The following is a 53,500-nucleotide window of genomic DNA, read 5'->3' as shown; positions in this document are numbered from 1 at the left end:
GCAGGTGATTGGTGATGGCATCAGTCAACAAACCATCAGATGCGTGGCTGCAATAAACCTAGCCTCAGGCTAGGTTTATTGTAGCCACGCATCTGATGGTTTGTTGTATTTAGATTTCATTAAATCGATAATTAACAGTTGTTTCATCACTAGTCCAACATGCATGGTTCCTCCCAGATGCCCTACCCACCTATGACTGGGCAACCTAGTCAGGGGTTCTCCACTGACAACAACCATGGGTCTCAAGAACCTCCATCATTGAAATCACAGAGGGCCGCAAAGAAGAAAAATGTGTCCAGGAGAGGAACTGCATTCACCAAAGAGGAGGATTTGGTGGTGTGTTCAGCATTTCTTAATATTAGCAAAGACCCTATTACTGGTAATAGTTTGCAATGTCTTTTATGAATTTTTTTACCCTTTGATGGCCAAATAACATGGTGGCATAACATGTAGGTGTGAATCAGACTTCAGGTGGCTATTACAAGAGGATGCATGATTATTTCAATGAGCATAAGCCTGAAGGGTCGAACCGTAGCCAGATTGCCGTTCAACATAGATGGGCTTTGATTCAGAAAGCGATGAACAAGTTCTGTGGGCACAAAGCAGCTATTGATAGGTTGAATGAGAGCGGAAAAAGTGAGCAGGATCGGGTATACTTTCATTCATGTTGTCCTCCATCTCTCTAATTTTCATATATTTAATTTGTAATCAGTTGATTATAATTTATATTTGCAGATAGATGATGCAGTAAAAATGTACGAGAAGACAGAACCTTTTACCATCATGCATTGCTGGAGAAAACTTTGCAATGAGGCCAAATGGAGCAATAAGTTTCTTGAGCTAAACAACTCTGCATCACTTGATGGAATGTCATCTCCTCCAACTCAAGGCCATGCAGAATCTGGGAATCAGAATACAGACACATCACGACCTGAGGGTAGGGATAGTGCGAAGAGGCGTAGATCAAAGAGCTTCACAGAGACATCATCATCTAGTACAGCTGTTGAAGTCCTCCAGCGGTTGCAGGAGAAATTAGAGAAGACCGAACAGAAGCAAGACCAGCAAATGGTTGAAATCCTCAGCAGGAAGGATGAAAAAATTAAAATTCAAAGGGATCTTTTCAACCTTCAGAAGAAGCATATGAAGATGAGTGTGCAACAGAAAAAGAAGGAAAATGCGATTAGAGAGAAGGAGTCAGAGGCCCATCTGATATCAGCTGAGTCTAGTATTATGTCGATAGACATCGAGAAGGTCCCCCCTTATCTGAAAAACTATTATCTTGGCATGCAGCGGCAAATCATGGAGCGCAGAGGGTTCAGCGGCCCCTCGAACAATGAAGACTAACGAGTGTGTGTGTTGAACTTCAGTTGAACTAGAGTTGAATAAATGTATTATCTGTTGAACTGATGTATTATCTGTACTCTTGTGAAATGAAGACTAAGGAGTGTGTGTGTTGAAATGATGTCCGTTAACTTGCCATCACCGTGTCAATATGATGTTTTTTGTTTTGTGAAACAGCTCTGAACGAAATGATTATCACTTAACCGGTACATAGCACTCTGAAATATCAAAACCCCTATAGATTGAAGGTGCACGCCACTGAAATAATTACAGAACTCACAGAATTGCACTACAGATATCATATGTGTCTTATGAACAAGCAACAAAATATCTACATGTAGACTCCCTGCAGCTAAACCTACATGTCAGCTGCCAACAAAATACAAAGGCCTTATCAGTAGGCTCCCTGCAGCTAAACCTACTGCTACATACAAAGACGACAATAAAAAAAGCTACAGGTAAATGCTTTAGTTCCTGTTATTAGGACCAAAAGGACCAGAACATTGGCCGTAAAGCATCCACATGTGTTCCATCAGGTCGTTTTGAAGCTGAGTTGCCGTCTCTCTGTTCTGAATGATATTTTGAGCATCAACAAGTTTGTCAATTCCTGGGATTTCTCTATCCTGGTTAATTGGTGGGTCAGCCACTCCAGGCCATTCTGATGGGTGGACATTAGGTAGCTGAACCCACGCTCATCTTCAAATACCATGTTGTGAAGTATGACACAAGCACGCATGATGGAATTAAGCAATTTTTGATTCCACAAACGAGCTGGCCTATGCAAGATTTTCCACTTAGCCTGTAGGACACCAAAAGCTCTCTCCACATCCTTTCGACATGACTCCTGTTGCTCTGAAAATACTTTTTGCTTATTGCTAACTGGCAAACGAATGCTTTTCACTAGTGTAGCCCAATCAGGATAGATGCATCTGCTAGGTAGTATCCAAGGTAATATATGTTGTCGTTGACATGGAACTCAACAGAGGGTGCCCTCCCATTAGCCAGATCATCAAAAACATTGGAACGATGCAAAACATTAATGTCATTGTGAGACCCTGGTAAACCAAAGTAAGCATGCCAAATCTGAAGATCCTCGGTTGCCACCGCCTCAAGTATTAGAGTTGGCTTGCCTTTGTGCCCTCTGTACATGCCTTGCCAACCAGTCGGGCAGTTAGACCACTCCCAGTGCATGCAATCGATGCTGCCTATCATTCCTGGGAAACCTCTAGCCAAATTGATGCTTAATATGTGCTCTATCTCCTCACTTCTCGGAGGACGAAGAAATTCTTTGCCGAACACCTCGATCACAGTCATAACAAATTCCTTCAAGGTTTCCAGGACAGTACTCTCTCCCATTTTCAAATGATCATCCAACTCATCAGCTGGGCCTCCATATGCTAGCATCTTTATAGCCACCGTTCACTTGTGAAGAGCAGAGAATCCTAACTGCCCAGCAGCATTTCTCCTCTGTTTGAAGAAGGTATTCTTGGCAGTGACCTCATCCACTATCCGAAGGAACAATTCCCGTCTCATGCGAAACCTACAGCACGAAATTAGAATTGTTTATCAAATTAATTCAATGTGTCATGGAAATTGAATCTAGGCCAAATATTGTACCTCCTTCTGAAATGTTCCTCATTGTAAAGTGGACGTTCAACAAAGTAGTCTTGATTCAGTTGCCAGTCTGCTGTAATTCGATCACGCTTGTAAGTCTTGTGGCCTGGCACCGAACCTCCCCAAGGACGTTTTTGTGGTGTCTGGGTGAGGACGGCCACTGCAGCCATGATCTCATCATCCCTGGAGTATGCTGCGGCTGTCCCAAACATTGAAATTTTGACATAATTCCAAGCCATGGCAACACAACTGCAATCCAGGTAGACAAATTGGCCACAAATTAGTGCTCCTTTCATTTTATTCTCCATCCAAATGGAAGGAGATTGAGAGGGATTTGATACCCTAGAATAGCTATAGAAGTGCAATATCAATCCTAGATAGCTGTAGCATACAAATACAACAAGCAGAGTAGCTGTAAAATTACGTCAATCCGAGACAGCTGTATAAGTACATAGAACGTGTGGTATGTGGAATCGCAATTGAGTCACAGACAATACTCGCTCCATCTCTACTCTAGAAAAAGTCAAAATCCCTCCCAATCCCCTTTCATCCTCTCCAACTCACTTGGATTGGGGGTGAAATCCACGAGCCCTAAAAGTGGAGGTGACATTAAACAAGCAAATCACTAGAAAGAACTTTACCTAATTGATTCAGTTGCACCAACGCTGCTGGCGGTTGATCGCCGGCGGCTACTTGGCTGCCAGTTCAAGTCCCTTCTCAGTTCTCACACGCAGCCAGGGCGGCAAGATAATCCCAGCGTGGAGCCAAGCCCGCAGTACGCACGATACCCTCCTCTCTGTTTCCCGCGAAAATTTCATTGCCCGCCCGCGAACGAAACCGTCTGTCTTCCGTGTTTTCCTTTTGCGTTTATTGTTGGAGAACCCGACTTTTAGGTACGCGACCTTTTGGTTTCCTCGTGACGCATATCATAAATAGGTCTTCACTTTTGAGTTCTATTGTTGGAGACAGTCTAAAGCAACATGAACGACCCAAAATGGGTTTGGATGCCGTGATGGCTATCCCGTTGGAGATAGTCTTACACGATGGTGTGTGCGTCACGACTCACGAGGCAAGAGAACGGCAAAGCCTTCGTCACAAAAGCAAATCCTTCATCTGTATGCGGCCCATCCTCAGTTTGGGAGCAACGTCGGCTTATTTGTGCTCAACAAATTATTCAAGCCCAATCAAATGGGCCTGACGGCCTCGTCCATTTCAATTTTGGCGCGGTCCAATCTTCGTGAAAATGAAAGAATGTAATATTTAGGAAAAAGTCTATTTTCCTCTCCCATTTTTCACGAAAGTATGTTTTTTCTTCCTTAACTCTAAAACCGGATAAAACACTACCCTCAACTTTTTAAACTGTGTATTTTACCTCCCTGGAGCGGTTTCGAAGGCAGCTTTGCTACAGTGAATAATGGTTTTGCTATAGTGATGGTGGTTTGTCTTTTTCTTTTTTAATTATTTCGGCTAAATCTTTGAAAAAACATAGTACATCACAGAAAAATCATAAAATAGAAAATCTATTTTTTTAGACTCCACATAAGTAGATCTACATGCCAAAGATATAATATGGTATGCTTTAGTACAAAGTTTTTGCTATAAAGGTTTTGTCCTTTTCTTTTTTTATTTATTTGGCTGAATCTTTGAAAAATTATAGTAAATTATAGAGAAATAATAAAATAGAAAATCTAATTTTCTTAGACTCCACATGAGTATATATACACAATGAATGTATAATATATGTATGTTTTAGTCCGATAAAATAATTATAGAAGTTGTAGCTAAGAACTATTTCAATTATTTACAGAAAAGCATAGATCTAAAGCTATAGCAAAAAAATTATATAAAGCATACCATATTATATTTTTACCGTGTAGATATGCTCATGTGGAGTCTAACAAAAATATATTTTATATTTTATGATTTTCTGTAATTTACTATGATTTTTCAAATATTTAGCCAAAAAAAACTACAAAACCTTTATAGAAAAACTTTGTACTAAAGCATATCATATTATATGTTCAATGTGTAGATCTACTTATGTGGAGTCCAACAAAATTAGATTTTCTATTTTTTATTTTTTCTATGATTTACTATGATTTTTCAAAGATTCAGCCGAAATCATCTAAAAAGAAAAGGACAAAACCACTATCACTGTAGCAAAACCACTCACTGTAGCAAAATCGTCTTCGAAACCGCCCCAGGGAGGTAAAATGCATGGTTTGAAAAGTTGAGGGAGGTGGTTTGCTCGGTTTTAAAGTTGAGGGAGGAAAAACGGGCTTTTGTGAAAATGGGGGGATAAAAAGTAGACTTTTTCCTAATATTTAGTAAAGGAGAACTATGGGCCTGGGTCGAAGACAAGGATTTTCCGGATAAACTTTGGGATCGAATCAAGTTGACGTGAAAGAATGGAAATTTGATTAAGCGCATTGATATCAAATTACACAAGAACCCATTTAGGCAAGTCCAAATAGATGAGAGATCCATGAGCTTAAATAATTAAGCTGATGTGGCATAGTATCAATGGAAAAATATATGATAAAAGTTTCTTGTCTCCTTTAGAAAAAGTTTTATGAAAATGAAACTTATCAATATTATTGTTTTCAACACAAAGAATGTCACATGTTCCGTCAACTCTATATCCTTATTTTCAAATGTTTTTTTTGAAAGATCCCTTATTTTCAAATGTAGAGACCATCCTACACATTTATACCATATAAGCAGTTTTGATGACATATCAGCATTTTTAAGAAGATAGAGAAGAAATAAGTATCATAGAAAAGAAACTATCAAACTCAAGACGAGTTATAGAAGTAAATATCGATAAAACAAAATAATGAAACTGTATATTGAGAGGATTGATTCATCTATGTTTCATTGAATTTTTTTAACAATGTTATAAAACTTTTTACTAAAAATAGTCTTCGATCGTGTGCTCGTTTGAGCTTGATGTGGTTGCATCAGCGGCTGCTAGTAATTGTTTGTTGCAGTCGCGGTCGCAGCATGCCGGCCGGCTGTATATCCCATCTCTCTCTCTCTCCAAATGTGCACAGCCGCGATCGTGACCGTTTTTAGCCTCTCGTAGCCGTTACGTGTACAATATGTTGGCACTTTGGCCGTCCTTAATAAAATACCAAATAAAAGCTATCTTGGCGAAATAAGATTTGGATTCTTCAGCGCGCAACGACACATGAGTGCCCACGTGGTTACGTACGCCGGCACGGCCTCCTTGTTTCTTGGACTAGATCGGGACGCAGTAGCTACAACAAAACCACAGCAACCACTAAGGCCTTGTTTAGTTTACTCTGAAAATCAAAAAGTTTTCAAGATTCTCCGTCACATCGAATCTTGTGGCACATACATGAAACATTAAATATAAACGAAAACAAAAACTAATTACACAGTTTAGCTGTAAATCACGAGACGAATCTTTTAATCCTAGTTAGTCCATGATTGAATAATATTTGTCACAAACAAACGAAAGTGCTACAATTCCGAAAACTTTTCACTTTTCGGAACTAAACAAAGCCTAATGTTGGAGCCCAAAGACTGAGTTCCTTCATAGCAAGCTGAAGCTGTACCGGGAAACGGGAGGCCCTGTCGAAGCGGCTACCAGCTCCCTCCTTGCCGGCGTGGCCGTCTGATTCGCTTTGAGTTTTGACTTCACACTGTTACAGTAGTTCAGTCGGTCAAAATGACACCCAATATATAATCACGCGTCGTGGAGCTGGCCAGATCTCTCTCAGTTTTTGAGCTGGGTTTGACCATTGGACAGTTACGTTGGACCGCCCCTGTAAATCCAGCACTCAGCAGCCGCCCGATCGAAATCGCAATATCTCATTCTCTCGTCATGATGTGCTTTGACGTCAGGAACCGCGTCATGCTCCCGATTTCCGAACCGAACTGATGGTCCCTAGTGGTATGGTATCACTTACGGCGACAACCTGGTTTATAGATTTCGCTACTATAGCACTTTTGTTTATTTGTAGCAAATATTGTCTAATTAGTTGCTTATTTGTAGCAAATATTGTTTAATTATAGACTAATTAGAATCAAAAGATTCATTTTGCGATTTACAGTTAAACTGTATAATTAGTTTTTATTTTCATTTATATTTAATGTTTCATGCATGTGTCGAAATATTCGATATGACAGAGAATCTTGAAAACTTTTTAGTTTTTGGGTGCACGAAACAAGCCAAACAACAATGTGTGGCACTGTCAGCACGTACGGCGACACAGAGGGTCGATACAGAAACTGGGCGATCACTTGCGTCGCTGGAGGATGCGATGCGATCCATAGAATTTGCCCGTGCGTGTCACCTCTCTAGATATGAGAGTGAGACATGTGGAGGGGCTAAGCTTTGCACTCACCCGAAGGCCTAAAACCAATCCATGTTGCCATTTGCCATGTTGCTGCTCAAGACGAGGTCTCTGTCCATCTCAAAATCCGACTGATGGAACAGTTCCGGACAGGACAAGAACAGTGGGAGACGTCCATGGTAGGTTAGGTGGCTAGGTTCCGTCACGGTAGCTCCAACGCGGCGGCTAAGGACAAGTTGAGCCTTTATTGTCGTAGCAAAAGGGGCAAAGGAGCCGTGTCATTAAATTTTATACTAACAAAATTTTGCTCTGATCTAATGTGTAATTTATTGCCATGCTGCTATTTGACCAACAACTTTCTCCATCCATTTCATTCTCGGTCTTCCAATATTTAACCGAAAAGTATTTTTGTTTACTTTTTTGCACCGGGTGCCTAAATAAGCTATAAATGCTTACATATTCTAAGCTAGCACCTTTAGGCCGTGTTTTGTTTTATTAGGAAAAATTTCGTGACACTGTAGTATTTTTGTTTTTTGTGGTAATTATTATCCAACCATGGACTAACTAGACTCAGAAGATTTGTCTCGTAAATTTCGACCAAATTGTGCAATTAGTTTTTATTTTCGTCTATATTTAATACTTCATGCATGTGTCTAAATATTCGATGTGACAGGGAATCTTGAAAAATTTTGGGTTTTAGGGTGGAAGTAAACAAGGCCTTGCTCCAATGCATTGTACTCCCTCCGTCTACAAAATAATCAATTTCTACAATTGTTCTAAGTCAAAATTTTTAAACTTTGACAAATTTCTAAAAACAAATGCTAAGATTGATGGTATCAAATTGGTATCATTATATTCATCATAGAATATATTTTTATATGATGCACATTTTATATCATAGATGTTGTTACTTTTTTCTATAAAGTTAGTCAAACTTAAAAAAGTTTGACTCACACACATTCTATATAATTTTTTCGTGGACACCTTTTGTACTCATCATTGCATAGAGTTCTGTGCATATTAAATTTTTATAAATTTGAATAAATTTGTAAAAAGGTTAGCAACATTCATATCAAGTTTGTTATTAAAAATATATTCAACAACTAATTTAATAATATTTATTATATATCATATATTTTATAACGACGTAGAAAATGCTAAGTTGCCTCGGAATCTCTCCATCCGCTTGCTGGATGAGATCGTTGTGTGCTTATTCACCCTCATTTTATTGTATACTTCCATAAAGTTAAATCTCACTATCTATTTTTTTAATATGTAAGTTGTCCAACTAAACAACTTACTATTATATACAATTAAAAATTTACTAGCCTATGTAAAATATCTACATCAGCAAGTCACTATATTTCTTTCAACATACAAACTATTCAACTAAGCAATATACACACAATTAAAATCCACTAGACATATAAATATAATATCTACATTACCAAGACACATATAAGTATTTTATTTGTCTATATTATCTTGTCATATAATCCATTAATCTGTATTTCCCAGACTCCATCAACTAGCTTTGACTGAACAACGGTGGTTGTTGGAACATGGAAGAGGACGATGCCTGAAGCATATCAGTGTGGAGTGTGCAGTCGGTAGGGATCCACACGGGCTTCATTACAGTTGGGGAGGAAGAAAGGGTAATGCACAGTAGAAAGAGGCTACTGGTAAATCTTTGTACGTACCCCGGGACACGTATGATGTGACCAGCGAGTCAACCATAAGATCTAACGAATAGAGACATGGAGTACTCCTTCTGTCCTAAATTAAGTATTGTGAGAAAAATATGTATAATATTTATATTTCTAAATAAATTTGTTAAAAAATTAGATTTAAAAATCTTTTCAATAATACTAATTATATAACATAAATATTAATATTTTTAATATATATTTAATTAAAATTATTTCTCGGAAGTGAGAACTACAGTTATTTTGGGACGGAGGTAGTATATACGATTGTGATGTAACCTGTCCCACTGGGTTCAAATCCCTAACTTAACACATGTTTTCGCATTTTTTCTAAAATTTAATCACGCTTATGATTTCAGCGGTAGGCGATGTGCCCGTCGACAGCGAGACGCCTGCAGTGATTTCGTTAATATCAAAATTTACCGATTCAACTCGGTTTTTTTGAATGTGCTGGTAGGAATAAGGTATGCGTGCATACGTTCATAGCTTTGTAAAAGTCTCTAAAAAAGCCGATGGAAATGGAACATGACATCGCGTCTGTGTCTGTAAAAAGGATTTTGGTGCGGACGCGCAAGTCTGCAAGATCTGTCCGATCGTATCAAAAATCAGAACGGCAATGAGGGTTGAAAGTGGGTGTCAAATACGCCGCTAGCTTTCACAGAGTACCCGTGCTCCAATATGTTAAGTCATGTACTTTTAACGTGGTAATCTTGCATAAATAATTGCGAAGAGATATGCATAGGATTTGCCTTTCAGAGGCATCAGCCAGAGTAACAGACTAAATTAATTAATTAATTAATTAACGTCCGAAAGCTGATCTTGAACAACGCCGCTTTCACAAACTAGTCCCTAGTAGACATTGTTTACACGGATTTAATTGTAAAGTATTGCATGTGTGTAGTTGCGCGATAGATTTACTCCTATATACGGTATATATAAGTTTAGGCCTTGTTTAGTTCCGAAAAGATTTCGAATTTTGATACTGTAGTATTTTTGTTTTTATTTGACAAATATTATCCAATTATGGACTAATCAGGCTTAAAAGATTCATCTCGTAATTTACAGGTAAACTGTACAATTAGTTTTTGTTTTCGTCTATATCTAATGCTTCATGCATGTGTTCAAAGATTCGATATGACGGAAAATTTTGAAAATTTTTTTATTTTTGAGTGAACTAAACAAGGCCTTATAGATTCAAACAGGAAGGACGTGCCAGTCAACAGATTCCGATTACGTATGTAGCGAGGATACCACCGCCTCACCGGAGATGACAAATCCAAGTATGATCTTATACTCTAGTTCCAGGGCAAAGACTTCATGGAGAAGACGATAACCACAGTGTTACTGCCGTGGTTGCCAATTCGCGGATAGTTTTAGCCTGATACTCCTTCTATCCCCAGGTACAGCTATTTTAATCAAAATTATAGAAAAAAAAATAATATATACGACAACAAGTTACTATTTAAATTATTTTAGTATCTTATAAGTTTGACCTATTACACATAAAAAGATATCAAAATTTATAATATTAAATAAATATTATTAGACTAATTACGAAATGTATTTTTATAAAAAAATAATTTGAAGTCATAAATGAATATTATTCGCTAGAAACTTGATCAAACTTTAACTACTTTAACGCACACGTAACCTATAATTGGATATTTTTGAGACAGAGGTAGTATTTTTTTCCTTTTTCCACATGTCTAATCCACATATTTAGGACATTAATAGTCTAGGTCCTTCCTCCAGCACGCAAGTTGTCAGACAAGATGGCTGTTATTTGTCGTACTCTCCATACTAAAGACTTTACCCATGTGGCCTCTGATATACACAACAGGATGTGCATCAAAATACGTGCATATGACTCTCTCTTCTAATGTTCATTGTTGTGTCCTAATAATGTACGGCAAGTGTGCGGAAGGCACCGCCTGTCCCTGTGGGCAGATCAGAAACCACAACGAACACACCGTCATACTTTGAAAAGCATGGTAGGTACACGTCGCGTACCTACGCCATAGCATTGTTCCAGAATTGTGCTATAAAAAAAAGTAACAATTGTCGAGGCCGACTAAATTTCAGCAGGAACTATATGCAAGCACCGTACAATATATCGAATTCACATATCGACTCCAATCATAGAGCAATGAATGAATCCTTATCCAAAGAAAAAACCCCGCAAACGTTCCCACATCTCAACGTCGCGCGCATGTGATTAGGTGACGGCTTGGCATGCAGAATGCCGGAGAACATGGACACCCGCCATATAGTTTGGAAAGTATAGTAGGAACACGCCGCGTACCAGCAGTCGGCTAAACGTGGCAGCGTGGGCCGACCCCGCAACACGGCGCGGCGCGTACGCACAGGCTCAGCGCAGCATGGCGTACCAACCTGCCGTTCCGCGCGCGCTGACGCGGCTGGGCACGCAGCGCGCATGCCGCAACACTCGAGATGGCATCGCTGACGCCTGACGCCGAGCCGAGCCGAGCCGAGCCGAGCCGGCTGCTTATCGCCCGTGCGCCGTTGCGCGCGTACTGATCGACATCACCCCGGCTCGGCTGTCGCTTTCCGCTGACCAGAAGAGGCTGCTATCTCGAAGCCTCCAACCACGATGGAGCCCCCGGCCGTAACCCAGTTGCAAGACGCTATCGCGTTCCCGTGCTCCCTTGATTTTCCAGGGCCCGTCGGCCACCGTCACTACTACATTGTTTATTGCTGAAATCCCAACGACGCCTATAAATAGCCCCCGTCCATGCTGACCCAACCATCAACAAAATCACACAGAAAAGCAGACCAATAGCGAACACAGACACAGCAGCCTCTCGCCGTGTAACGCAACAGGCAGCGGCAAGCACCAGTGCTAAGCCAAAACACCCCACAACACACGCAGATCTCGATCACTAACGACCCCATACTACCATGGGTTCTCTCGGCAGCGCCGCGCAGCAGCCGCACGCCGTGTGCCTGCCGTACCCGGCGCAGGGCCACATCACCCCGATGCTCAACGTGGCGAAGCTGCTCCACGCCCGGGGCTTCCACGTCACCTTCGTCAACACCGAGTACAACCAGGCGCGCCTCGTCCGGACCCGCGGCGCGGCGGCCGTGGCCGGCCTCCCGGGCTTCCGCTTCGCCACCATCCCCGACGGCCTGCCCCCGTCGGATGACGACGACGTCACGCAGGACATCCCCTCGCTGTGCAAGTCCACCACGGAGACCTGCCTCGAGCCCTTCCGCCGCCTGCTCGCCGACCTCAACGACTCCGCGGCCACGGGCTGCCACCCGCCCGTCACCTGCGTCGTCTCCGACGTCGTCATGGGCTTCTCCATTGACGCCGCCAAGGAGCTCGGCCTCCCTTACGTCCAGCTCTGGACCGCCAGCGCCATCAGCTTCCTCGGCTACCAGCACTACCGCCGCCTCATGAGCCGTGGCCTCGCTCCGCTCAAAAGTTCGTGTGCTTTCTCTCCCCCACTTCTTTTTTGACTCCAAAACGAGTCAAACTTTTCTGCCTGCCACTGCCAGTTTTGCCAAGTCCACTGTCAATCTGATCGACTCATCTCGTCGTTTACATGCGCAGGCGTCGAGCAGCTGACGAACGGATTCCTCGACACGCCGGTGGAGGACGTGCCGGGGCTACGGAACATGAGGTTCCGGGACTTCCCGAGCTTCATCCGCACCACGGACCCGGACGAGTACATGGTGGGCTACGTCCTCCAGGAGACCGGGCGCTCGGCGGGGGCGTCGGCCGTGATCGTCAACACACTGGACGAGCTCGAGGGCGAGGCGGTGGCGGCCATGGAGTCGCTGGGCCTGGCGCGCAAGGTGTACACGCTGGGCCCGCTCCCGCTGCTGGCGCGCGAGGACCCGCCCACCCCGCGCTCCTCCATCAGCCTCAGCCTGTGGAAGGAGCAGGAGGAGTGCCTGCGGTGGCTGGACGGCCGTGACCCGGGCTCCGTCGTCTACGTCAACTTCGGCAGCATCACCGTGATGACCAACGAGCAGCTGGTGGAGTTCGCGTGGGGGCTGGCCAACAGCGGCAGGCCGTTCCTGTGGATCATCCGGCGCGACCTCGTCAAGGGCGACACCGCCGTGCTGCCGCCGGAGTTCCTGGCCGCGACGGCCGACCGCGGGCTCATGGCCAGCTGGTGCCCGCAGCAGGCGGTGCTGGACCACCCGGCCGTGGCCGCGTTCCTCACGCACAGCGGATGGAACTCCACGCTGGAGGCCATGTGCGGCGGCGTGCCGGTCATCAGCTGGCCCTTCTTCGCCGACCAGCAGACCAACTGCCGGTACCAGTGCAACGAGTGGGGCGTCGGGATGGAGATCGACAGCAACGTCCGGCGCGACGCCGTGGCGAGCCTCATCACTGAGCTCATGGACGGGGAGCGGGGGAAGGAGATGAGGAGAAAGGCACTGGAATGGAGGGACATCGCGGTCGAAGTGGCCAAGCCCGGCGGCACGTCTCACCGGAATTTTGATGACCTGGTTCGCAACGTGCTCCTGCCCAAGAACTAGGCGATTAGCTCCGTCTTTGCACGGTGTTTCTGTCAGTGTCGTGTGATTTTGTCCCTTTGGTTTGGTGGGTGATGGTGGAGAGATCCGTGTGGTTGTGTAAACAATAATAGTATATACAAGCGTTCAATTTTTGTGCACCTTGTGTTTACATGGATTATTGGCACTGGGTGTGGAGCATCGAGCGGAAGGCACTACAATAATAGGATTGGTCATTGGTCGAGCGGAAGGCACTACTAAACTAACGGATGACGACAAGAAACATCGAGATGCAAGGCGTGAAGCATCACAATCTGAAGATAAAAAAAAAACACGATCGGAGGAGAGGCTCCCACCGTATTTATTTCAAGAAGAAAACAATTCCATCCGATCGCAAGAAAACCTCCGAACTCTGGTTACATTAACGAGAGGATTTTTATTTAACCCACCCTGAAATTTGGATTTTTATTTACTCCAATCTATAATTCGTTCTCATAGAGATTGAAACTCAGAACCTAAGAGGTATCGCTGGAAAATTCTAACCAATTGAACTAGAGTCTTTGACACAATTGAAGATGACGATATGTAATCTAGTTATACAGAACCCAATTGCATTTTTCTTTTTGGAGGATTGGTTGGTCTTATCGAGAAAGTACTTGAAACATTTGCTAGTTCTGGTGTGAAAACGTGAGTGTGTATACATCTTTATTAGTCCCATTTCAGAAGACTAGCAAACGGTAAAGCATCAGGATTTCTAGTTTACTTTTTGCTGCAATATGGTAATTTAGCTGCAAAATTTTAGTTATTATTATAAATTATCTCTCTTAGAAGAAAAATGGGTTTTAGATGCATATTTAGAGGGCTATATATTTATGTTTTATATATGGGAGCGTATGCTATGGAAACCAGCTTCGTATGTAAACTATGCAAACTCTTATCAGGAACGTAGGATGATCATCCGATGGTTAGAGGCAATGGTGGAATAATTTTCACTTAAACCCCCCCACTCATCCTACCCTAATTAATTATTTTGCAAATCAACCCCCTGAAACCCAGCAGAACGCACGCCGCCGTCACACGCGCGAGGAACGCGGCTCCCGTTCGGCCCGTCGGTGGCCCACCTTGGTGACCACTCCGCAGGCGCCCTCGCCGAGGTGGCTGACCTGCTCTAGGTCCGACAGCCGCAGGTCCAGGTCGTCCGCGGGCAGCGCCAGCGCCTGCTTCATCAGCTCGTGGGGAGCGGCAGCGGCAAGAATCCGGTTGAAGAACTGGTGCGGCGCGATGGGCAACGCCGGGCAAGTCATCGGGCGCCGGGAAAAATTTTGACCAAACTGTGCAATTTGGGCAGACGCTACATGCAAGAAAAATTATAGTCTTTTGGGTGATGTGATTTCGGTAGATGCAACATATACCACCAACCAGTATAACATGAAATTTGTGCCATTTATTGGAGTGAATCATCACTTGCAAAGTGTTTTTCTTGGTGCAACATTCATAGTAGATGAGAAGATTGAGTCATATGTATGGAATATTGGAGATCTTTCTTAAGGCCATGGGTGGAGTAGCACCTCATCTAATCACAACGGATGAAGATGCAAGCATGATGGCTGCTATTGCTAAGATTCTACCAGGTACGGCACATAGATTTTGCATGTGGCATATCATGGAAAAGGTACGTGAAAAGGTCGGGCCCTCTTTAAGAAACGATGAAAAATTTTGGCAGAGACTAAACAAGTGCGTTTGGTGGACTGAGGATTCAGATGATTTCGTGTCACAATGGAATTCTATCGTGACAGATTATGACCTCCTAGAAAATGATTGGTTTTCCACAAGGTTTGCCATTCGGTAATCATAGATTCCGGTACACTTTCTGGACATACCTCTAGCAGGAATGCTTAGGACTACATCACGCTCGGAGAGTGCAAATTCTTTCTTTAACCGTTTCATTCATAGAAAGTTGATCTTTGTTGAGTTTTGGCTAAGGTTTGACACAGCTTTGGAGTGTCAGCGCCAAGAGGAGTTGAAAGCTGACAATGCAAGTCTGCACAGCACTCCTAAATTGATGACACCATGGGCCATGGAGAAGCAGTGTAGTGGGATATATACACATGAAGTTTTTAGTAAATTTTAGAGTCAACTTATAGTTGCAAGAGACCATTACATTATTCAAAGATTCTCTGAGTCGGAAGATAAGAACATTGTGACCATTAGTAGCCAATCCTGAAAAGAGCGAGTGGTTGAGATCAACAAGTCAATCATGTTCGGTACGTGCTCCTGTAAATATTTTGAGTCCTATGGCATCCCGTGTCGTCATATCATACAAGTGCTTAGAACCGAGAAGCAAAATGAGATACCAATGGGTTATATTATGAAGAGATGGGTGAAAATATGTAAAAGGTACATATTTTTATAGTTTCTATATGCCTATTTTGTTACGATATTATTAAATTTCCTATGTTTGTTTTGATACAGGAAAGTGTTATTTGATGACAAAGGTAACCTACTAGATGAGAAGCCTAAAGATGCTAAGGAGGTGGAAATGCGGAAAAAGATTTCAGACTCACGCAACATGTTTGAAGACCTTATTCAAAGGGCAAAGAATTCTGAACAAGGAATGAACTTTTTATATTCTAGTTTGTCCAACCTAGTAGAACCTCTCCAAGAGATCACGCCTGCTGCTATGGATAATAAACAGGATGAGTATGGATCTTTCCTTGGTAGTACTATTCCAAATGAAGTCAATATGCATCCACCAACTGATGTCAGGTCCAAAGGGAGAAGCAAAAGAATTAAGAAGAGCAAAGAGATGAGGGCTCCAAGCAAACGGAGGTGAAGAAAATGTAAGCAAGTAGTGACTCATGACGCACGCAATTGTCCAAACAACATTGTTGGCTGACTGTAATTTTCATGGTTTCATTGAGTCATATGCATAGATTATATTGATGCTGCCATTTTTTTAGAAATATTGCTGCTGCCATTATGCTGTGTACCTCTGAACTTTCTGAATGAGATGAATTGTGACAAATTTTAAACCTTATAAAGTTATTTATTTGGGATACAGGAGTACGTGTGAACAGATGCCGCGTATATACTGAATGAGTAGGGTGTACGCAACATATATCTACAGTTTGTTGATCGATTAATAATCCCAACAAACAATCAACTGCTGATTATTAGTTGCTGCTCGACATGTGCGTGTGCGCCACCGACGGGCCGAACGGGAGCCGTGTTCCTCGTGCGTAGGTGATGAGGCGACGACATTCCTCGCGCGTGTGACGGTGGCGTGCGTTCTGCTGGGTTTCAAGGGGTTGATTTGCAAAAAAAAATTAATTAGGATAGGATGAGTGGGAAGTTTAAGTGGAAAATATCACATCATTGCCTCTAACCATTGGATGATCATCCTACGCTCCTGATAAGAGTTTGCATAGTTTGCATACGAAGCTGGTTTTCATAGCATACGCTCCCTTTATATATAGTCATATAATGGTAGAAGTAGATAAGTGCGCAGCGGAATTCGGTCAAGCTCGTTATACCCACGAGTCGTCTGCCTCTCGGGGCTAGGTCCATCGGAGCCCACAACATATAAAGCCTTGGGAGTCTAACTCAACCCAAAGACTAGTCTCATAGGTGAGGATTGCCCTCATCTTATATGTTGTGCTCCCCATCATCTCAATTACTAATGTGAGACTAAACCTAACAATCTCTCCCGTCACACATCGAGCCTAACTCTTCACATCACACATACACCGTGTAATCTTCGGAAGACATTCTCCACGTACCACTTGTTAGAGTGCGTAGCGAAATTCGGCCCAACTCATTATACCCACGAGTCGTTAGCCCTCGGGGCTAGGTTCACCGGAGCCCACAACAAATAAAACCTTGGATCTAGCTCAACCCAAAAAACTAGTCTGATAGGTGAGGATTGTCCTTGCCTTATATGTTGTGCTCCCTTATCATCAATTACCGATGTGAAACTAAACCTAATAAAAACAAATAAGATTCAATGGCTATTGGTAATAATGATAATATTCTACCTAGGCGTTGTTTAGTTTGTAAAAAAATTTATCTTTGACTAGTATAACACTTTCGTTTGTATTTGACAATTATTGTCCAATTATGGACTAATTAGGCTCAAAAAATTTGACTCATAAATTACAGGGAAGCTGCGCAATTAGTTTTTGCTTTCGTCTATATTTACTGCTCCATACATGCGTTCAAATATTCGATGTGACGGAAAATCATGCACATAACATATTTGGACAACACGCCAGAAACTTTCATTGAATTGGAAATTGCACTACTTTGATGCTACCTTTTTTTAGCAAAAGTTTCTTTGATGCAAGCTGATGCCTAGTAACATCGATGGGCCAACGTGTGACACTAGCGGCCCGTGTGCTCGATCATTGATCCACATCCCACAGGTCGTTTTTTTATAACTACATTCCACAGGCTGTTGTGATCGCTTCCCCGCTGCCTAACTCTAGACAAAAATAACTGAAAACTGAAGACAAAACCATAAAAACTGAAACCAAAATCAAACTAGGCGAAACCGAATATTTTGGTTTCTAATTTGGTTTCCAGTTCTAACTGAAATAACCGAGTTCAAGTATAGCCAGACTTTCAGCTCATATATACAAGCCCATTAATATTTTTCCTTTGGCAAAACGTTTAGAGACTTGTCAAATTCCAACAAATATCAAACTCCAATTGCATAACTGTTGAAGATGCTCGGGGTATTTGGTTGGAGGTAATAAAATTTAACAGAAAAAAGATATACCGTTATACACTGTTTAGAAGTTATAATAATTTAAAAAATAAATCTTTTTACTTTTTTAAACTCAAGCAGTGGCAAACTCCAATTGCATAACTGTTACAGATGCTCGGGGTATTTGGTTGGAGGTAATAAAATTTAACAGAAAAGATATACCGTTATACACCGTTTAGAAGTTATAATAATTAAAAAAATAAATCTTTTTGCTTTTTTAAACTCAAGCAGCATTCGCGTGTACGTGTGTGTCAGACTCGGAGGGACCGTCGGATCATTCGGTGAACAGAAAATCGGTGAACGCCCCCTGGAATGGATTTGTGGGGTGAACAGGAAGTTAGAGGAGAGACACAATATATGTACATGTATTATACAATGAAATAATGAAGAGCTCCTTGCCTCTCTCATTCTCTGTTCTTGTGCATATGTCGTGATCAGTACTTCAGTAGGGATACGATCTGCGCCATAACGAGGACGGGAGAGCGGCGACTACGAAATTAGGGGAGTTTTGCCACAGATTCCCACTTTAAATGGAAGCCCATTTAAATCGGGCCGATAAAGTTGACCTTGGACAGGCCTTACACCCTTACCGATCGAAAATCAAGGTTTAAAGGACTAAGGTGCTGCTTAAATTTAGTCAACCATATGATTTTTTTTCTCTATTGGGCCATTCATCTATTTTTCATTAATAGAAAAATAGTTAACAGTACAAACGGTACACGATCATACAAGGGAGCAACCTTTGTGACATAACGCATACCTTGCTACCTAGCTACTGGCGTGGATTCACCAAGAGAAATTACATAGGGAAGGTGCTTTGAGACCAAATCGACAAAACAAAAGTGAGCGACTATGTCTACTAGTTCGTACCTGAGAAGAGAACCTGTATGGCTTCCCACGTCGGTACAGAATTCCATAAAAGAGGCTTCGTCAGGTCATATAGAAATTTTAGACTACACAAGTAAGATAAAATAGGCTAAAGTTTTTAGTCCTTATCTTTTTAGCCAACTAAACTTTGGACTAGTAGTATCTAAACAAGGTCTTAGCCACTAAACATGAGGCTCTAAACAGATGGTATAATATTATCGTCTAAAGTTTAGCCCAACTAAAAAAAATCAGTAATTTACAAGACCATACAAATAAAATTTATTAGACTATACAAATAAACTATAGTGATCTGAAGTTTAGCTTTTAACTCGAGTAAACTTTACGCTATTTGATCCAAAAACGGTCTTATACAATTCCACTTTTCAAGGACCGATTTCCACGGTCGACAAACATGTCCCCACAGAACAATCAAGCATTCATTCTCTCACGAGAAAATCGGACAGATCTCATCTCCAATCATAGCTACCCGCTTCCATCAAATCATTTCGATCGGGCGATTATAAAGTTTTTGAATATGTATAAGCATAGGAGGCGGACCAGTACTATTTTCCCATCATCCTGAGAGCAATTATAGTAGGCTGTAAGCCAGCTAAATGCTGAGGTAGAGGAGAGAGAAGAGGAGATAGAGTAAAAACGGACTGTAAGCTTACAGCCGGCTCAGACACAAAAACCAAGAAAGTCTGTGAGACAGACAAGTGGGCCATGTATTAATATTAATGAGCTAACCATTATATGAGTAGGCTAAAAAAGGCTGTAAAGAAGTCTTACAGCCAGCAGCTGGCTGAAACCTGCATCGGTCCTCGTCCCTACCGCGACCGATCCAAAGAGCCAAGCCGACCCCGCGACCGCGAGCCCGACAAGAGCAACGCCCATGCAGCTGCCGCCAAAGCGCCACGCGACGAGCCCCGGAGCCCCCACACTGCGATGCCTCCCTCCCAGTCCCATACGGACGGCTGGGCACGAGGGAGACACCTCAGTAAACAAAACACATGGCGAGCCATCAGAACCGTACAAAGGCGGCCGTGGCCACAATTACTACGCAACAGTCTCAGATTAAAAATCGCATCATCATCCATCTCAAAAAAAAAAAAACCGCAACATCATCATCAGGCTCCCCCCCGGTGTGTGCCCCCCCGCTCGGCCACACGTCACGCAAGGTTACAACGCAGCCGGCGGATCGGCGGCACTGCGATCCAGCGGTAGATTCATCAGGCTACCAGAGCCGTCAGGCGAGATCACATGCCTGCCTGCCTGCCTTCAATCTGTCATGACCAGAGCACTGGGCAATACTACTAGCAGTGGTACTACTTCTAGGATTTACTGCTCACAATCACTCTTTACACGCGAGTAAATTGCTTCAGCGGAGAGCAAAAAAATGGCTACGGCTACGGTGCGAAGGCTGCAAGCTCGATCTAGCTAGTAGAGAGAGTAATAATAAGCTTGTGAAGCATTAAGCCGCCATGGGTTCCCAAGAACAGATGACGCACACACGCGAGACGAAGAACCTGCTGGCTGATGTCCAGCCTCGATCTCCCGCCGGACCGGAGCAGAGTGCGCACTGGAGTGGAGTTGCCATGGCGCCATGGAGAAGGGAAGCAGCAGCAGCACGCTAGGGGTCGTACAGGCGGCCGTCGCAGCGGCATTTCCACCCCAGCGGCTTGTAGTTGGAGTAGCGCGAGAAGCCGGCAACCGTCACCGTGTCGTCGGCGACGCGCGCCGCGCGGCCGAGCCCCGGCGCGGTCGTCACCTGGACGGGCATGCAGGGGTTGCAGGCGCTGCACCGGTTGTGGCAGCTCGGCGGCGTCGACCCCAGCCGCGACTTGTCCTCCGCCAGGTTCTGCACCTCACAAGAACGCAACGCACGACTGTCAGTTTCGCAAACGTGCTGTACGCAAGACAGGAGTCAGGACGGATGGAAAACGTCGTGTTGGGTGGTGTGGTGACGGACGGTCTCGTACGTACCTGAGAAGGGGAAAACGTGGCGGTGCGGATGCTGGTCGCGGCGCCGAGAAGGAAGCAGAGGGACACGGCGGCGATGAGGGCTCGGCGAGGTGAGCAGCTCACGGCCATGAGACCATGTCTTCTTACAGCCAGCAGGATGGGTGGATGGATGGATGGATGTGTGGGCAGATCGATGGAGGGCAAAGGGAAGCAGGGAAGCTTCTTGCTGGTGGACCGAGGTTATTGAAGAAAGCTAGCTAGCTTCTGCCTCGTGTGTAGGTTGTTCCATAAACTAAAACCTAGTACTATAAAGTAAAGCTATGTACTCCTATGTGGTTCCTCGAGCTACTGAGAGGTACCTGGCTATGGAGATGAGCAGTGACGGTGGCACAGGAGCACAAGAGAAGAAGAAGCAGGTCACAGTAGCCTATGACGGGGGAGGTTGCAAATGGGAGAAGGACGAGACGATGTCACTCATGGCCATGGGCATATATATGGACAAACGTGGGGGACGCCAGGACGCCACGGCCGGACAGGACCGGTGACCACCTGGCCTTCTACTGCGCCCTCCATCTCTCCATCGCCTCTCAAGGAGCGAAATGAAAGGAGGAGAGGATTGGAGTGGGTGGCGCCACTGTCGCTATCGTTCTGGGGACATGACCGGGCTTACACTTTGACCGACTGTCGTGTCACAATGAATGAATATAATGGACTAACGAATCAATGGATCAGCTGCGCTACGCAAATGAACCAATGACGCCTCACGGGCGAGACGCTTGAAAACGGAGGATAGATGGTAGTAGTAGGTGATGGCGAAGGAGCAAACGAAGGACCCCGCACCGTACGACAGCTGATGAGTGCTAATGCTGGCTGCTACGTACCCTACTACGGAGTACTGTACCAGCTAAGCTATCTACACTAGCTGAGGCAAAGCTCGCATAGGCCTTGTTTAGTTCACCTGAAAACCAAAAAGTTTTCAAGATTCCCCGTCACATCGAATCTTTCGACACATGCATGAAACATTAAATATAGACGAAAATAAAAAATAATTGCACAGTTTACCTGTAAATCACGAGACGGATCTTTTGATCCTAGTTAGTCCATAATTGGACAATATTTACCACAAACAAACGAAAATGCTATAGTATCGAAATCCGAAAACTTTTCGGAACTAAACAAGGCCTATATGGATGGTCCAATCTCTGAATCCTCCCAGCGGAGACGAAGTAGACTGGCGACCTTGCATGCATGATGCAAGATCTGAGTCTGAGCAACCCATCCTTCAAGAATCAGCAAGCACCAAGCAGCAGCTTCCAGCCGAACAATGCAGGGTTCCGTACGGCTGATAATTCAAGCAACGAACGAGCATCTCAGCGGTGGCCACCGGGACACTCTCTTTTTTTTTTCAGATGACGTCCGAGGACGCAAAGCAGGAAGAGTTAAGCACCATAAATTACAGGGTAACACCATGGTTACCAAAGCCCTATACTACTGGTACTGGATTGCTAAAAGCGATTACATGGTGAAAAATTGGGCGACCACACAGGCACACTAGCCCGTCAAAGAGATAATCAGATGGCCCAATCTCCTGTAACCGGCCATACAGCAAGTTCCCCTGCGCTGCACTCAATGGAAGGTTCTTGCGTTTTGCTCTTTTCAAAGGAACCACCTACAAGGAAGAAGAACGAGTCGAACCCTCGCCTAAGCAACTTCAGCACCCGTTCTTGGCGCACCACCACCAGACCATCTAGGGCCTTGTTTAGTTCCCACCAAAATTTAAAAAGTTTTCAAGATTCCTCGTTACATCGAATCTTGCGGCACATGCATGAAGCACTAAATATAAACGAAAAGAAAACTAATTACATAGTTTGGCTATAAATCACGAGATGAATCTTTTAATCCTAGTTAGTCTATAATTAGATAATATTTATTATAAACAAACGAAAGTGCTATAGTAGCAAAATCTAAAAAAATTTCACATCTAAACAGGCCTAGATGGAGCCAACGTAGACCACACCTCCCGCGAGAAGACACACCTCATCAAGATATGGTCCATGGACTCGGCCTCCTGCTGGCACATGATGCAGGTACTGGAATCCTGCAGTCCACGATGAAAACGGTGCTCAGATCACCTGTCCAGCAGCGCCTGTGCGCCACAACTGCCGCGCACCCAAGACCGGCGAAGAGCGGAAGAACATGGCGCCCCGCCGGGACACTCTCAGAAAAGGAGCCGAGGTTCACAATCTCCGTTACTGATGAGATAAAAGGAGACATCGAACCACAGGTGTGTCAATCGATCAGTCAAATATTCGGGGAGAGCGAGCCAGCCAGTAGCATACTAGCATGGCAGGCTGGCAGCCCGTGGGCGACTGGCGAGCAGTAGATCCCGGTGGCAGTAGGCCGAGCGCAGCGCAGGGTGAAAAGCCGGAAATACGGTAAACACGTGCCTTTGTTCCAGCCATCGATACGTCAAACGTACTCCCTCAGTCCCAAAATAAAATAAATATCGTTTTTGTTTTTCGAGAAATAACTTTAACTAAATATATAGTAAAAAATATTAGTATTTATAGTACATAATTAGTATCATTAGAAAGATCTTTAAGTTTAGTTTTTTAACAAATTTATTTAGAGATATAAATAGTGTATATATTTTCTACAAATCGAGTCAAACTTGTGGCAAAAAACCCAAAACAACACTCTTTTTGGAACGGAAGGTGTATCTACTTTCGATCACTTTTCGCAGTGTTCAGGCATCACGCTTCGGCAGCGGCAGGTCAAAGAGACCGACCAGCACAGCGTCGCCGTCGCAGCAAACCCAAACCATGCATGCCCATTGAAGGCACTCGTCTCAAGCTGCAGCTGGAAAAAGTGCCCAGCAATGGTACTATCCCCGGTGCGCCGCACCGTAACGACGATTGACGGGAGGGTACGAACTTGGAACGTCGTTACTGCGGCTCCTGACATGGCGATGCTCACTGTTTATTGTTCATTGAATTCGACCGGTTCCGGCGGGTGCAGCGGATTCAATTCGCCGTGGCGGAGGAATCTGTCCGTGGTCCGTGCCTATGCGTATACCTACGCTGCGTCCGGCGACCGCGATCTCCAAAGACGACCGAGACCTTTTTCCTGCTTCCATGCCCATGGGAAGAGAGCCTGGCTGCGGCTGGGGGACGGGGATACTGTAGGCAAGCAAAGCGTTGCTGATTGCGAGATGGCAGTAGAATGGATGGGACGCTTCGACTGGAGCTGTAGACGCGGGCACGCGGCGCCTCCCGGTCCGGATTCCCACAGACGCGGCTGTGGAAAGCTGCGCTGCGCTAGGATACTGCTTCAGCATTCTTTCGACAGGTCTGTCGTCCTATCGAGAGACTGGTCTTGTTGAGCAGCTCCTTATTTTTTTCGGTTTTATTTACTTCTACTAAAAACCTAAAATTTTTCAAAATTTTTTGTCATATCGAATCGTTAGACACATATATGAAGTATTAAATATAGACAAAAATAAAAACTAATTGCATAGTTTGATCGGAATTTAGAAGACGAATCTTTTAAACCTAGTTAGTCTATAGTTGGACAACAATTATCACGAATCAACAAAAATGCTACATTGTCACGATATTTTTTCGTTCCGAAACTAAACACGGCCTTGGCAAACTGGGTTTCCTATCATGCGGTGGAGGTCTCCAACTTGATAGTACTATTTGCCTTGTTTAGGTCTTATTTAGTTCACCCTCAAAATCAAAAAGTTTTCAAAATTCTCTATCACATCAAATCTTGCGACACATGCAGGAAGCATTAAATATAGACGAAAACAAAAACTAATCACACTGTTATTGCGAGACGAATCTTTTGATCCTAGTTAGTCTATGATTAGATAATATTTACCACAAACAAACGAAATTGCTACAGTAGCAAAATCCAAAAAAATTTCACATCTAAACAAGACCTTAGTTAGCAAAAATTTTAGTTTTTAGCTACCGTAGCAAAAATTTTGGTTACTCGCCTAGCCTTCCCCTTGAATTCTTGTTAGATCAGTCATGCAAACGATTCTGTGACATACTTATCAGGGCATGTACAACAGAGAGACAACTACTGTCTATAATTTCTTGAAATTTACAATATAGTCAGCTAAATAGACAGCTCGTACAATCCACATGCAGTTGCTATCTATTTAGCTTTCTACAAAACATTTAATGCTCGCATGATAGCCATGATCAATCATGAATATTATTTCTATATACCATTATGTTGCTAATTGATGCAAAATAAATCTTTTAAAGTAAATCATATATTATATAAAGTAATATAATATACTCATTTTTAGTAACAATCACTTTATGATTACGTTTTAGTAACAAAAATAAATATATGTATAAATTTTTTGAGGGAAAAATATACATTTTAGTTGAATAGAAAATATAAATAGGAGTATGTATATTTATACAGCATATGCAGTTTGTTACATTATCCGTAAGCCCAATAGAAACGCAGTAGCAGCCTAGGAAGCCAGGAGCACAAACCCCATCCGGCCATGCCTTGGTTCTCTCCGTCTCTCGTCTCTCGTTCGCATCTGCTCGGATCCGCGGAATGACAAGCGGCAGCGGCCGGCGACGCGGGTGCGCAGCAGCATGGCAGCCTCCCCTCCGCCCTCCTCTGGCTCGGTGGCTCCCCCTCGGTCCTACGCCCTTGCGCGGCAGCTCAACCAGCGTCCAGCGGTAGTCGGTAGCGGCGAGCAGCAGACCTTCCACTTCGGTCAGTCAGCACGAAGCCACAGAGATGACTTCAATTTTTGGCGCGATTGTTTCACCTCGAGCACGCACAGCTTGATCCCCGCAGCGTCAGGCGAAGAGGACGGCTCCATACAACACGAACGCAGCCGTCGAGTCCGTCTCGGAGCACGAGCGCTCGCTGTCGTCTCGCGACGCGACGGCTCCACTCTCTCTCTTCATTTACTGTAGCAGATCGAGGAGAATTTTGTAAAATCACCACCAGGAGACGACGGCCAGCACAACCGTTGTAGGTGCCCTTAGACTATCTCCAACAATCGTCACCCAAAATACAAGACCTATTTGTCCTTTGGGTAGCGCTACAGGTAAAAGGTTCCATACCTATTTTTAGTCTTCTCCAACAATAAGACATAAAAGACAACACTCTCTGCAAATGGGTCTCGAAGAGAGAGGATACCCAAATTTGGGTTATGTGTCTCCTGATACCCAAAATGGGTCTTCTGTTTGGGTACTCTGTTGGAGGCTATATGTATTGTGTTGGATACCCATTTTGGGTTTGGGTTCCCAAATAGGTCTCCTATTGGAGACAGCCTTAGCATTTTGTTGTTTCTCTCCAGCATTCATTCTTGTTTCCCACATTCAACATCCATAACAAACATGTTATTATTGTAAACGAAGTGGGCTCAAATTGCAGCAGTATATATATATATATATATATATATATATATATATATATATATATATATATATATATATATATATATACTAGGTAGCGTACCCGTGCGTTGCTACGGGATAACAAATAATATGTACTAAAAATACATAGATCACATAACTAAGATAACATTACTATAAAATTTAAGTATCAATATTAAAATAATATTAATGCAAACCACAAAGTTTATGAAATTAACATAGTCGTTCCATCCACCGTCCATATCACCAACGACACCAGCGCCAGTAGCGTCCTCCGCGGCACCATGCTCCTTATGACTAATATTATTTATGCAAACAAATATGATGTTAGTGAGATATTATTTGTGCAATAAAAATTGAATGAAAAAGTTTGCATTTATGAGTTAGTAATGTAATGTTACCTTACCTATGGCGTTAGGACCTCCTTAAATACAATATTTTTCGTGAAAATTCCATCCGTTGTTGGGATCTTCTTATCCTTATCTTTTTTATTTGACGTATTCTTAGGTTTTTTTTCCCTCGGCATTCCTTTTAGCATTTTTCTTATCCATCTTTTTGGCCTTCTCCTCTTGTGCATCCCCATCAGGTGGAAGGGCAAGGATCTTAATATTCGTTCTTGATGTGGCTCTAGACATTGCAACGTACAACTGTCCATGAGAGAACACCGGTGCGGGTAGGTACACACCCACGTTTGGGATAGTTTGGCCTTGTGACTTATTGACTGTCATGGCAAAGCTCAACCTAATAGGAAACTGCTTCCTCTTAAACTGAAACGGGAACATCTCGTCATCAGACGGGCAGAGCGGTATTCGAGGAAGGAATACCCGCTTTCCAGCATGCTGCCCCACAACAATTTCTGCATCAATTGTATTTCTTCGGAACCCTCGCACCACCAGCCTTGTACCATTGCATAGCCCATTAGCAGGGTCAATATTCCTAAGCAATATGACAGGACACCCGAGCTTCAGCTTCAAGACGTGTGGCGGTAGCCCGTTAGGGGTCAGACTATTAAGGAACTCTGATGGATAGTAGTTATGTGGATCATCTACCGCGGAGTCAAAACTGTGATACACCGTCTCACCTCCCTGGAACATATCAATCATTTTCATATTGATCATGTCCACCCAATCGTTACGTGTAGATAAAATTGCTCTGGTAGTGATGTAGTCTTTGTCCGCCATGTTTGCATTCAGATCTAGGAAGATGATGTCAATCAATGTATGAAGATCTTTCTCTGCATCGCCAGAGTACGGAACACAGATCTCGTCTGGAATATGTACATTGCCATCTCCATTCACCTCTTCCGTTCCACCACCAATGCGCAATAGATAATCTGCAAACCACGGATCACTCTGAGCCCTCATGTTGCGGACAAGCTTTAGGTGGCGTATGGATTCCCAAAGATACGATCTTCGTAGAGAAGCACCGACTATTTGAGCCCTGGATCCTTTTCGCACAACTGGGAGGACCTGTCTAAAATCACCACCAAGGACAACAGTCTTCCCACCAAAAGGTATGTGTGACCGTCCCATTATATCTCGTAGGCTATTGTCTAGTGCTTCCACATTTTGCCTCTTTGTCATAGATGCCTCATCCCAAATTATGAGAGCTGCTTGTTGTAGCAACTTGGCAGTACCACTCTGTTTAGTGAAGGTACAACAACCACCCTCTTGTAGAGTGAGGGGTATCTTGAAATGCGAGTGGGCCGTCCTCCCACCTAGCATTAAGGCAGCTGCGACTCCAGATGTAGCTGTAGCCACAACAAGCTTGTCCTGGCTACGTAGTTTTGCGATAAGTGCCCTATACAAAAATGTCTTCCCTGTCCCACCAGGTCCATCCACAAAGAACAGTCCGCCTTGTTTGCTATAGACAGCAGCCATTATCTCATCATAGGCAGACCTTTGCTCGACGTTGAGTGAGTCGCATAATAGCACATCTTTGGGATTTTGCTCGACGCTAGCTTCCTCAAATATCTCACGAGGAATATGGCTAGCATCGTCATATGAGTGATCAATATCTGGAAGAGGAAATGACCTTATGTCCTTCCCCATAGACTGCAACATGTTTCTAATATCTATCAAAACCATCTGTTGCACCAGATCTGGGGATGGATTATTGCGGTTGTAGTCCTCTGACATTGCATCATAGTGTTTTATCCATAACCCCATCACATCATGCGCTCGCAAAATACCAATATTGTTGCAAATAACCTTCGCAGAGAGGAAGGCATCTGGAATAAAGTAGCTTCAGATAGACATTCATCTAGGGTATTATCTTCTTCGATTAGACCCCTCCTCCATCAACTGTCCTGAGGTGTTCATATGAGGTAGCACCAGCAACATTGTTCAAGAGAACACGAAGAAAGTAGCGTTCTCCCTCGGCAGGATGAGCCGAGATGACTCTACCAATTTGAAAAAATAGAGTTTTTCCTTTTCTGCCAGAATTTACCATCAGTCTGCCAGGTAAAATGCTCTGGGAAGTCTCGATATAAAATTCCACGAGCTTCCTCATTATGCCTGTTTGCATCGAAGTATGCTGTCAGCATTGACTCCTCTACACCTAGTCTCTTAATGATCCGTTCGACCTTGTCCCGTTTATGAAATGCCACCATGTGCATGTCAGGTAGATGAAGCTGCAGCTGCTATACTGGTGGATGGTTCTTGCTCAAGTCAAAGCCATATATCCTCCATAGAGCTTCTGGAGGCGTCACCCACCGGGCATCTCTATATTGTTTGATTTCATCAATGTTTCCTTTCTCGTCTGCTTTGTCGGTCTCCCTCATCACCACCGATGCCCTATCATGTCCCTTGTATATGTACTTGAACAGATACTTTACTGATTTAATGCTCCCACAAGCCTCAACATTTATATGGCAGTTGAAGGTACGTAGCAAGCAAGGGTTGTAAGGAACGACCCATTGATTGTCCAAGTAATGGCCTCGAACTTTTAGCATGCGACCATCATTACGTCGCCGATAGATGGGGTATGAATCCTTTCCCTGTGATGTTGCCTCACAGAATGGGCGTGGGTAACGATTCTTGCATGACCCACGACCTACTGTGCACGGACAGGATGGATTAAGCGTCCCACAAGGACCATGCATCATATGCTTCGTGACCATCTTGTATAGCTCGGGGTACTTTTTCTTGTTTGGTAGCTCTGCACTGATGATCATGTCATATTGCTCGGGACATGTGAGCTTGTACTTTCGTTCCATTATGAGCAAGAAGTGTGCATGCGACAAGCCCCTCTTCTGGAACTCTACTACATATACATAGGCCTTCACCTTCCCAAGTATGTCTTTCTCCATCAACATTTTCCTCATTGCATCCAACTTTGCTCTAAAGACCCGTGTGACGAGATCTGGACGGTCCTGTGGTGTCTGGCCTGGGTAAAGTTCATTCTTAATCTCATCCCAGTTAGGGTTGCACGTCATTGTGAGGAAGATATCAGGTTTACCATACTTTCGAACCAGAGCCATTGCATCCATGTATCGACGCCTCATATCACGGGGTCCTCCGATGAATGACGAAGACAGGACAGTGCGCCGTCCGACATTCTCAGCAGATCCTTCACCCGAATGCATGCTGTCCACCAAGCCTTGGTATAGGTCAGCCCTCAGTGTATCTTGATTGTTCCTCATGTAGTCTAACCGTGAGCTCTCAATTTTGATGTAGGTGTCAACGGCGAACTGCTGGAAAAGGCGTCGGCCAAAGAGTATTGGATTAAATATCCCTGGCCGCATCTGAAACTTATAGCAGTAGTAGTCACGCACGGAGACACATGTATTTGAAACAGGCTCTACAGGGAGACATTGTTTGAATTAGTATCATGAGTTAGCATAAAAGAGTTTACATTGCATTATTGAAAAGAGTTCAAGTTACCTCCATCATCATCGTCACCATTCTCAGCACGCCTTTTGCGGATTGCTCGAGCTCGATCAACTTGAGCCATAGTCACACCCACTTTTGGAATGCAATTATGCCAACCGAGCTCACCTTTTGGAAAGAACAACGGGTATGATAATGAGTCATAACATGCATTATATGAGCGGATGCCATGTATAGATCGATCTTTCCCTTGGAGAACACTATGCTCGAATTGGCTGTGATGCTCACTACCCTCAACCCAGACGGCGGCCACCTCCGATGTCAACGGCACATTATATGTTCTCTGGTCAAGGCGTTGGTCAAGGTTAAGCTCGACCCGGTAATCCTCAAGGTTTTCAATGTGCCCCATACTCCTTAGTTGCTGAGAGTAGGGATTCCCTTCAAGGATTCCCACTAATTGTTGTATAACTTCTCTGTCTTTTTGGGCACATTGCTCACGGCACTTGCTTATCCGATGCTCAAGGGATGGGTCGTCATCGTAAAAATAAAGCTCGAGGTGTCTCTTTTCGACACCCTCCTCTTTACCAAATGATCGTATGTTATGGTAAATCTGACCATGGGCGTGGAATGTGTAGACACCACAGATTCGCATGTTAGTGGTGATACGATCTAGGTGGCAGTACAAAGAAGTGAAAGAGAAGTGGCCGTTGAAATATCTAATGTTTGCACGAAAGTGCCTAGCATCAGCGTCCGAGCTTGACCACAACCTCATGAGCTCTGGTGGTGTCTCAGGACTTGAAAGATGAATCTTTCCACCCCTACAACAGAATCCAGGGGGTTCACCCTCAAATTTCTTTGCGTTGCAGTGCTTGCAGTTCGGCACCAACGGTAGCATGTGTGACTCTAACGGGACATTAGCATAGACCCGGTCGTATGGATCCGGGACATCAGGCTCACTGTTCTCTTGCTCATCCGTGTCAAGATTATGCTCGACGTCGGTTCCCTCCTCCTCATCTTCTGACAAAAAGATGATGTCTTACGCATTGAAAGAAAGTTTATGAAATAAAGTTCTTACTATTACGCGGTGTACCTTGTCCGGCGAAAAAGTACACCTCATCCTCTTCCTCGTCCTCCTCAAATATGACATCCTCATCATAGTCTGTGTAACACAGCCACATATATGCTGAGAGAAACATAATGGTGTACAAAAAACAAAAATGGATAAATTTAATAAGAAAATACCATCCTCGACCATAGAGTCTGGTGTATGAGCTTGTGCAGCATTTGGAGGCCTTGAAGAGGTACCGTCAACTACACACGGTTGTGTTTGTGTATCTATACAATTATTAGGTTGTGGAATTGGAGTTTCTTGGGTGGCAACATCTGTAGTAATAAAAGAAATGAGTTTTTGAAAGACTGCAAAGGTGAATGTACCGACAATATATAGTGACTAAGGATAATTACCATCGTAAACCACACTCGATTGAGTCAAGTCGTTTGAATCACTGCACTTTTCATCCACACACCCTCTAACCCGTCTTCCAATGTTTGCTTCAAAAGCCTGATTGCGACGGGATAGAAGAGTATTTCTCTCTCCATTGGTCACTCGATGCCTATGTATGGTCTGTGACGTAGCCAATTCAGGGGTCTCAACTTTTGGATTTTGAACTATAGATGGCGTGATATAAACAGGAGTGCCCCTCAATTCGGGTATTTCCATATCGTGTGAAGGCGCTTTAGGCGATTGAGGTGAAGAAGGGAAAATAAGCTGAGGACTAAAGTGAGGGCTTTCCATGGCGATTGAGTCTGGATGCAGATTGTTGGCTCGGTGTCCTCTCACCATCATTTTGTAGTTCTTATTTATCTCTTTTCGCTTCAACTTCTTCTCTTGTGGAGTCATTTGTAGTTTTCTTGCAGTATTTTTGTGTGCATTTTTTGCTGCATACAACTCACGCCGCCTCTTGTTTATTAATGCCTTTTGTTCAGGAGACATTGCAGCCCTTCGTGCTCTATCAAGCCCACGATTACGCTCTTTTGTACATATGACAGTATTGTTGATAGAAATGGATGCATTTACATCACCTATATTATAATATAAAAGTAATGTCTCAATGTCTAATCCATGAAGGACCCACAATAACTAAAATTCTATGATAATAAAGTCTACACAACATTGTCAGCTACTCTCGTGTTCAAACATCTTTGATAAATAAAAACAAAGTCATGATTCTATAAAGGCATACCCATTTCATGAACAATGTTGATATCTGTCTCTGTCATCTGGTCGTCAATATCACCGGGAACTCCAATGGTTAAAGAGATAGGACCATCTAAAAATTAATTGATATAATAAGTATCCTACAACTCCATGATATTTTTGCTATAAGAAAATCAATTTGATTACCAAACCTGTTGACTGGGCAGTCTCGTTTGGAGTCATTTGTAGCATCTTTGCAGATTTTTTTGGTGCATTTTTTTTGCATACAATTCACGTCGTCTTTTATTCAGTAGCGCCCTTTGTTCAGGAGACATTGCGGCATTCCGTGCTCTGTCACGATCACGCTTACGCTCTTTTGGACACGTGATAAGCCGGTCGACGAGACCTAGAGCATATCCAGAACATATATATATATATATATATATATATATATATATATATATATATATATATATATATAAACAAACACACGCACAATTCATTCGAATCTCAGGCAATGTATACAAAAGTATACCTGTTTCATGAGTAGTATTGTTATCTTCGACAGTGTCATTGTTATCCATGTCACCAGTGCCACCAATGGTGCTTAAAGGTAGCGAACCGTCTACAAATATAACCATACAATATAAATTAAACCATTCCTTAACCAAGCTATATAAGTTACAGTGGTAATACCAAGTAATACTTTTATTTGTAAAATTAGTCACCTGATAATTGTTCCAAGCTGTTACAATAGGTTGAGTGCCTATGGAGCCAGTCACTATTTTCGTCGCTTTCATTTGTTGTTTTCCCCTCTACAAGTTTAAATGAAATAACTAATTATTAATCCATAGAATGCAAATTGATACTTACAATAAGCAAACTATATCACTGTGCCACATGAATAAATACTTTTATTAGCAGAATAAGTAACCTGATAGTTGCTCGGCGCCATTACTGTAGGCAGAGTGCACATGGAGCCAGTCACTATTTTCGCTCGTTTGATCTACTGTATCTCTCTCACAGAGTTTCTTGTTTTTTTCACTACTATTTTCATCAGACACTGTTGCATACCATTCTCTCTCTCTGCCTCTTCTGCCCATTACCATCCCATCTAGTCGCACCAACTCCAGTCGGGTATGATTCCCTTCCAAAATTAATGTCAACATGCAATCATATGAACATAGATATATAGATATATTGTAAAAGTTTATATACCACTATATGATGTATTTGTAAGGTCCTCCAAAGGTACCCGATCACCGCTTGACCTTGGTGTGTCCATCAACACTACCTGTCACATATCTCACAACATGTAGTACACCGGATAGCTTTGGCAACACTCCAATTGAGAAAGCATGTTTAAAGGATATCGGCTATGACAGGTACAACTCAGAAAGAAGGCAACAGACAAGCAAGGCATGAAAAAGCACAATTGCACGAGCAACAAAAAGGAAGGTGCTCATCAGAAAAGGATAACAACTTCCAGCTAGTGTTTCACATCACATGAGAAACTAAATTCTCAATTCCTTGTTGATAATTATTTTCTCTATTTTCGAAACTCATATATAACATTTTTATTACTTTAAATTTTTCTCCATTTTAGAAGATGATCTATAATAAAGCCTGTTTAATTTGCTCGTGCAACAATCTGATTCTTTTAGTTTTCTAAAAAGTAGTCACAAACAATTCATTTATATGATTCCCTAGGACAGATGAACAACCAAACGGAAAGCTTCACAACTTTTTTGTGATGCTTAGACTTGTGGGAGGAAAACTCTGGTTCCTATTTAATGCAAAAAAGTGGTATCCAAATGGATCAATCTTGTGTTTTGGGAAGAAGATAATTGATTGTGAGTCAATACGTGACTGACAGCAAAAGAACTACCTTCATTGTACATGTGATTATTCCACAGATGTAAGTTACACTTGCATGTAAATCAAGAAAATAGATTGATAGTTTACCTCAAAAATTTCTTGGATTGATGATGATCCTTTCCTGGAAACAAAATCAAAATAGCAGTAAGCAAAAATTACTCTGAAACATAGCAGTAAGCAAAAGTTACTCTGAAACATGCAAGACTGAGAGGAATATCTCCAAATAAAAAATAATAATGGTAGACAAAGGTATAAAACTAAAGTTACACAGAAACACAAGACCAAATAAATCAAATCCATTTTTCGCAGGACTTCATAAGTCCTGAGGAGGCAGCAATGAAGAAAAATCAGATGCATGCAGTCCTGAATGATGCAAGTAGGTGACGTGAGCTGCTTGGTTTTGGAAACGACGACCCCCAATCACCGACAAAGTCCACACGGCTTACCGTCGAAGCACTGCGCCAGTGCTGGCGTCGGTGCTGCCCTCGACGACGATGTGTGCTGGTTCTCGATGGTCAAGGTAACATAGGTGTGGCGAAGTGGCGGTAACGTCGCCGGTGCGTCGCGGTGGCAACGGATTGGCGAGGTCGTTGAACGGCTTCACGCTCGCGTGTGCAGGGGTCGCGGACGCAGCATTGCGTCCGACAGCGGCCCGTCCTAGACCGGCGAGGGAGATTGCGGAGGCGCGTGACCTAGAGTGAGCCGATGTCGGCGGAGGCGACGGGAGGCAGGCCGCGGAGCCGGACGTGGCTCTGGACAACGGCGTAGTTGAGCGTAGCGAGTGTCGCGCTGGGCGATCCAGAGAAAGGAGCGTCGGCGGAGGCAGCAAGAAGCAGGCCGTCGAGCAGACGTGGCTGTGGACGGCGGCGGAGTCGAGCGGGTGATCTTTCGTGCCGGTGATTGTGGGTCGTCGTGGGTGCACCGGCGAGGGGTGGATTGGCGAGGTGGATGAAGGTCTCGACTAACTGCAATAGTGCGTGACGATGGAGTCGTGTGTGTGCCTACTGCATGGATTCGTGGAGGATGGAGTCGTGTGTGTGCCTAATGCATGGATTCGTGTCAGCAAGGAGGCCACATGGATTCATGCTGCTGCATGGATTCGTTTCCTTGTGGGCAGAATGGAGGCCAGATGGACGAGCGAGAGGCCCTTGCTTTCCTGCTGTAGACGGACGAGCGAGAGCCGAATTGGAAGGTTAACGTGAGGCCGGATTTTGCTTGCTTTCCTTCCTTGTGTCGCAGGCGGGCATAGCAAAGAGGTGAAAACTTCCTTTCGCACAGCATGAAGCAAAGGTGAGGCGAAATTTTTGTTGCACCAAATGGTTGTCTTCCTTTTGTTCTTTTTAGTTGTATAAAAAAGGAGAAGGAGATATATATATATATATATATGAAAAATATAGTTATCATACTCGAACTAATTAGGAGCACGATGAGCTAGGATCTCCTTTTGGCACCTGGCAAAGTATTCCTGTTACGAAGGAGGCAACAATGTAATGTCTAATTTTATAATTCTCTCTTATTATTCTAACATCATCTTGAACTATAATTAATTTTCCTTTGCCTCCTGAGTTCTTGCCTCACTTGCAACCCTCGCCTGTTGAATTGCCTTCCATTTAATCCTAGGGCTATAGTCTATGTTTCACTAGTGTTTTTTTTTATCGGTATGTTTCACTAGTTATTACGACTTCTCTTGCTTTTGTTCTTTTTCTGAATCAACCGTTATTTTTTTTTAGGCCACAAATGATCCAAAGGTTCTCCCCATGGATCACATCCACCTCGCAACACTAGTGGGCGGAGAGCGGGCTCATGTTTTCTCATTCCCCACGTCGGTTCTCATTATTTGGGCCGAATTGATCCTTCAATGGACCTTGGCCTGGAATGGCAGGATTCACATGTTTAGACCAACAAAGTAATTTCATTTCTCCAAGTCCAAACTCGTATATGTACAGCTTTAATCAGGCGTACAGTACAGTACAGTACAGTACATATTAACGGGGACGGTGTTCGGTACGCACTACATCACTACATACTCCAATCGACTACACCAGGGTGTTGCAGGTGGACGTCGCCGGGTTGTACAAGGCCGGGAGCAGGTACTTCCTCCCGTTCACGCCGTTGGCATTGTAGCTGCCTCCGGTGGTTTGGTCCACCAGCAGGCTCCCGGGAAATCCCGGATACGCGCCGCTGCCGTAGACGCCCGGGCACGCGGTGCACGCCTCCAGCGGCGCGTCCTTTGAGCCCTGGTAGAACCCGTCCCGATACGGGTTGGTCACGGTGCCGGCCACCATGGAGGCGAGGACCATCACCAGCCCGTCCATCCCGGCGTCGCCGTTGGGCGCCACCAGGGGCGCGCCCTGCGGCCCGTACAGCGGCTGCGCGAACGGCCACGCGCACTGCCCCGGGCACTGCTTCACGGCGTTGCCCACCCAGATGTAGGTGGACCCGACCTCGGCGCCCGGGGCGGCAGAGCCGTGCTTGCCGCACCGGCTGCTGCAGAAGCCCTCCACGGCCACGTTCTCGTCGGTGAAGACCAGCGCGATGCCACCCTTCTTGGCGCCGGCGCGCGCGGCGAGCTGCTCGAGCTGGGCTAGCGTGAGCGACTTCCCCAGCGAGTAGGCCTCGTCGGACACCTGCGTCCGCGCGTCGAGGAGCACGCGCGTCCCCGACGCGGCGGCGCTGGACAGGTACAGCTGGTCGATGGTGCCCCACCACTGGCCGACCGAGGGCGTGGCCGTCGCGCTCGGCGCCGCGGTGAGCGAGAGGAGGAAGTCGTAGACGATCGACTTCTGCGCCGACGTGAAGCTGCCGTACCAGAGCGTGGTCACCCGGATGTCGCCGCTGAGCACGCCGCCGTGGTGGTCGGTGAGCTGATCGCTCGGCGGAGGAATGTACAGCTCCATCAGCCTCCTGCTCCCCACGGAGAGTTGCGACAGGCTCAGTACCATCGCCACAACCAGCACAAGGGAAGCCATTGCTAATGACGACTCGCTAAACTGCGCCGCGAAACTTGTGATCTGAGAGCCCCTTTTAAAATGAACTTGTGAGCTGAGAACTGCTGCTGCTTGGTGATCGACCCTGTGTTTAGTGTGCGTGTCGTTGTGATGGAGTGGAAGGCTCCCGGCTCTTCTATTTATAGTCTCTGCGTCGGTGCCTGCAGGGCTTCGAGCACGGTTCTTGCCTACTACATCTGGTGCAGACGTGCAGTACTACCATCAGGGCTGCGCGGCGGGAAGGGGGACCGCGGGGAGGCAAGGAGGCGAGGTGCACGTCGGTGCACCCTACGCACGCCACCGTGTGTCGCTCACCGTGCGCGCTGCGCTGTCCAGCTGCTTCCGGGCACGGGTCCAGAGACAGTGGAAGTCAGATTGCCGCGCACGCGCACGCGCACTCCATGCCCCGAGCACGGCGCACCGGATGAGGATGAGGATTTGACCCAGCGGGCTCCCGATGAGCAACAGCTGTCCGTCGCATGTGGCCGCGGAAGGTTCCCTAGAGCAGCGCGGGCGCGGCGGGTCAGAACTGGGCGCGCGCGTTCCGGCGGCGGCGGCATGCATGATCGCGCTGCCAAGATTTTTGCTGTCCGAGACCGAGATATGGATAGATATGCTTCGGAGAATGAGGGTGGCATGGCGCGGGGAGGTGCACGGTTTGCCGGCCAAACCGCAGCTCGATGCTGTATTAGCCATTGCAGAGCATGAGAGTAGTAGTAGCCTGTGGTAATTGGTAATCAAGTCAAGGCAGAGTAAAATGGGGTGCGATGCATGTGCTCCTTGGATTTTGCTAGATCGTCGAACGCCTGAGTCCACCAAGTAAACGGTGACCGAAGCATGGGCGCCGAGCAAAGACTCCATCCATTAACAAATCATGAGGTGGCCATACGCGACAGTGCATGCATGCATGTTGCTCCTACAGCTGGCTCATCCGCTCATGGCGTGCGATCTAGAAGTACTCGAGTGACCAGGTCTTCGGTGGCGCAAAATGGAGATCATGCCAGAGATACCTTTACGTAACACGTGGCCACAGTGTGTGCGCACGCGCGTGCTCTCATTGCAAACTATGCAAGGTTTTGCACCTTCACGTGACCTATCAGTCTATCACCTATCGAAATCCATCTCCCATGCTCGGAGTGGACCGTGCTCTTTCTTTACAGCCCTCTTGTCGTGGTCGCGCGCGCAGTGTCTTGGTTTGGTGCTGGGGCTTCAAGGGACAGGCCACCCTGGTAGTGACCGCCTGGCCGGTGGCCGCGCGCCCGCGCCTCCTCCACGTCCAGAACCCATGCCCGCGCGTCCGGCTTAGAATTTGCTCAAGTGCAACTGTACAATTTGCTCAGGTGGCAAGTGGATCACCAACGTGCATTTCACCTCCGACGAAGCCGCCGGCCGGACGCGTGACGGGACTCATAAATAACCTGACCCCGTGATGACGTGTTTTAACCTTTAAGCAAGGTGAAATCTTTTGCCCATGTCAAGTTACGGCGAGGCGTGCCACCGTCCCAAGGATGGGCAGTGGCACTGGCACACAGCCTGTCCGCCGTGCGATTCGAGGCGCCTCGGGCGCGTCCGCCGAGAAGACGCGTCGGAATTGTTTGACGGCCGGAGCGCCGGCCAACTACGACTGCGACTGCGACAAGCATCACTCGCTTGCGGAGAACACAAGGAGGAGGTGTGGAGAGCGGATTGGAGTGCGGCGGAGTCTCGTGCCGGCGCACCTGGCAACCGCAGCTAGCGCCCGTGCGGTCTCGGCCCCGTCCCGCGATGTCGTCGCGCGGCGGCCGGCCTGAGGCAGCAAGGGAACCACGAGTCCACGACTCTGACTTGCTGCCGCGCCCTGGCGTCATTTCAGAGCACGCTACCAAGGCCTTGTTTAGTTAACTCTGAAAACCAAAAAGTTTTCAAGATTCTCCGTCACATCGAATCTTGTGGCACATGCATGAAACATTAAATATAGACGAAAACAAAAACTAATTACACAGTTTAGCTGTAAATCACGAGACGAATCTTTTGATCCTAGTTAGTCCATAATTGGATAATATTTGCCACAAACAAACGAAAGTGCTACAGTACCGAAATTTTTTCACTTTTCGGAACTAAACAAGGCCCAAGGCCTTGTTTAGTTCCAAAATATTTTGCAAAATCGACACTGTAGCTTTTTCGTTTGTATTTAACAAATATTATCCAATCATGGACTAACTAAGCTCAAAAGATTCGTCTCGTTAATTTCGACCAAACTGTGTAATTAGTTTTTATTTTTATCTATATTTAATATTTCATGCATGTGTCTAAAGATTCGATGTGACGGGGAATCTGAAAAATTTTGCAAAATTTTTTGGGAAGTAAACAAGGCCCTTGTTCAGTTTTCGGAACTGTAGCACTTTCGTTTTTATTTGACAAACATTATGCAATTATAGAGTAACTATGCTTAAAAGATTCATCTCGTGATTTACAGGTAAATTGTGCAATTAGTTTTTATTTTCGTCTATATTTAATACTTCATGCATGTGATGTAAGATTCGATGTGACGGAGAAGCTTGAAAAAATTTTGATTTTTAGGGTGAACTAAACAAGGCCTTGGAGGCTACTCTGCCCACAATTTGTGCGTGGTCCTGTTGAAAGTTGCATGCTAGGCCTCATGATGAATGATGCAAGCCTGCAGATCCTCCCATCCCATTCGTAGCACTGTAGCAGTATCGTTGATCCGGCAGTCATCTTGAGCACAGGACCGGACCTAGTGTTTGGGCTGCGCGCACAAATAGATGTAGAAGTAACAATGTTGTTTCGAGGATTGTGGATCAAATCTCTAACTTTCATGGCAATGACGACCTAGATAAAAATAGGTTCATGTGGCCAATATTTTTTTGAGGAAACTTCATGTGGCCAATATTATGATCAAATCACATAGAAAACATACCAAAAACGTATAAACTTCTGGTACCCTACATAAGTTTTTGTTTGGAAACATTAGCAAAAACTCTGCCGTACCATATAAGAAGCAAATAAAAAAATAGAAAAAAAATTAGGGAAAATCTGGGCGTCCGCAGACTCGCTTCATAAACCCCAACTACTCCTTGATTAAGCCTAGCATGTGCAATTCGTCCAACTAGTATAGTGCTGTAACACCCAAAAAGTTCTTTTGAATTAATAGGAATTAAATTGATTTATTTAAGTAATTTTTGTGAGCATTTGAATCTAGCAAATAAATTATTTTGTGAAAATTAAAATTCATCATAAGGGTAGCAACACGCTTTTGCATTCATGCTGGGAATATCATTTATTTTTTTGTTGTTGTTTCTGTTTTTATCTCATTGTTTATGTTCAAAATTTTTTTTGGAAAAGATTTGCAAAAGGAGATAAAAAAAAAGAAAAAAAAGGGGGGAGAAAGCCTCACTGGAACCAGGCCGTGGCCTAGGCTCCCACCCACATCCATCTCCCGCGGCCGCTTTTCTCTCGGCCCAGCAGACCAGCCCAGCGCGCACAGCCAGCCCAGGCCCGCGAAGCGCGCCCTCCCCTCTCTCCGTCTTTGGCTGACACTCGGGCCCCGTCCCACTCTCCCTCTGACACTCGGGCCCCGCCTGGCAGCGGGGCGCTTCCTTCTTCCTCGCGCGTGTTCGAGCCGGGCTCCTTTTCCATCCGGAACCTATCCCGCAAAGCACGGGATTTCTTGCTTGTGGAGCCAACCAATGCCCTATAAAGCTCCCCAAATCAACCCGTGACACCTTTTCGTCCCCAAGCTCATTAATCCGAGCCCTAGACGCCTCTGTCGCGTTCTTTCGGATCCCGCCGAGTTCGAATCCTAGCGCCACCGCAGCACGCTCTCCTTGCTCCACCTCGGGCCGAACCAAGTGCATAGGTGAAGTCGCGGTGAGCTCCTCCTTCGCCGGGTATGCTTCGTTTGATTTCTAGCGCTCCGAATCCAGAAAAAGGCAACTCCGGCGAGGCCTCCCCATGGCGCCGCCGTGTTGGGTGCCCCATCCGGCCAGCCGGCCGCCGATGGCCCCCTGGTTGGATCTCCATCGTTGGATCCGAGATCGACGGTCAGAAAAAGAAGATACCCCTTCGGGGTAACTTATGCTAAAGAGCCCCTGGTCAATTCTATAATAGAACCCGCCGTCCCTTGGCGTATTACCTGGTTTCCGTTTTCCCATTTGGAAAACGTATTCTTATCGGCTTAAAAGAAAATACGCTTTCCAATAATTACAGAATTGCCACTGAACTTAGATTGCTTATAAAATATTCATCTTAACTCCGTTTTTGTCCATTCAAATTGCGTTAGGTTCGCATTTACGAGCTCTACATGTTAGAAGTAATATTTCACTGTTTTGAAACTTTTAAATTCTGCAGTAGCATTTAATTAATTATTTCTCTATAGGAAATCTTAGAAAATTCGTACCTTTCTCGTTTTAATTCCGTTTTTCGTGAACTTTACGTTTCTGTGATCGTAGTGCTGCGTAGAATATTTTGATAAACTTTTATATTTGTTTTACTACTGTTTGGTGTATTGTTCTAATTATATCTTGTTTGCTTCGTGTATGATTGTCTACATTGGATTGCGTGTTGTTGATTGATGATTGGGATTAGACGGTGAGCCGTACGTTGGTGATCAAGATCAAGACTTTGAGGACCAGCAGGCTCAGGAGAGCTTTGATCAAGGCAAGTATAACTTGGGATTATCCTTGCTACCTATACACAATTAACACAATATATCATATGCATGTGTCTACCTTGATGACCTTAGCAAAATCATAGATGTTTGTTATCCTGAATTCCTTGTTACCTATTTGGATATGCATTTGGGTAGTTCTTGCTAGTGCTTGATTATTAATCCATGATCTTGTAACATGAATATTTGAATATACAATAAACAATAAAATAAGCTTTCTAGCAACTTGAATATAAAGGGTGGAAAGAACTCTAGCTTTTGCTAGATTGATCTTGACCCTCCATAAGGACTTATCCCTTGGCAAAAGCTGGGACAACTCGTACAACCATGAGGGCTACATGGCTCTGGTTTTAGCTCAGTATGAGGACCTTTTTCTAGCTTGTTAGCGGTTACCTTAAATGGCGTAAGAATGGCTAGACACGTTGGGTATAGTGTGGCCTCTGTCCATGTGTATAGGCTGCGGGTTATGTGCCATGGAAGGGGGGCTCTATATCTGCCTGCCGAGTGAATCTAATGGCCCTAACTTGTTAGACGAAACCTTTGAAAGGCTTCATAGTGATCCCTGCCGACCTCCCTAGGAAAGGGGTTAAGAGACTTGCAACCTCGGGCGAAAGGGTAAATCACGACTCATGGGTAAAGATGTACAACCTCTGCAGAGTGTTAAATCTGGTATACTAGCCGTGCCCACGGATACGGGCGGCCCGGAAAACTGACGGAATAGACGGACACCGATGAACATGAATAATGATAATAAAGGATGGTTTATTATGTTGTTTATATGTGCTATTCTTAATTCTTGTATACATTGATCATGTGGATTATGGGATTAGTTATGCTACCTTGATATTTGCTATCCAATGATTAAACATGCTATCAACTACTAAAAGCTAAATGCAGTCAAACCAGTGTCAGCTATTTGAGCCTCATGAACCCCTGGTTATACTTGTTGAGTACGATATGTGCTCACTCTTGCAATTTCCCAACACCTCAGGATATGATAATGAAGATGACTGGAATGCGGATTACCGTTACGAGTACTAGGCTTGGAGTCAACCAGTCAATGTTGTCCCTGTGTGAAGCTTCCGTCGAGAGCGTTGTTTACTCTATGCTATCATCTTTGTATGAGACTATGTGTTATGTTATATTCCGCTATGTAATAAACACTGCAATGGTACATTTGAGATTTGTCTACTTATGTGTGTGACTATTCCTAGGGCACATATGAGTCTTTTATGCATCCTATTTTGTTCTTAAAATATGGGTGTGACAAGTGCCGTGCTAACGCTACGGATCCATTCTAAGGATGCACTTGAAAACCTTTCAATGAAACAATGATAATATTTTTATAGTGTTTGGTCTCACACAATTGCATATGATCATTCATATAATATAACCACTCATGAATAAGAAGGAATAATAAATTCATGTCTCATATACTACAAATAAGTAGGAGTTCTCGTTGGTCTGAAAAGCCATAGCTGAAAATACTGTTCGCTGATTTATCATGAGAGAAAAATAATGTTGGCTGGCAGAAAAAATACGGCTAATAAGACAAGCGAACGGGCTTGCATGTTCCTTTTCAAGACTCTGCAACATGTCCACCAAGAATTCCGTCCTTAGGCTTTGTTTAGTTCCCAGAAAATTTTGCAAAATTTTTCAGATTCCCCGTCACATCAAATCTTTAGACGCATGCATGAAGTATTAAATATAGACGAAAATAAAAACTAATTGCACAGTTTGGTCGAAATTGACGAGACGAATCTTTTGAGTCTAGTTAGTACATGATTAGATAATATTTGTCAAATACAAACGAAAGTGGTACTATTCCTATTTAACTTATTAATTTGCTACCCACTTTACAAATTAAACTGGAAGTACAGTCGCTGCCCACCACAACTCCCTCCAACTTAATTTCTTCTCCAACTTTGCCAACACTGGCTGTCACTTACTGTTGCATTGCACCTTGATCTGTAAGGAATTTACTGAAACATTAGTTTTATTTCTTTACACTAACAGTAGTTTTGTAATATAGAACACAAAGTATACCCTTTTGTTGGGTGACATCTGCTTTGGCTGCCACAACTTTGAGCTAAACTTGAGGTATGTGTGCCTCCATCTCATTTTCTTCTCCAGCGTTGCCAACACTGACCTTCACTTCATATACTTTGTCCATGGCAACTTCTTTTGTAAAAATATTACTGAAGCATGAATTTTTGCTTGACACTAAGAATGGTTTGTAATATATAACAGTGCTTACCATTTTCTAGTGTGACTTCAGCTTTGGCCGCCACTTGAACTGATCTACCTCCCACAGGATCAACTTGAGGCATGTGTGATTTATTTTCTTTCGTTTGCTGTGACTGGGATGATGGCTGCAACTCATTTCTTCTCCAACATTGCCATCAACGGCCTTCACTTCTTGTTCTTCTATATGCATAGCCACTTGATCTGTAAGCAACTGAAACATGAGTTTTCTTCTTGACACTAATAATAGCTTTTATAATTTAGATAACAGTGCTTACCCTTTTGTTGGGTGAGATCAGCTCTGGAAATGCAATCGTTGTCCGCCACAAATTTGAGCAAAGGATCTTTAGAATTGACAACATTAACATTTCCTTACTCCCCTTCTATTTCCATGGTGACTTGAGTTCTGAGTATACAGACAATTTCTTCTATATAAAACTGCATAGAAACTCAATAAAATGCTAAAAAATCTAGTATTTTCAAAACCCCATAGAAACTCAATTTAGTAATTAGAGTGCAGGTAAAGAAACAATACATCGATGTGTGTCTAAAGTACTTTCAAAACATAGTTAGATCCAAATACCATAGTCAAATGCATGCTTTCTTTTCACATGAGCACTGGATTGCTACCACGCCCTTCCTAGCATATATGACACTTTTGTATATGTGTATGTAACCATGTATTTTGGATTTTTTGTTTAAGTTGGAGCTTATTCCAACATACATAATTTGTTTGGCTAGCTTGGAATTGAGGATTCTTTGCAGTGGAAAGAACAATCCATGCCAAACAAGCCACGAAAATTCAGCCGATTTGATTTCCTAGAAACTTTGCCAGCACCTGTAAACGGTAAGACTATAAACAATTTGGAGCTAGTACAACAGCCACTAACAATTAGTTTTTGTTTTTGTGTTTGTGCTTCTGATAACAAAAACAATTCCTCACTGCTGCTGCTTTGTTTTTAGTGGCTTCGTCTAGAATATTCAGATCACGTTTTCAGTGGCCAATGAAACTATGCTCATCAAGAGTGCTACTCTCTAATCTGCTTGAAAATATTTAATATTTTGTGGTATATATATATATATAGAAGCCTCGCTGTTAAACATATTCAGTTCATGGAGATTGGAGTATTTTGAGCTACTGCTATATGGTCATTGCCATACAAAACTTCTTCAGGTGTTAAATATCGGAGTTGTCTATCAAAAGTATTTTGTATACCCTGTTATTTACTTTGCCATGCTTCAGGATCATGCTGAAATGACAAGAACATTAATTGCTCCAAGATCCTGCTGAAATCAACAATGCATGGTCTATCCTCATTTCAAAGAGTAAATGTGATCGAAGTAACATTGCTGCAAGATGCAGTAACTGATGCCCCACCCTTCTTTCCTCTGTTGAGTTTTATTATTTATAAATGTTTCTTTACTGATACTGTCCCCTTGTCGTTAGACAAAAGCAAACATTGTAAATCAGAAATGTGATCAAATGTCCAATGTGGCAGTTGGCTGCTGTCTTTTTTTGAAAAATTAAAATATTTGAATTTCCCTTTATTTAAGCAGAATTACAGTGGACTCAACAATATGATAACTCATTATGAATTTCTTTTGGCATGAATCTTATCTATCTTACTATTTCATCTTTAAGAAACAAATATTACTAAGAAAATAGTTGTTTGCCAACATGATATTTGTTTGCTAATCAACAATATCTAAACTTGGTAAGATTTTTTTTCACATGTTTGGCATCATATGCTTGGAAGAATAGCAGATTATAAGCCAATAATCAATTGCAGATTATATGCTTGGAAGAATAACAGGTTATACAGTGAACAGAGCTCCTAGTGCAGAAGCTACCTGAACTCGGGGCCCAGCTCGCCGGAGAACCTCGCAGCGGCGACGGCCGTGGTCTCCCACTGTCCTACCACCTTGGCGACATCGAGCTTCTCTCCATGTGCAGATGGTCAGCAATAGAATCGGGAAGCAAGTATACTTACTGCGTTTGTCACGGCGTCGGCGTGCAGCCTGCGTCCCTGGCTGCGTCGGCACTGGAGACGGAGATGGGCAGAGTCGTTTTTTTTCTTTTTTTATGTCTATATACCACACAATAGTACCCTCTAATAACTTTTCTATAATCTTGTGTGCACTCAAACAGATATCCTCGCTCCCTAACTTTGGCCAGCGAAAACAATCTAGAGTAAATCAGGATGTCTATATACCACACAATAGTATGCTTGATGGCTCCTATAGAATTGGACGATGGGGTCCACGTGAAAAAGCAATGGCTCCAACTTCATCCCTATCCACCCGCGTGTGAAGGGTCGAGATGGCGGACTAGAGGGGGGGTGAATAGTCCTTTCTAAAAATTATTACGCCGGCTAACCGAAACAAATGCGGAATTCAATCTATCGGTCTAGCCAAGACTACACCCCTCTATCTAAGTTCTCTAGCACCTTGAAAAGATCCTAAACAAGCAAACAAGGTGCTACCTTAGCAAGAGCTCACCTAATCAATTCTAGAAGCAAGGTCACACAAACCTATGCAACTAGTACTTTGCAAACTGGGGAGCTCCTACACAACTAGTAAGCAAAAGCACAAAGCTCCTAAACTCACTAGCAAGCTCAATAACAAGGCAACTAATGCCAAATTAGAGAGCGCAACTTACTTAGCTACACAAACTAAGCAATGTGACTAACAAGGTTACACAAACCAAATTAGTCACGTAAGGAAACTACTTCTAGCTACACAAGCAAGAAGGTATCTAGCAAGCTACACAAGCTAACTAATTACAAGAGCAACTACACAAGCACAATTATATGAATGTAAGAACAAGCTTGTGTTAGGGACTTGCAAACCAACGGGAAGAACAAATGTTGACACGATGATTTTCTCCTGAGGTTCACTTGGTTGCCACCAAGCTACGTTCCCGTTGTGTCGACCAACACTTGGTGGTTCGGCGGCTAAGAGGTGTTACACGAACCTCGTCCCCACTAGGACACCGCAAGAACCTACCCACAAGTGAGGTAGCTCAATGACACGCACGATCCAATAGAGTTGCTCTTCGCGATCTCCGTGGGGTGAGCACCGTACCCCTCACAATCTCTTCTTCGGAGCACCGCACAATCTCCTTGCGTGCTTCGACGGAGTCACAAGCCACCTAGCCGTCTAGGAGGTGGCAACCTCCAAGAGTAACAAGCACCACCGGCTTGCAACACGAACACCTAGTGCCACTCGATGCAATCTCTCAATGCAACGCACTAGAATCACTCACTCGCTATTGATTCGCACTCTTGCAAGCACAAGTGAGTTAGAGGCTTTCCTAGCACTCCCCAAGTATGGACACTAAGTCCCAAGGGTGCTCAGCACCGGCCAAGGCCGGCCACCACTTCTATTTATAGCCCCAAGGGCTAAACTAGCCGTTGCCCCTTCACTGGGCAAAACACGTGGGCAACGTACGCTCACAGGGAGCCACCGGACGCTCAACCCCTAGCGTCCGGTGCTCAGCTGACCGCCACGTGTCACTAGCCGTTTGAAAACGACCGTTGCCGCCAACGGCTACTGCGCACGCGCGCCTGCACAGCACCACCGGACGCTCTACTGCGTCACACCGGACGCGTCCGGTGCACACCGGACTCGTGCGCAGAGAGCTCCGCAAACTCGCACGGTCACCGGACGCAAGCCACCGGACGCTCAACCCCCAGCGTCCGGTGCTCACCGGACTCATGCGCAGAGAGGGTCGCCAAACCGCCCGCACACCGGACGCTGAGCACCGGACTCACTCCGGTGCGTCCGGTGCACTCTGCTGCACCCGACAGCACACCGGACGCTAAAGGCCAGCGTCCGGTGCCTCCGCGCAGAGCGTCCGGTGAGTGTTTCCTACTGAGAAACACTCCCGCGACTTCTCCAAATTTCCCACCGGCGCAATAGAAAATATACACTTAATTTTCTCAAAAGCGCCGAATCCCGCCTCGCAAGCTCGGCGGGAGGGAGAGAGAAACCCACACCTCTCTCAACCCTAGGAACTCCACCTCCTTTGTAAATGTGCCAACACCACCAAGTGTACACCACCATGTGCAAGTGTGTTAGCATTTTCACAAACATTTTTCCAAAGGAGTTAGCCTTTCAAACTTGCCACGCCACTCGATCCTAACACGTATGCAAAGTTAGATCGCTCAAGTGGCACTAGATGACCGATATGCAAACAAGTTTGCCCCTCTTGATAGTACGGCCATCTATCCTAAATCCGATCATAAACTTCTCTACACACCTATGACCGGTGAAATGGAAATGCCCTAGGTTATACCTTTGCCTTGCGCTTTCCATTCCATCTCCTCCAATGTTGATGCAACACATGCACCAACCAATCACCAAATGATATGATCCACTTCATATCATCACGTGACCGTATTGGTTCATCGATCTTGACCTCACTTGCTCTTCACCGTTGCCTCGGTCTATCGGCGCCAAGTCTTGCTCAAACTTCACCGTCACATGCGGTCCCTCGCTTCAAAGCCTCCGACTTGCCCTTCACTCTTGCAACCGGTCCATCGAGCCAAGCCTCATCTTGATCTTCTCCACCTTGGTCACATGACTCCATGTCATGTCTCATATGCAATGAGCTCCTCCATCATCACATCATCACCTGTGGACTAATCTCCTGTGTATCTCACATAAACACTATTAGTCCACCTAAGTTGTCACTCAATTACCAAAAACCAAACAAGGACCTTTCAGCGTGGCTTCCTCAAGTGGCTTCATTTTTTCTCTGTTTATCTTCCCATGCATGTATCTCTCTCTGACCATGCTCCATCGTCCAATGCCTCATCAGTGCCCGGTGTTGGGCTGCTGGCAGGGAGAGGGAGCAAAGCTTTGAAGAGCACCGTCCACTGGGACAAGAGCCAGAACGGTCGGGCACCTAGGTCACCGACGCTCGTAGTTTGCCGTTGCCCATGACCATCAGCCGTTCTACGTCAGCATGGCTAACGCTGCCCTAGCCCCGAGATGGATGTATGAACAAGGTAGAGGGGGACTAACAGAACTCGGGAGTGAGCCGCTGCTTAGCCTGCGAGATCCAGAACCCCTGCGGCCCTGGCAGGCATCGTGCCCCATTCGTCATGGCCTCCACACGCCCCAAGACGGTGCGCCCCGCCGCGGCCACGCGTCACCAGGCAGCGGCTCCGGCCGGCGTCGCGCCCCCCGCCATGCCCTCGCCCGTCAGTGACGACAACACGACGTGCACGAGAAGTTGGAGGACAGAGATCGACGGGAAGAGAAGAGAGCGGAGGTAGCCGATGCTTGGAGCCGCTGTGCGTTTCGCCTAAACCGCGTAGGTGCTATGGAGCCGCAGGCACGGTCTCCTGATCTTGCCCGGCTCCTGTATCCCTTCTCTCGTCTCGGAAGGAGAAAAAAAGGGGGCTCCAGTGCAGCGGCTCTGGGAATCGAACCTTGGTCACAACATTGTGTGTGGTCGCGTTTGAGTGGGTGGAAGCCGGTGTGTAAGGTCGTGATTATACTTCTAATCTGGGCCGTTAAATCTGTAAGACATGTGCTGTGAGTCGTTGATCTTGCAGGTGGAATTTGCCTAGAGAAGATTTTAATTATAGTAGAGATGATTCCACGTTGCACATACGTGTGAAGCTCACAACAGAGCAATTTCGCCGCAAGAAGCTAGTCACAAGCCGAAAGAAATATGGTCATATTGACAACACTGTGGCAAAATGGCATGGGTAATAGGCCTAAAATTAGCACGTCACCGGTGATGGACCCACATTTTTCTCTATGAAACATTTGAGATGTGGACAAATGTCGGCATGATGATATGGCCGACTAGGTGTTTCTTAAGATAGTAGTGACTCCAATTGAGAAGAGCAACATTGCGATGGATCCATGATGTTTTGGGGTAGAGACAAGGTGTCTATAAATCCTAATAGAACGTACAACGTGATAAAAAAAATAGAATAATGTCAACAAGGAACTAAACTATCTGCGAGAGATTTTGACAATACTCCATTTGTTTAGGAATGGAGCTGAAACTGAAGCCTACCCTGAGTAGTAGGAAAAACAAGAAGATGGGTGACAGACAATAATAATAGATTTATTGAGTCAAAAAAATCGTTTAGATAAATGTTGGAGTTTATGCTAATCGATGCAACGGCGGTGATGGAGAGAACCAATACAATGAAGTAAAGAAACAAAATTATTCATAACAAAAATTTTGAAGCAATTAAATCTAGATGTTACAATGCTAAAAACTAGCTAACCATGCTATTTTCGCGGACATCTTGCTAGTTGGCTAGTTGCTATGGGTAAAACTCAAAGAAAAAAAAGTGGCTGTTGATTGAATTGGACCAACTTTAGTTGCCATGCCCCAATCAATATTATTATGAAGAACATTTCAATCTTTAGAATGAAAGAATTACATCTGATCTGAACTTGTGTATATACACCCATAAGCCTTCTGAACAAACAAGCTAAGACGACAATACTCTGCATTGGTGTTTCCCCTAGACCAGCGTGCTGCAGGCAGACGTGGAAGGGTTGTAGAGCGCGGGGAGGAGGTATTTTCTCCCTTGCGCGCCATTGGCGTTGTAGCTGGCACCGCTCGCTTGGTCAATCTTCAGGTCGCCGGCGTATCCCGGGTACGAGCCGCTGCCGAATTGCCCCAGGCACGCCGTGGCGGCCTCCAGGGGCGCGTCGCTGGAGCCCTGGTAGTACGCGTCACGGAACGGGTTCGTCACCACGCCGGCGAACTGGCTCGCCAGGTTGATGATCATGCCGTCCACGGCAGCGTCGCCGTTGGGCGGAACGAGGGGCGGGCTCTGCGGTCCGTACAGCGGCTGGTGGAACGGCCACGCGCACTGGCCGGGGCACTGCGTGGCCGAGTTGCCGACCCATACGTACGTGGTGCCGGACTCGGCGTCCGAGCCGTGCAGGCCGCACTGGCTCATGCAGAAGCCCTCCACGGTGACGTCCTGCGCGGTGAAGACCAGCGCGACGCCGCCCTTCTTGGGCTTGGCCCTCGCGGCGAGAGCGGAGATTTGCGCCAGGGTGAGGGACGTGCCCATGGAGCAGCCGTCGTCGGACACCTGGTTGTCGAGCATCACCCGGGTTTTCGTCGTGGCTCCGCCGGCATTGGCCGGCGAGGCTTGCGCCGCCTTGGACAGGTACTGCTGGTCAATGATGTTCCACCATTGCGACACGGACGGCGAGGCGGCCTGGGGCATCATGGTGAGGGAGAGCAGGAAGTCGTAGATGATCGTCTTCTGCACCTGCGTGAAACTGCCGTACCAGAGCACGGAAACGAAGATGTCGGCGTGGAGCACGGCTCCGTTGTGGTAGGAGAGCATGTCCGCCGGATTGGGTTGATACAGCTCCATGCGCCTCCTTGCCCCCATGGATAGCTGGGCGGAGCTCACGAGCAGTACCACTACTGCAAGCACGAGTGCCTTTGGACGAGTTGCAGCCATTGCAGCCTAGTGATGAGTGAGTGATTGAACTGTGGCCTGAATGCCTGTTTGTGGTGGACTGGTGGTGCTGATAGAAGATTAGGGATAGGTGTTCAGGTGTGACTGTTTATTCTGGTGCTGATGAGTGAGGTGAACTAGCAAGGGCAGAACCACACATTTATAGGGAGTTTGGCCCGGTACACTGAAGTCTGAAGCACTCGTGTGTTCCCCGATGCTTCCCTGCCGTTTAACGGTGTGCAGATCTCGAGAGACAGCCCGCTACGGCTTGTAGCAAGGTCGCAGCCTCTTGCCCTCTTGCAAGTATCTGTACAGGTCCTGATGAGCTGTTGGGGGTGGGTCTAGAACATAAACAAAGTTCAGGTCAGCGGATTACCACGACCAAACGGGCGACAAAGCTTGTTTCGACACACCGGCTGCGGATTCAGCAGACAAATCGCCTCGCATGTGCAAAACGAAAGTTCCTTGTTTCCATAGTGTCAGAGGGAACACAACGAGCCAGCCGATGGATCACAAAAATTGCTGCGTCTGACATGCACAGCCGTGTCGCAACTAGGGATGAAAACGAAAATAATAATCTCTAATTTTCAGAAATTGTTTTTGAATTTTATTTTATTTTAGGCCTAAACAAAAATAATAACGGCAATCGAGAAATGAAAACAATAATGGTAAAAATAATAAAAAACAAAAGCGAAAATAATTTTAATAAAAACAAAAGCAAAAAAAAATTTTGTCCTTCGAACCGTTTTCGATGATTTTTGTATTTAACTCGTAATTTACCGTTGATAATTACTGATTCAAAGGCTTTAATTAATAACGTGTCTGACATTCATAGCCTATAGGCTACACTCTTGAAGTGAAACTATAATAATCATACTTTGATAACTATGCTATGTCGAGTGTCTTTGTCAAGATTTATCGTACTGTTGGTGATCTGCTATTGTTAGAGACCTAAGATGGTGTGAACTATGTCGTTCCACTTATCAACTGTGGCCTTATTTATCATTGTCATGTGAGATAGGTCGAGTTATATAGATCTTCTTGTGTTCAACGGTTTAGCATGTTTATCGATTTTAGGAGATCGTTCTCTTGAATTCCGATCGTTATTGATATATTTTTTCGATCGACTACAATTATTTTTAAAATTACTGAAATATCGACACCGTATTTGTTTTCGATAATATCGTATCGATTTTGTTTTCGAGAAAAAAATGAAAATAAAAGTGATTTGGCATCCTATCAATCATTTCCGATCGTTTTCTACCATAGTCGCAACTGCGGCAGCTGAGGCCGGGACCGGGGACGGCGTTGTCGGCGAGTCCGGCCGTATATGGCCCACACTTTTGCGGATAGAAATGGCATCCGTTGATCAATTTAACGAGTTAACAAAAAAAATAGCAACCTTAATTTTTATTCTTTTCTAACAGTCTTCTATAATAATTTTTTAAAAAATATAGTAGAACCCACATTTAACGAGTTTTTGTTTTATTAAGTTGTTCATAAAAAAATGAAAAGAAAAATACATCTTTTATCTGCACCGTACTAAAGCGATACTAGCCCTGTATGGCCAGCAAGGCGTGTCTAGCTTTTACGCCTTCTGGCCAATAATGCAAGCGATGTATAAAGATAACATGTATTTACCTCAATTTATATGGTTTTGGGTGCATATTGAGGTGAACAACTAGTTTAAGTTTCATCTAAGAGCATCTTTAGGAGTTTGATATAATTTACTTGCTAAAGTAATCAATTTAGCAAG

The 53,500-nt window shown here is 44.7% G+C and overlaps 5 protein-coding genes across 5 annotated transcripts; 1 reads left to right on the top strand and 4 right to left on the bottom strand.

The window, feature by feature from the left end:
- LOC8075681 (7-deoxyloganetin glucosyltransferase) lies at nucleotides 11,764-13,632 on the top strand. Its single transcript, XM_002454198.2, has 2 exons — nucleotides 11,764-12,428; nucleotides 12,558-13,632. Exons 1-2 carry the CDS (start codon nucleotides 11,903-11,905, stop codon nucleotides 13,493-13,495), a joined length of 1,464 nt encoding a protein of 487 aa, XP_002454243.1. The 5' UTR covers nucleotides 11,764-11,902; the 3' UTR covers nucleotides 13,496-13,632.
- On the bottom strand, nucleotides 20,134-21,680 carry LOC8075680 (EPIDERMAL PATTERNING FACTOR-like protein 1). The gene is made up of 2 exons (XM_002452480.2): nucleotides 21,087-21,680; nucleotides 20,134-20,961 (listed from the first exon to the last, which is right to left on the bottom strand). Exons 1-2 carry the CDS (start codon nucleotides 21,192-21,194, stop codon nucleotides 20,734-20,736), a joined length of 336 nt encoding a protein of 111 aa, XP_002452525.1. The 5' UTR covers nucleotides 21,195-21,680; the 3' UTR covers nucleotides 20,134-20,733.
- LOC8075679 (ATP-dependent DNA helicase pif1) lies at nucleotides 26,989-28,623 on the bottom strand. The gene has a single exon (XM_002452479.1). The coding sequence runs from the start codon at nucleotides 28,621-28,623 to the stop codon at nucleotides 26,989-26,991; it is 1,635 nt and encodes a 544-aa protein (XP_002452524.1).
- On the bottom strand, nucleotides 36,415-37,505 carry LOC8074817 (protein EXORDIUM). The gene has a single exon (XM_002452477.2). The coding sequence runs from the start codon at nucleotides 37,357-37,359 to the stop codon at nucleotides 36,427-36,429; it is 933 nt and encodes a 310-aa protein (XP_002452522.1). The 5' UTR covers nucleotides 37,360-37,505; the 3' UTR covers nucleotides 36,415-36,426.
- Nucleotides 50,510-51,872, bottom strand: LOC8066210 (protein EXORDIUM). The gene has a single exon (XM_021460291.1). The coding sequence runs from the start codon at nucleotides 51,745-51,747 to the stop codon at nucleotides 50,785-50,787; it is 963 nt and encodes a 320-aa protein (XP_021315966.1). The 5' UTR covers nucleotides 51,748-51,872; the 3' UTR covers nucleotides 50,510-50,784.

This window comes from Sorghum bicolor, chromosome 4 (genome assembly GCF_000003195.3).
Source record: "Sorghum bicolor cultivar BTx623 chromosome 4, Sorghum_bicolor_NCBIv3, whole genome shotgun sequence".
Lineage (NCBI taxonomy): Eukaryota > Viridiplantae > Streptophyta > Magnoliopsida > Poales > Poaceae > Sorghum > Sorghum bicolor.
Note: the sequence above shows the minus strand (reverse complement) of the source record. Positions and strands in the feature narration are given on the sequence as shown.

What these genes read in the sequence shown, in the direction of transcription:
- LOC8075681 (XM_002454198.2), top strand. Translation starts at nt 11,903, where the DNA reads ATGGGTTCTCTCGGCAGCGCCGCGCAGCAGCCGCACGCCGTGTGCCTG. An exon ending in TGGCCTCGCTCCGCTCAAAA is followed by an intron (nt 12,429 to 12,557) that starts GTTCGTGTGCTT and finishes TTACATGCGCAG; the next exon opens with GCGTCGAGCAGCTGACGAAC.
- LOC8075680 (XM_002452480.2), bottom strand. Translation starts at nt 21,194, where the DNA reads ATGGCCGTGAGCTGCTCACCTCGCCGAGCCCTCATCGCCGCCGTGTCC. An exon ending in CCACGTTTTCCCCTTCTCAG is followed by an intron (nt 20,962 to 21,086) that starts GTACGTACGAGA and finishes TGTGAGGTGCAG; the next exon opens with AACCTGGCGGAGGACAAGTC.
- LOC8075679 (XM_002452479.1), bottom strand. Translation starts at nt 28,623, where the DNA reads ATGTCAGAGGACTACAACCGCAATAATCCATCCCCAGATCTGGTGCAA.
- LOC8074817 (XM_002452477.2), bottom strand. Translation starts at nt 37,359, where the DNA reads ATGGCTTCCCTTGTGCTGGTTGTGGCGATGGTACTGAGCCTGTCGCAA.
- LOC8066210 (XM_021460291.1), bottom strand. Translation starts at nt 51,747, where the DNA reads ATGGCTGCAACTCGTCCAAAGGCACTCGTGCTTGCAGTAGTGGTACTG.